The 72,089-nt window shown below is 38.0% G+C and overlaps 1 protein-coding gene across 1 annotated transcript; it reads left to right on the top strand.

The window, feature by feature from the left end:
* Positions 1-19,841: 19,841 nt before the first annotated feature.
* Positions 19,842-67,113, top strand: KCTD14 (potassium channel tetramerization domain containing 14). The gene is made up of 2 exons (XM_053708681.1): positions 19,842-20,011; positions 65,320-67,113. Exons 1-2 carry the CDS (start codon positions 19,955-19,957, stop codon positions 66,001-66,003), a joined length of 741 nt encoding a protein of 246 aa, XP_053564656.1. The 5' UTR covers positions 19,842-19,954; the 3' UTR covers positions 66,004-67,113.
* Positions 67,114-72,089: the final 4,976 nt, after the last annotated feature.

Below are 72,089 nucleotides of genomic sequence, written 5' to 3'. Positions count from 1 at the left end.
ATCATCTTCCAAGCGGCATCTTCTATCTTCATCCGATGAGGACCGGCTCCATCCTGAAGACCTCCACCGCGGACCCATCTTCATCCGGCGACGTCCAACTGAAGAATGACGGTTCCTTTAAGGGACGTCATCCAAGATGGCGTCCCTCGAATTCCGATTGGCTGATAGGATTCTATCAGCCAATCGGAATTAAGGTAGGAATATTCTGATTGGCTGATGGAATCAGCCAATCAGAATCAAGATCAATCCGATTGGCTGATCCAATCAGCCAATCAGATTGAGCTCGCATTCTATTGGTTGATCGGAACAGCCAATAGAATGCAAGCTCAATCTGATTGGCTGATTGGATCAGCCAATCGGATTGAACTTGATTCTGATTGGCTGATTCCATCAGCCAATCAGAATATTCCTACCTTAATTCCGATTGGCTGATAGAATCCTATCAGCCAATCGGAATTCAAGGGAAGCCATCTTGGATGACGTCATTTAAAGGAACCGTCATTCGTCGTTCAGTCGTCGGCCAGGATGGATGTTCCGCGTCGGAGGTCTTCAGGATGCTGCCGCTCCGCTCCGGATGGATGACGATAGAAGATGCCGCTTGGATGAAGACTTCTACCGGATCATGGACATCTTCAGCCCCCCGCTTGGGCTTGGATCAGGACATCGGAGGAGCTCTTCTGTACCGATCGGTGAACCTGGTATGGTGAAGATAAGGTAGGAAGATCTTCAGGGGCTTAGTGTTAGGTTTATTTAAGGGGGGTTTGGGTTAGATTAGGGGTATGTGGGTGGTGGGTTGTAATGTTGGGGGGGGGGTATTGTATGTTTTTTTTTACAGGCAAAAGAGCTGAACTTCTTGGGGCATGCCCCGCAAAGGGCCCTGTTCAGGGCTGGGAGTAATTAGTTTAAAATTGTTGTAAGATTTTCCTTATGTTTGTAAATATTTTTTTATTTTTTGTAACTTAGTTCTTTTTTATTTTTTGTACTTTAGTTAGTTTATTTCATTGTAGTTATTTGTAGATATTGTATTTAATTAATGTATTGATAGTGTAGTGTTAGGTTTAATTGTAGGTAATTGTAGATATTTTATTTAATTAATTTAATGATAGTGTAGTGTTAGGTTTAATTGTAACTTAGGTTAGGATTTATTTTACAGGTAATTTTGTTATTATTTTAACTAGGTAACTATTAAATAGTTCTTAACTATTTAATAGCTATTGTACCTGGTTAAAATAATTACAAAGTTGCCTGTAAAATAAATATTAATCCTAAAATAGCTACAATGTAATTATAATTTATATTGTAGCTATATTAGGATTTATTTTACAGGTAAGTATTTAGCTTTAAATAGGAATAATTTATTTAATAAGAGTTAATTAATTTTGTTAGATTAAAATTATATTTAACTTAGGGGGGTGTTAGGGTTAGAGTTAGCTTTAGGGGTTAATACATTTATTAGAATAGCGGTGAGCTCCGGTCGGCAGATTAGGGGTTAATAATTGAAGTTAGGTGTCGGCGATGTTAGGGAGGGCAGATTAGGGGTTAATACTATTTATTATAGGGTTAGTGAGGCGGATTAGGGGTTAATAACTTTATTATAGTAGCGGTGCGGTCCGCTCGGCAGATTAGGGGTTAATAAGTGTAGGCAGGTGGAGGCGACGTTGAGGGGGGCAGATTAGGGGTTAATAAATATAATATAGGGGTCGGCGGTGTTAGGGGCAGCAGATTAGGGGTACATAAGGATAACTTAAGTAGTGGCGCTTTGCGGTCGGCAGATTAGGGGTTAATTATTGTAGGTAGTTGGCAGCGACGTTGTGGGGGGCAGATTAGGGGTTAATAAATATAATACAGGGGTCGGCGGTGTTAGGGGCAGCAGATTAGGGGTACATAAGTATAACGTAGGTGGCGGTCGGCAGATTAGGGGTTAAAAAAATTTAATTGAGTGGCGGCGATGTGGGGGGACCTCGGTTTAGGGGTACATAGGTAGTTTATGGGTGTTAGTGTACTTTAGAGTACAGTAGTTAAGAGCTTTATGAACCGGCGTTAGCCAAAAAAGCTCTTAACTCCTGACTTTTTTCTGCGGCTGGAGTTTTGTCGTTAGATTTCTAACGCTCACTTCAGCCACGACTCTAAATACCGGAGTTAGAAAGATCCCATTGAAAAGATAGGATACGCAATTGACGTAAGGGGATCTGCGGTATGGAAAAGTCGCGGCTGAAAAGTGAGCGTTAGACCCTTTTTTGAATGACTCCAAATACCGGCGGTAGCCTAAAACCAGCGTTAGGAGCCTCTAACGCTGGTTTTCACGGCTACCGCCAAACTCTAAATCTAGGCCTAGGTTTCTTAGATAAAATAACCTTTATGTATGAGTTATATGAATGTTTTCTCTGAGTTGTACTAGCGGATAAGATATGCTTATGTCAAATTTATTGGGACTGAATCTTATGAGGCAGTAAAATGGAAAGATGAAAGATTCTCAGGACTGTAATGGATCCAATGTAATTCAACATCGCTAGATGTATAAGAGGTTTCGAAGATTGATGTACACTATCTCTAAGGCTTTGTAACGTTCAAACTTTTGTTTTTTTTATTCTGCTGTACAACCAGAATTTTGTTTTTACTTCTAATAAATATGATTTAAACATAAAACACATCATTCAGACAATTTTAAAACAAACCTTCCAATTGTCGTCTGTTATCAAAAGTTATTCTTTGCTGAAACGTAACTCTTTTCCATGAGAGTGTATCTAGGTAGGTTAACAAGCGTGCACGTGTCTTGAGGTCTCTATGGCAGCAATGTCTGTAACAGTGTCATATATTGTTGAAAATACAGCGCTCAAGCTACATAAATACTCATGCACTTAATGTTTCAGGTGACGCTAGAGAAAGCTAATTAAGAACAACTTTCAACAAGAATTAAAGGGACATTCCAGACAAAATTGGAATCCACATGGGTGCATTTCAGTTTTGAATAGAAGCAATTTGTAATATAAATGTATTAGCAAAAATGCTTCTAATAAAAGCTATAGCTGTTTCAAATGTGTATTTACGTATGCCCCGTGCACCAGCATTTTAAACACAGCACTTGCTCAGAGAGCCTAAAGTGCTTGTACCGGATGATAATGACTTAGTTTGTTAATTGCCGACATGATACAAACCCCACTGGTGCTCTAAGCAGCTGCAGTATTTAAAATGCTGGTGCACTGAGAATATCTAGCTATGTTTCACATGCACGTGCAGAGAAAAATGTTAACACTAAAACAGTGATAACTTTTTAGGGGTATATCGCGGCTCTTTGCGCATGTCAGAAGTAGTGCATGTATTACAAGTTGAAAGTAAACTCATTCACTTGAGCACAATTGAATTTAACGTGCTACGGGTTATCGTGACTACAGAGCTCTGGTTAACTGTTACGTTCCACAAAATAGTTGCATAAAACACATAAAAAATACATTTAAAAGTACAGTAACACTCATAATAATAACACTGATGAAAAAAAATATTTTTTAAATATTGCATTAAAAAGTTATAAGGGCTCAAAGATATGAGATCTTGGGTTTTAGAAAACAAAAAGGCAGGCAAAGGGCTTTAACATAGATACATTGTTAAGCAAGCTTTCTAATTTACTCCTATTATCATTTTTTTTCATTCACTGTTATCTTTATTTGAAAAGCAATAATGTAAGCTTAGGAGCCAGCCTATTTTGGGTTCAGTACCTGGGTTGCACTTGCTGATTGGTGGCTAAATGTAGCCACCAATCAGCAAGCACTATCCAGGGTTCTGAACCAAAAAGGGGCCAGTTCCTTAACTTAGATTCCTGCTTTTTCAAATAAAGATAGCAAGAGAACGAAGAAAAATGTATAATAGGAGTAAATTAGAAAGTTGCTTAAAATTCCATGCTCTATCTGAAACATGAAAGAAAAAATTGGGTTAAAGGGACACTCAAGTCAAAATTTAACTTTCATGATTCAGATAGAGCACACAATTTTAAACAACTTTCCAATTTACTTCCATTAACAACATGTGCACAGTCTTTTTATATTTACACTTTTTGAGTTACCAGCTCCTACTGAGCATGTGCAAGAATTCACGTATATGCATTTGTGATTGGCTGATGGCTGTCCCATGATACAAGGGGAGTGGAAATATACTTAACTTTAAAATTAGTCAGAAAAAAATCTTCTCATTTGAAGTAAACACTAGTGCTATTGCATTGTCTTGTTATCAGGCATCTGTTGTTAATGCAACGCTACTGTATTTACTGGTCCTTTAAGTATCCCTTTAACAAAAATAAGTGCATAGCAGTAAGCAACATAAACTTGGTGGTTCTGGGTAAGACAACAGAAATCTCTCTTTTTACCCCTTCCCTTCTCTCTCAAGCCATATCTTCTCTTTACACTCTTTCTTTTCCCTCTCCCATATATCTTATTACTCTCTCTCTTTTTCCTCTACTCTCTTGTAAAGCTACCTTCTTCTCCACTTTTACTTTTTGTCTCCCATCTCTCTCTGCCCCCGTTTACCCTCTCAAAAGTAACAGTCTAAGCACTAATGGTGTCCCTACAGCCCTAGAGGAATAACAGGTCCTTGCCATTGCTAGGATATATAATATCCCTTTAGATAATATGTTTAGCACATAACCCAAAATGTGTGTACATTTTTTCACTCACTAACATTTACTCGCCACCATTAATTTTACACTTGCCAATGGCTAGCAAAGAGTGGACATATATATATATATATATATATATATATATATATATAGGTGTAGATATATATATTTACCATTTTTTTTTATATATATACAGTATTTAAGAATACATAGAACATATTCTGCAATGTGAAGAACATTGTAAAGTGAAATATTCATATTTTATGTCTGGTTAGTGCACTTGAGTAAACGGATCGGGTTAGCGCACGAGTAAGGGAGTTAGGATTTTTCCACTTTTCACATTCCATTGAAGTCTTAGACGGAATACGTTAATATGTCCGCAATATTCGAAATTTGTTTTTTGCATGCGTTGGCGCTCATGCACAAAGTTTTTACTTTCAACTTGTAATGTGCACTCTACATGATTCATTCAAAAAAGTTTACTTCTAGCGATTCATGTGAGCGGGAGTACTAATTTGCACTTATAATCTAGACCTAAATAAACAGAAAATTGTTCCTTTTTAGTTTTATTAGCTTGCAATTAGCTGGTTTTGGTCACTAAAAACACCACCCTTAATGATAATGTTAGTACAAGTATTCGCCTTTGTGTAGAGAGCGAAAAGGAAAGCAGACCTGATCATACTGCAGGCTCAGTCCATATGAAGGGAATATTTTCAACATGAATGGTTGTTTCAATGGACAAAAGAAGACACTTCAAATTCAAAAATAAACCTAAAGGAGCTATTTAAACAGGTTTAAATAGCTGAACACATTTTTTAGTGTGTGTCCCTGTAACTATGTGTCCAATATAAGCATTATTTTGGTCTACACACCAGTCTTGCACTTTAGTTTTCCATAAATGTTTTTTTAAAGTTTCCACCTAGCGGGTTGCAACATAATCATTTATGCAAATATATTTAAATTAGTATGAGCATATTTTTTTCAAGAAATGTAGAAACACTAATTACTACTATTTTTTTTTTTCTTTCTTTTTTTTTTCTGTGTTTAGGGGAGAAATGAATGGGACAACAAAGTCAAAATGAATATAGAGCATGCAGTTTTACACAGCTTTCTAATTTAGTACATGACAAAAACGTTGTTTTCTTGGTATCCTTTGTTGAAGAGAGTACATCCAGGTATGCTTACAGGCAGCAGTGCACTACTGGGTACAAGCTGTTGATTGGTGGCTGCACATATATGCCTTTTGTCATTGGCTCACCAATAGGGTTGCCACCTGTCTGGGAATGACCTGGACAGTTCGGGTTTCCATTTGTGTGTTCACGTATGAAGCTGAGTCAGGTTTGGTGGGAAACAACCACAGCCAAAAAGGTGACTGTGCATTTGCAACATACTGCACATGCCTACAGTTATTTTTCTCTTGTGTGTGTGTCTTTGTGTGGGAGTGTCTATGTGTGTGTCTTTGTGTGTGAGAGTGTATGTCTTTGTGTTTGTCAGTGTCATTCTGCATGTGTGAGTCTGTGTGTGAAAGGGTGAGTGTATTTGTGACTCTGTGAGAGTGTGTGTGTGTGAGCATTAGTGTCTTTGTGTGTGAGAGTATGTGTGTGTGAGTATATATGAGAGTGTGTGTATGAGATAAAGAGTGTGTGATAGCATTAGTGTCTTTGTGTGTGAGAGTATGTGTGTGTGTGTGTGTGTGAGTATATATGAGAGTGTGTGTATGAGATAAAGAGTGTGTGATAGCATTAGTGTCTTTTTGTGTGAGAGTATGTGTGTGTGTGTGTGTGTGAGTATATATGAGAGTGTGTGTATGAGATAAAGAGTGTGTGATAGCATTAGTGTCTTTGTGTGTGAGAGTATGTGTGTGTGTGTGTGTGAGTATATATGAGAGTGTGTGTATGAGATAAAGAGTGTGTGATAGCATTAGTGTCTTTGTGTGTGAGAGTATGTGTGTGTGTGTGAGTATATATGAGAGTGTGTGTATGAGATAAAGAGTGTGTGATAGCATTAGTGTCTTTTTGTGTGAGTATGTGTGTGTGTGTGAGTATATATGAGAGTGTGTATGAGATAAAGAGTGTGTGATAGCATTAGCGTCTTTGTGTGTGAGAGTATGTGTGTGTGTGTGAGTGAGTATATATGAGAGTGTGTGTATGAGATAAAGAGTGTGTGATAGCATTAGTGTCTTTTTGTGTGAGAGTATGTGTATATGAGAGTGAGTGTGTGTGTGAGATAAAGAGTGTGTGAGAGTGTTAATAGCTATATGCGAGTTTGTGTATATGTGCTATTATACATAGCATCTACTATGCAAAAAATGTTTTGCTGTGTTCAGGTTTAGCCTGAACTTAAGGGGTCAACCTTATTTACCAAATGTGTTTAACTAGCATCTAGTAGTGCATTGCTGCTCCTGAGCCTTCGCTTTAACAAAGGATACCAAGAGAACAAAGCAAATTTTAAAACAGAAGTACAATGGAAATATGTTCATAATATCATGCTATATCTGAATCATAATATTTTAATTTTGACTTTAATGTGTTTAATAATTGTTGGTAGTTATTGCTGATTTTACAAGGATACATATTTATACACAGAAACATATTTTTCCTACTGAAGAGAATACTTTATAAATGCAAAAATACATTAAATAGAAGTATTCTAATAAGATTTAAATATTTATACAGAATCAATGTCTGCATGAGTTCAGGTAAGGAGTGCCTATGTAATGCAATTCTGAATCCTGTAAAACAATATCTACTTTCCCTTTATTTTTGTTTAATATATCTATGTTTATTGAACATTTTCAAAAGAAATAAACAGTGAAGTAAAAATCAACAGCAATAACGATTTACAACAATAAGTTTGCAGACTTTGACTTTGACACTTCTAACACCTATGTAAAGTTTTACACAAGAAGCAGTGTTTAAATCAAAAAGAAATTAAAATGTTAAAGGGACACTCAAGTCCAAATTAAACTTTCATAATTCAGATAGAGCAGCAATTTTAAATAACTTTCCAATTTACTTCCATTAAGAAAATGTGCATAGTATTTTTATATTTACACTTTTTGGGGTAGATTTATTAAGCTGCAAATGCAGCTGTTTCCGCGCAAGCCTTCAGTAAGACCGCTGCTTCTTAAGTCATCCGCCACTTCTGAGATGGCGGATTGCAATCATCCCGATCGTATCTGATCGGGATGATTGACACCCCCTGCTAGTAGCCGATTAGCCGCGAATGGTAGGGGGCGGCATTGCACAAGCATTTCACCAGAAATGCTTGTGCAATGTTAAATGCTGACAGCGTATGCTGACGGCATTTAGCGATGTCCGCCCGACACTTGATAAATATACCCATTTGAGTCAACAGCTCCTACTGAGCAAGTGCAATAATTCACAGAATATACGTTCATGCATTTGTGATTGGCTGATGGCTGTCACATGATACAGGAGGAGTGGAAATAGACATAACTTGAAGTTCAGTCTAAGGGGCCCATTTATCAAAGGGCTTGCGGACCTGATCCGACACTGCGGATCAGGTCCGCAAGACCTCGCTAAATGCGGAGAGCAATACGCTCTCCGCATTTAACATTGCACCAGCAGCTCACAAGAGCTGCTGGTGCAACGCCACCCCCTGCTGACTCGCGGCCAATCGGCCACCAGCAGGGAGGTGTCAATCAACCCGATCGTATTCGATCGGGTTGATTTCCGGCGATTTCTGTCCGCCTGCTCAGAGCAGGCGGACAGGGTTATGGAGCAGCGGTCTTTAGACCGCTGCTTCATAACTTGTGTTTCTGGCGAGTCTGAAGACTCGCCAGAAACACGGCCCTTCAAGCTCCATACGGAGCTTGATAAATGGGCCTGTAAGTGCTATTGCATTGTCTTTATATTATGCATGTCTTGATTATGCAAATCTTCTGTATTTACTGGTCCTTTAAAAGAAGATAGAAAAATAGAGAAAAAATGAAAAAACAAACAAAGGAAATAGCCAACTCCTCATGGATACAATTAACATTTCTTCGAATGGTAATTTATGTATATGCATCTATATAGAAACATGAAACATTACTTGTGTACTTTTGCTTAGAAATAAAGATGGTTGAACCTAAACTCTAGTGTGTGGTTGATTTTTGTTCCCATAAAAAGAGATAAAACCCGGCCATCCTCACAAACCTATTGGGACAAAGTAAGCACCTGCGTTTTCTTCCACCTCCTGAGAATTAGTCTTTTGGCACCGTTAATCATACATTGAAAAAGTTGCTATGTTTTGAAAGTGATTTAAAAGTATAAGAGAGGGCCCAAGAGTAATGTCAGTCCCTATAATCTTATTGATACGTTGTAAAATAAGGTCCCAAAATGGTGGAATAAAAGGGCAGGACCACCAGATATGATATAGTTCTCGGCATTGTTTTTCCCTTTAATTTTATTTTTAATGTATTTATTTCCTGTTGCCCTGCAAACAAAAATGTTAGTTTATGTATAGACACTCACAGGTATTGTCAGGACTGTTTTTAGAGACTCTAGCTCCCAGGGGGGGAAAAAATCCAAAATGTACCCTCCCCCCAAATTCTAGAGTCCAACCTTCCCACTCTTGGAAAAAACAACACTATAAGAAAGGAGGAAGCTGAACATTTTAATATTTATGCTGTAATAAATACATTTTGCAACTCCTTAGCAAACCCCACACTTTAATCTTATTTCTAACTTGAGAAGGTATACATTTACTACTTTAATTATTATTATTATCGGTTATTTGTAGAGCGCCAACAGATTCCGCAGCATTCTTATGTTAATTTTGTTTCATGAGTATACATTGTAAGTTCTAGACTCAGATGATAATCTTGAAATATGTGTTTGACTTCAAAATGTATTACAGTTTTTGGCCTTTGGAAGTAAAGATCTCCAAATAGGAAGTAGTTCTTCTTAACTTTATGGTAGAGATTATAGCTGTGTCACCTGCAATGACCGGTACTGCTGCAATAAGATGATAATAATAATTTGACAGGTGCCTGATTCCACCATTGCACCCCTAGAACGCTGACGACACCAGTGCTACTGCACCGACAGTAGTTCTGCCCCTGGGAATGGAGTCTGGAAACATTCTTGCCCAGAACTGCACATCCCACGCATGATTTTGACCCTTGCCCCCTGTCTGCCCAGTGCACCCGCTTCTAGAAATGGCAATAAGTATTATGTGAGTAACCAATCACAACTTGATAAAACAGATGGGTAGCACTTAGTGGTGGCACGGGGAGGGTGCACAAATGTGCTTTGCACGGCTTTCATTCCATACCTACCACATTGTAATTTATTGCACCTCATAAAAAATTGTAACCATATTTTCTAATAGATGACACTGAAGCATTTAAAAAAAAAAAAACTTTATTCAAATATTTTATTAAACGCATGAGAGCAATATTCATTTATATAAATAAACACTAGATGGTAGACCAAGCAACATACAAATTCTAATACACTTTTATAGTTTCTTGGACAGTTAAATAGTTGTTTGAGGAAATTCTGTTTATTTTCATCAAACTTCCAAAATATGTTAGTAACAGCTGGTATGATTAGATAACAGCTCTTATCTATTAATACCGGTGAGGTATGGCTTGCGGCAAAGCCTTAAAAGTAAACACTATACATTCCTGAGGCCTTAATCAGCAGACATTTTAAGTTAAAGGGACATTGCAAACTAGTTTATATTGTGTGTGCTGGAATGTCCCGAAACTGGTTCCTATGTTTAAACAGTCTCTCTAAAAATGTGAGAAAGGGAAATTAAACCATTTGAGATTGTACTAGAAAATGTTTATTTATGAGCAGAAAAAATAAACTTTGTAATAGACTTGAATTATTTATTTGTGTATAATGTGGGTTTTCCATTTTATAAAAACTGGAACTGCAGACTTCACAAGCCTATCCCTGCTAAATATATGTGCCTCAGCAGGTGATAGGATCAGGGACAAATGAACATTAGTGTAGCAGATGCAATGGCACCAGGGCCCAAAAGCATCCAGTCTATACTTAGGTGTATGCAGAATATGTACAATCTAATGTAGGGGAGCCTTTTATTAGTGCATGTTGCAGGTTCATCTATCTATCTATCTATCCTCAAAATCATTATACGGAGCAGCATAAATATTATTACTATACTATTGCTTACTACTGCGTTACCTTGGAGGGGGGGGGCAAACAAAATTCTGCACCAAGACCCTCTGTTGAGTAGGTAAGCTACTGGCTAGGATAATGCAAAGTCAAATTTTGCTAACAAAATGACAATTGTTCCCTCTAAGGCCAGTTTAGTGAGCGGCCCAGCAGTGAAACAGTTAATAAGGGAACCACACTTTGCAGTCTGCAAACAGTCTGTGATACACATTAACTGTTTCACTGCTGGGCTGCTCACAAACAGTGGTCACAATCCTTATCTACTCCAATACAGGGATATGAAACCCAATTTGTTTTCTTTCATGATTCAGATAGAGCAAGCCCTTTATAATTTACTCCTATTATCAATGTAGCCCCCAATCGGCAAGCGCTACCCAGGGTACTAAACAAAAAAATGGGTTGGCTCCTAAGCCTACATTCCTGCTTTTTCAAATAAAGATAAAAAAAAAACAAAGAAAAATTGAAAATAGGAATAAATTAGACAGTTGCTTAAAATTGCATGCTCTATCGGAATCTTGAAATAAAAAATATTTGGGTTTCATAACCCTTTAACAAGTCTGAATTGACTCCTCGAAAAAATGCAAGTGGAGGGTGGGGGAGTTTGGCTTTTAAAAATCAACTGCAGCAAACAATGTGTTAATGCATTTAGAAAGTATCTACGCTAGGCTAGTATGATAGATTACTGCAAAACTACATACAACTTGTAATCAAATTGTGTCTATTTTATGTATTATTTTAACATTGCAAACACAGTCATTTGCAAAATATGTGTTTAACATACAATAAAAGTCCTACACAGTACTAAATAACTTTTTTAAAATAACTTTTCAATTTATTTCTGTTATCTAATGTGTTTTGTTCTCATTGTATCCTTTGTTGAAACGGATACCAAGGTATGTTCAGAAGCTGCTGATTGGTGGCTGCACATAAATACCTCTTATCATTGGCTTTCAGCTAGCACTCAGTAGTGCATTACTTCTTCATCAACAAAAGATACCAAGAGAATGAAACAAATGAAATAATAGAAGTAAATTGGAAAGTTGTTTAAAATTGTATGATATACTGTATCTGAATTATGAAAGAAAAAATGTGGGTTTCATATCCCTTTAAGAGCTGCAATTTGTTATGCTATAGCGCTGTGTTAATGTGCTTACACCATCAGTAGTGTTCATGTTAGTATTACAAGTGATTTTACTTAGTGTGTACCATACTTATAATAGGATGCACTTCTTAATTTGTAAAATGAGTTTAGTCTGATATAAATACCTGTTCTTTAAAACATGGTGTAAAGTGAACAGTAGCAGTATTACAATTCTCCCTAACCTCACCACAATAAACCCCAAAAGCACCACTTTAAAGGGACAATGGACCCATATTTTTTCCTTTTGTGATTCAGATAGAGCATGCAATTTTAAGCAACTTTCTAATTTACTCCTATTACCAAATTCTCTTCATTCTCTTGGTATCTTTATTTGAAATGCAAGAATGTAAGTTTAGATGCCAGCCCATTTTTGGTGAACACACTTGGTTGTTCTTGCTAATTGGTGGATAAATTCACCTACCAATAAACAAGTGCTTTTCATGGTGCTGAACCAAAAAAATAGCTTAGATGCCTTCTTTTTCAAATAAAAAAAAGCAAGAGAACAAAGAAAAATTGATAATAGGAGTAAATTAGAAAGTTGCTTAAATTTGCATTATCTATCTGAATCACGAAAGAAAAAAAAAAAAGTGGGTTCAGTGTCCTGACTCCCTTTAAGTATCTATATCAGTATTGTATCTAAACAGCAATAACCTCCAAATTGGTATTGCTTTAAACTGATCAACTCATTAGTTGTTTTTTTTTCATTGGCGTCTGCAAATTAGGGGTTAATAACTGGAGGTGTCTGGCTATTTAGAGGTTAAATTATGGGGTTTATGGCAGTTTACTAGTTAAAAGTGATAAGGATTATGGTGGTTAAATGAAAATGTTTGCCTTATGGCTATGAATTTCACATGATTGATATTACCAATCCATAACACTTGCCTTTCAGCACTGCACTAACTGGGGTCAGTTAGCATGGGACAATAGTGCACCAATATCTTGCCATAACAAATTGACATTGTATCATCAATTCATTATTATGTTACTACAGGTTTGGCAACTCTCAATATATGAGCAAAACAAAGTGTGAAAAAGTTCACCTGAAAACTTGTAAGGTTTAAAGGGGAAGGTGTGTTTTATAACCGTCTTTGAACTTTGTTAACATAAAATACAACTTTTTAAAAAGGTTGTACAATTAACAGGGCTATAGAAACCCAGGCAACACATATATTGAGTGGCACAGATATTTTAAATTGTGTTATATAAATTTCAGTGGCGTCCAAGAGAACAAAAGGTTGGGAACTACTAAGTCATAGTGTACAGCTGTGTGCTAAACTTCATTATTTCCCATCATTATAAGCAAAACAGCACAGTCTAATAGACCAATGACACATCAGCACTATTTATCTAAACCTGTGTCTAATATTTATTTAGAGGCTTACTAGAGACGCCTGTGCAACAGATACTTTATAGCGTAGAACATGTTAAACAGGAAAAAGGTGCAGATAAACTATTTGTAACATTCATATCATTTGCATTAAAGGAAATTGCTTTTATATTTTACATGCTGTAAATAATTCTATTATTCAAGAAGTTGTTTAGAGTGTTATTTGTGACCTTGTTGCTATTAATACCATTGTTATCATATATGTCAGTTATGTAATGTACAACATAATCATATACCCAACACTTTTAAAGGGACATAAAAGCTATTTTTTTCTTTCATTATTAAGATAGAACATACAATTTTAAAGGGACAGTCAAGTCCAAAAAAAAACTTTCATGATTTAAATAGGGCATGTAATTTTAAACAACTTCCCAATTTACTTTTATCACCAATTTTGCTTTGTTCTCTTGGTATTCTTAGTTGAAAGCTAAACCTAGGAGGGTTCATATGCTAATTTCTTAGACCTTAAAGACTGCCTCTAATCTGAATGCATTTTGACCACTAGAGGGCATTAGTTCATGGGTTTCATATAGATAACATTGAGCTCATACACGTGAAGTGACCTAGGAGTGAGCACTGATTGGCTGAAATGCAAGTCTGTCAAAAGAACTGAAATAAGGGGGCAGTCTGCAGAAGCTTAGATACAAGATAATCACAGAGGTAAAACGTGTATTATTATAACTGTGTTGGTTATGCAAAACTGGGGAATGGGTAATAAAGGGATTATCTATCTTTTTAAACTACAAAAAATCTGGTGTTGACTGTCCCTTTAAACAACCTTCAAATTGACTTCTATTATCAAATTTTCTTGGTTTTCTTGTTATGCTTTGTTGTGTGCACGTGTCTGCAGCACTATATGACAGCTGTTTTGCATCATTGTTATACATTAGCAAGAGCAGTAGAGGGCAGCACTATTTCCTGTCATGAAGTTCCAGCTCCAGACGTGTGCACTCAACCTATCTAGATAGCTCTTCAACAAAAATGAACATAAAAATGAAGCAAATTTGATAATAGAAGTAAATTGGAAAGTTTTTATTAAAATTGTATGCTGTGTCTGAATCATGAAAGAAAGATTTTGGGTTTCATGTCCCTTTAAGTGTCAGAGATACATGTAAAGGGGTAATAGTTAGATTAGGAACTACATTTTCATTAATAAATAATAGTGAGGCAGTTAGACTATGCATAGCACGATTTTGGAAGACTACGCTATTAGATTTTGATAAAAGTTGAAAATAAAATCTATTATAAATATCATTTGTCAAGCACAGCAGCCCACATGTTAGATACAAAAGACCAATTTTTCTTGGTTTGATAACCATGGATATCTTACACTGCGGTACAGGATCCATAATAATTATTAGATCCTCGCTATAGGAGAGAGCTGGTTCATTACACATCTGCTTAGATGGACTATAGAACGGTTAAGCATTTACATTCAGATAAGATTATAACTAATATTTTTATTTTTCTTCTTCTGTCTCTCTAGGATAATAGGTAAAGAACTCTAATGCTTAGCCAAGATTTTCAGTTGCTTATTTGTGTTACATTTTTGTATTACCTAAAAACAGAATTCTACTGTAATAACCATGTACTGTGAATGTATTTTGTTTCTTATAATTTGTAAAATCAATAAAACATTATTGAGAAAAATAAAATAATTTTGAGTCCTTTGTGCATTTTAGGATACTACTATTGATTCAAGTGTATTCCGCCAGGGGACATGCACTGTGCTATTGCATCATGTGCCTATAAAAAAGAAACAGCACCAATATTCACCTGCATGGGCAAAGAAAGAGTTGTGCCACTGCCAAACCGTTTAATACATTTGAACACGAAGAAAGAATCCAGATGTACCCAATATAATGATATTTTATAAAATGGGGTTCAAACAGCACATAATTCAGTGCAGTAGCGGACCTACTCAACAGAGGGCCCTGGTGCAAGATTTTGGGGGGCCCCCAAAGGTGACAGTAAAAAGCAAAAGTAATACAATTTATTCTGCTCTGTATAATAATTTTGAGGGTAGACAGATAGACCTGCTACTTGCACTAATAAAAGTCTTCCATGAATTAGGATTCTACACATTCTGCATACCCCTATAAATAGACTGGATGTTATGCGTGCTCTCCAGCTCTTAAGCCCTGGTGCCACTGCACCTGCTGCACCAAAGGTAGTTCCGCCCCTGCGTCAGTGTTTCAAGTAGCCATATTGAAAAGGGGACAGCAGAGCTCCCAGTTCAGAAATGTGTTGTGCTATTATAGAGCACTGACCCACTGTCCCAATTCTTTCTCATATTTCCCCATATTTATGTCCTGGGGTTCTCCACCAGATTGTGATCTCTGAAACCTTTCCCAAGAATGGGCAAATCCTGACAAGCATGCACAATCTGTACTTCCTGCTCAGATCTTCAACAACCGTGCATCACTCATGTTGGGTTGTATGAAAGATTGCTATATCCCTGTCAGTGGTGTATTTAGTTTTTTGTGCAGTGTGAAGCAGGGAGAACAGAAGACCATCTTCTAAATAGGCAGAGGTTATCAGTTTCCAGAACACTAGGAACGTATGACTTTACATCAAAATAGGTTGCGTGCGCATTGTGTGTGTATATATATATATATATATATATATATATATAAACATAATTTATGTAAGAACTTACCTGATAAATTCATTTCTTTCATAGTGGCAAGAGTCCATGAGCTAGTGACGTATAGGATATACATTCCTACCAGTAGGGGGCAGAGTTTCCCAAACTTCAAATGCCTATAAACACCTCCCACCTTACTCATACCTCAGTTTAACGTATAGCCAAGAAGTGAGGTGTAAAAAAACGAGGAGTAAAAAGCATGAAAAAGAGGAACTTGAAAAGTAATGTGCTTTATACAAATTAATCATAACCACAAAAAATAGGGTGGGTCTCATGGACTCTTGCCACTATGAAAGAAATTAATTTATCAGGTAAGTTCTTACATAAATTATGTTTTCTTTCATGTAAGTGGCAAGAGTCCATAAGCTAGTGACGTATGGGATATAATACCCAAGATGTGAAAGTCTACGAGTCACTAGAGAGGGAGGGATAAAATAACAGCTATTTCCGCTGAGAAATTAAATTCCAAAAAATAATTAAAGGATTACAAACGTTTACCTTTCTTTTTTTTTTTTTAAATAAAACACATATTTTAAATTACATATATGAAATTAAAATTACCAACCTCAAATTTTTTCAAAACGAAGCCTCATTTACTTGTATAGCCATTTTTTATTTTTCATCTATAACGTCATCTAATACAGCCCACTATTTTAGCCCCTGCGAGTATATAAAAATAAACCAATTGCTTGCGCCGCTTTTGCATGTAATTATAATACTAATTGGTACACAATCGCATGTGCACAAAAACGGCCCAAATAATGCTTGCGCATATTGTCTTACTGACGCCGTAATTACCAGCACCTCATAGGGAATAAAGAATGCACATTTGCAATAGCAATTAATGCTATCGTGTATCCACACTTTCTAATTTCGTAGGCAAATTCATATGTATTTAATATATCCAATTTATATATTTCACCATTTAGTCGATAATATAGTATTACAATTATTTTCTATTTGAAGATTTAGATACTTTGTAATGATGCTTGTTATAACTAGGGAGATTCTGCAATACTTACCATCAATGCCCTGATGGATCTTATTTTGTAAGATCGATTGAGCGGGTTTTCTGTGTCGGGGCAGGTCTGGAAGGGAGTGACGTTGTTGATGATGTTGCGCAATCTTGAGCATGCGCTATCGAAAATTCGGCCGCCATCTTCAAACTGTGGTTTGCACACTGGATTGGCTAGCAGCGGCAGATACCCACGTAGTGGGTTCGGAAACATTAATTTTTTTAGAAGTAAGATTGCAGCGATCAAGTAGGAAAGTCTTAAAGACATACAATGACAAATATGTTTAGAAACGTTTTAAAAAAAAAAAGCCAAAATATATTGAACTTACAGTGGTCCTTTAAGTTTTATTTAAAAAAAAAAAAAAAAACTCAAATCATAGGCACTAGAATCAAACTGAGACAGTGAATGTCAATTTAGATTAATTGGTGCCCGGTTTTTAATAATCCTATTAAAAACAAGGGCAATTTAATTCATCAAAATTTACAATTCACTTGTTTTCTTCAAATACTTACCTTTTAATCCTGACAGCCGCTGCAGCGCTTCCTCCGCCCGTCGCAAGCCCTCTTCGCGGGTCCAAAATGACGAATCCGGCTTCCTCAGGCCATGATTCCCCCTGGGGGGGGGAAGCCGTGATTGGAGGAAGCCGGTTTCGTCATTTCTGACGTATGAAGAGGCTTCCGACGGCCGCGGGAATCGCTGGAACGGCTGTGAAGATTAAAAGGTAAGTATTTGAAGAAAACGAGTGAAATGTAAATTTGGATGAATTAAAGTGCCCTTGTTTTTAATAGGATTTTTAAAAAACGGGCACCAATTCATCTGAATTAACATTCACTTAAAGTAAATGAGTGCAAAGGAAACCAAGTTACTGCTTTGCAAATTTAATCAACTGAAGCTTCATTCTTGAAAACCCAAGATATGGCGACTGATCTAGTAGAATGAGCTGTAATACGCTGAAGCGGAGACTGCCCTGCATTCAAATAAGCCTTGTGAATCTAAAACGTCAAAGAAAAATTAAAATTAAAACAAAATATCCAATTTCCTCAAAATAACAGTTTCAGGAATGGGAAAAAAGTGCTTATGATAAAATTCTATACAAAAGAAAAAATCAAAAGCAAACATCATAGCCCTCTAAAAACAAATGAGAGCAGCGAGTAAAAAAGGGAGAGACTTAAGATAACACATTTTTGGCGCCAAAAATGACGCAAACAAAGATGACGCAAATGCAGAGGAAAAAAACTTTTGGAGCCAAAGCTAACACAATGAAATGAGGCAACTCGCGTCATAGCAGGTGCGACTTTGCGCAAAAAAATTTCACACCAAAAATGACGCAATAAAAAGTAACATTTTGCATCATCGCGAGCCTAATTTGCCCATGAAAATTTTTGAAAAACAGACTACAAGTTACAACTAACTGGAACCCCAGGAAAGAAAAAAATACCTAAATTCCCCCATAAACATAATCTCTATTCTGAAACTGTTAGACTGCAAAGGGAAATATACACATATATCCAATATATGCAATATATATTAAAAACGTTATAATATAAAGTGCCAAACATAGCTGAGACTGTCTTAAAAAATTATATATATACTTACCTGAAGACACCCATCCACATATAGCAGACAGCCAAACCAGTACTGAAACATATCAGCAGAGGTAATGGTACAAGAGTATATTGTCGATCTATAAAGGGAGGCAGCAGATGAATCCCTGCGACCGATTTACAGAGAGCCCTAGAATAGATTTTCCCATAGGTGAAAACATGGTATCATCAGGCAATACTCCCTTCAGATCCCTCAGACACTGTACTTGGAGAGGAACTGGGCTTCAAAATGCTTAGAAACGCCTTTCACAGAAGAAATCAAGCACAACATGCTTCACCACCTTCTAAGGATGCAAAGTTTGTAAAACTGAGGTATGAGTGAGTTGGGCGGAGTATTTATAGGCATTTGAGGTTTGGGAAACTTTGCCCCCTCCTGGTAGTAATGTATATCCTATACGTCACTAGCTCATGGACTCTTGTCACTTACATGAAAGAAATATATATATATGCACTTTCACTTTCTCATAAAATGTACCGCCTTTTCTTGGTATGCTAGGAAGGCTCAGGAGTGTGCACGTGTGTTGGGTATTATATAGCAGCAGTGTTTGTTACAATGTTATAAATATAGTGCTCTAGTCATGTGCAAAGTCTTGAGCCTTCCTTGGTGTGTTCTTGTGGAAAGGAGTGAAATTTTAACAAAGGATACCAAGAGAAAGAGATAAATTTAACAATAGTAGTAAACATTTAAATCTATTTTAAAATTGCATGTTCTATCTGAATATTTGTTTTCACTGTTATGTACCTTTAGATTAAATTACAAGAAAAAAAAACAGGAAAAATAAATAATGAAAGTGCATTGCAAAGTTGTTTGGTTTAATTATGCATTAAGAAACATTTTGCAGGGAATAATTTTTTAATGTTCTTTTAAAGGGACATAAAACCCCAACATTTTCTTTCATGATTTAGAGAGTATGTAATTTTTCATGTCCCTTTAAATTCACTTTTGTATATTTTGCAATACTTTCTACAAATAGTGATTTACAATGTTTATTTGTTAATTTATATATATTTGTTTACTTTGTATTTGTAACACAACTATTAGATCTTATTTTGTATGTGAGCTTTAGTAAAAGTCACAAATCAATGTAATTTTGCCCATATGCAGTGTTGCACTCTCTCTATAACTGTTTTATTCTTCTGCTGATTTTGTATTTGATTTTAAATAACACAGTCCCCTAACCTGCTGGAGATATTCTTTAGTGAATAACAACTGCAATAAAAAGTCATCATTACTGTAGTAATTCTCCTGTCACGATAGCCTGTGGCTGAGCACTTCCGTAGGGAGGAGGACACTTCCCACTACACCTGCTGGCCGGGGGAGGGCCACCAGGACACGGCTTCTGTGGCTCACAGGAGGGATCCTGACCAAACACAGCCAGAGATCAGCCTGGCACCTTCACCATGAGCGTCTCCGAGTACCGGACCACCGGCAAACAGATCACCAGCAGCCTGCAGAGTGTGAGTGTGCACTGTGTCACGTGCGCGCGCAGCGTGTGACAGATTTCTGTATGTGTGCAACTAGTGTAATGTGTGTAACATATCTGTGTATGCAGTGATAGTGTGAAGTGTATAATGGCTTTATGTGTTGTGTTTGTAATGGGAGAGTATAGCTGGCTGAGTATCATGTGTGTAGGTTAGTGTTCTGTATCATGTGTGTAGGTTAGTGTTCTGTATCATGTGTGTAGGTTAGTGATCTGTGTCATGTGTGTAGGTTAGTGTTCTGTGTCATGTGTGCAGGTTAGTGATCTGTGTCATGTGTGTAGGTTAGTGTTCTGTATCATGTGTGTAGGTTAGTGTTCTGTATCATGTGTGTAGGTTAGTGTTCTGTATCATGGGTGTAGGTTAGTGTTCTGTATCATGGGTGTAGGTTAGTGTTCTGTATCATGGGTGTAGGTTAGTGTTCTGTATCATGTGTGTAGGTTAGTGTTCTGTATCATGTGTGTAGGATAGTGTTCTGTAGGATAGTGTTCTGTGTCATGTGTGTAGGTTCGTGTTCTGTATCATGGGTGTAGGTTTGTGTTCTGTATCATGGGTGTAGGTTTGTGTTCTGTATCATGGGTGTAGGTTTGTGTTCTGTATCATGGGTGTAGGTTTGTGTTCTGTATCATGGGTGTAGGTTAGTGTTCTGTATCGTGTGTGTAGGTTAGTGTTCTGTATCGTGTGTGTAGGTTAGTGTTCTGTATCGTGTGTGTAGGCAGGGCCGCCACTAGAAATTTTGGGGCCCCTGACTTAACCATTGATCAGGGCCCCCCCCCTCCTTTCACATGTGCAATTTTTGACCAAGTGACTAAAACGTATATGCACTTTATTCTTAATTATCTATTTAAACTTTTAAATGTTGTAAAGGTAGAAACATACACTGAAACACTCACACATAAGGATTCACATACAGACACTCTAGCAAACACGCAAAGAAACTCAGACACAGACACCCAAACAGACACTTAGCACTTGTTTACATTGCCCTGACAAGTAATGAGGTAAACTACAGTTTTGTAAAAAAAGGAGATTTAGAAAACAAAATATGGAGTTCTGAATTATCTTTTTGTAAAGGAAGATGCCAACTAAATGATGACAACAGCTTTACAGTGGCTGAAAGGAAGGGCCCTGAACTGCCTAAACAATAATTTAAAGGTTAAATGGTAGATTGGTGACTTCCGGAAAGGTCTCATAAGTCTCAAAGTCTGTAGAAAGATGTGAATAATCAGTAGTAAGGTCAAAATGTCGTAAAAAGGAACATACAATGGACACCCACACACAAACTCAAACTTGCACATACACCCAAGGAAACACCAACAGAGACAGCCTCAGAAAACACACAAAGACATACACACACACACAGAGACACCCACAAAAACACATAAAGACATACATACACACCCTCACTGAGACATCCACAGAAAACACACAAAGACATACACACCCTCACAGAGACACCCACAGAAAATACACACCCTCACAGAGACATCCACAGAAAACACAGACATACATACACACACACACACACACCCTCACAGACACATCCACAAAAAACACAGACATACACACTCACCCTCACAGAGGCATCCAGAGAAAATGCTCAAAGACATATGCACACACCCTCACAGAAATCCACAGAAAATGCACAAAGACATACACACCCACCCTCACAGAGATACCAACAGAAAAAAAATACATACAAACTTATAGAGACACAAACCAAAGCACAAAGACATAAGCACAGACACCCACAGAAACACTCACAGGAGGAAACATTTATGCACCTTGCATCCCCTAAATCAACAGTGTGTGACATGCATGATAAAAAAATGCAGAAATTAAGAGATCACTTTAAAGAATCATATTTGTAAATGTGCAAACAAAAATAATTCTGTGAATTCAAAATTGTACATTAATGATCTGGGTAGATTGCTAGATGAAGAAAAGTACTTTTAAAAGGTTGACATATGTTTGTTTGATATTTTCCCCAACCAAGAGCACCACTTCAAATATAGTGTACAAATGTTCCCATCTGTCAGCTGTACTTGTGGAATTTGAAAATGCTGTGCTCTATATGGTCTTGGTTGAACCATAAGCTGTGGTACTCATACCATTAGATCTGGTTAAATGCAGGATTTAAGCTTGTTGGTATGCATTTCAAAATTAAGTCAGCTATAGAGTAAACTGAACAGTTTTAAGTTAACCTGTCTCATTTCCAACACTGGGCAATCTTAGTCTGAGAGTATAACATGTTATGCAGATGTAAAAATCTTACATAAAATGCCTCCTTGTATCTGAAAAGTCCTTGCATAAAGTGGGCAGTAAACTGGAATGAAATATATATAATTTGTGTATTGAGGAGGAAACATTTCTGCATGGTTTTAAATATAGAATTTCTACAGCATTGTCAAATAATCATAAATACACTGCTGCTAAAAAAATGTGTTTTTATGGACCCTTGGCCCCACCATACAACTACTACCACACTGAAGTTACAATCTTAAATTGTACAAAGAAATAAAAAAACATTTGCTAAGTAATTCCTACCTCCTCTGCAAATGAAAGTGATCAGCCGTCTGACTCAGGCACACACTCTACAAACAAAGTACCAAGTCTGTCTCACACTGTGCATAGTGGTTTAGTGCACACTCAGAAATCCTCTCAAATGCTAATACTTTACTCCTTGTAATAACATTTCCCATGCTCAATTAGCACTCTGCTGTAGTACCCACTGGTGGCTGCCAAAATTAAAAAAAAAAAAAAAAATAATTTTTTTTTACTTCTTGCCTCATGGGGCCCCCCTAGTCCATTGGGCCCCTGACAGGAGTCACCCCTGTCACCCCCTGATGGCGGCCCTGTGTGTAGGTTAGTGTTCTGTGGGGTAAGCCATGTTGTGCTTTCTATACATTACATTAGGCTGGATAACTGATCTAAAGAGTGTATATGTTAGCTAATAAAGGATATATTTGTCAAAATGGTTCTGTATAATGATTTGAGTCTATCTATCTATCATCTTTATGCCAAGCCAACAGTATTGATCATGGCTTATGTAGATGCTTATAGGCTGTACAGTATATATTTGCTATTTTAATATTGCAAAAATCATGCTTGTTATTGTACTTTTCATATCCTGGTAATTGTCACACTGTATATATTATTGTTATCATTCTTGTAGCGTTTGTAGTTGCTAGACATTTATATTTGTACCATTTTTTTTTATCTAAAGCAATTTGAACTATACATATATTTGGGGACTAAAAATCTTGTCCCTAGGGTTTTGTTGTAGAGGAACTTACTGTAATCATATAGTTAATTTTGACTTCAGGATAAAAAAAGTCTTGAATTATAAATATTAATTTCAATAATATTATTAGTAGCATAATTTTACAGTATGGGTACAGAACATTAATTGTCACACTGATATCCCAAATTAGTGCAGTTGTTAGGCCACTGAAAACATAGTTGCAATGTGTTTTTTGTTTGGTTGTTAATAAAGCTTTTTTTTCTTTCAATTATTTCATTTTGGTCCATGTTGCAATAGACAACTTATCAGGCTACACACCAATATTCATGTCTCTTTTTAATGGAAAGACAGTGCTGCCGTATGTCACTTGAATATTGTACTGTATTAGAATGAGCAGCAATGCATCACTGGGAGCTAGCTGAACACGTTGGTAAGCCAATGGCTATAGGCGTATATGTGCAGTCACCAAGCAGCAGCTGTCTTTTAGCTCTTGGGCCTACTAGTTATGTTTTTAAATAAAGGATACAAAGAGAACAAAGCAAATTAGATAATAGAAGTTAATAGGGAAGTTATTTAAAATGGTATGGTCTTTCTGATTTATGCAAGAGAAAATGTGGGTTTCATGTCCCTTTTAACAGTAATGTTTAAAATGAATATTCAGGTTTGCACAAAGTTCCTGTCTGGAAAAGCCTATCTTGAAACCATAATATGTTTCTCCCCAATTCTCCCTCTGTATAACAAAGCTAAAATAATGCAGACACCACTGTTTACCTAATATTGTCATAAGGGTTGTCCTGTATTCAAGTCACTCTGGAGTTAAAAGGGACATGAAACTCAATCTTTCTCTTTCATGCTTCAAATGGAGCATACTATTTTAAGCAACTTTCCAATTTAGTTCTATTGCAAAACTTTGCTTAATTACCTTGGTATCCGTTGTTTAAGAAACAGCAATGCACTACTGTGCACGAGCTGCACACATCTGGTGAGCCAATGACAAGAGGCATATATGCGCAGCTAGCTCCCAGTAGTGCATTACTGCTCCTGAGCCTACCTAGATAGGATACCAAGAGATCAAAGATAATTAGATAACATTAGTAAATTGGAAAGTTGTTTAAAACTGAATAGGGCTGCAACTAACTATTATTTTCGTAAAAAAAGAACAAAAAACAATGATTTTTTCCCTGTATTTAAAATAAGATCCACATACTGAGTGTTACAAATATAAAACTTCAGACTAAGGGGCCTATTTATTAATGTGCGAGCGGACATGATATGATGTAGCTGTCGGCATTTAACATTGCACCAGCAGTTCTTGTGAACTGTTGGTGCAATGCCACCCCCTGCAGATTTGCGGCCAATCGGCCCCTAGCAGGGGTGTCAATCCACCGGATCGTATTCGATTGGGTTGATTTCTGTCCGCAGCCTCGGAGCAGGAGGACAAGTTATGGAGCAGGCGTCTTTAGGCCCTCAGACTCGCCGGAAACAAGGGGCATCAAGCTTTGTTCAGCTTGATAATTTGGCCCCTATAACTTGATATTAACATAACTGTTTGTCCAGTTTTTAAGCAGCAGAATACATTTTTATAATTAAGCAAAACAAAACCACAAACTGTAAAGGTAGAACTATAAATAGGTAGACTATCACTGTTTATAACATTCTGTTATTCACTCTTTCAGAAACTTTGCTTTGAAATGCAAAAATGACATGACCACATGCTCCTGGCTGAAGCTGGCTCTCTTTTTGCCAGCTATTTGCCTGCAGCAGAGATGAGGCGCTCAGATGGTGTTGAGGTGCCTGAGATGCATAAGTAGTTTTTTTTTTTTTTTTTTTTAAATAAATGTTTTTATTGAACTTTTTGTAAAGGGAAAAAGGTAACAACATCCTCTGATACATCTGGTACAATACATCTATATGGAGCATAAACAATCAGCCATTGGACCAAAATTTCTACATTACAGTAAATGACATATGGTTACATTTAACGTTAAAGGCAGAATATCATGAACAGGGTAGACATTGCATTCATAATACTGCTTGTGAGATGGAGAAAGAAATGTTATTGATAAGCATCTAATTGTGGAGTTTCTCATGCCCAACCTATGTATCTAAAAGAACCCGAGACAACATTGCTGTTATGTAATATTGGTAGGGTCTTGTTCCCATAGGAAAATGACATCTAGTATATAATCCTGTTTTCCTATATAGCTATAGTAATATTTGTTTCCAATTTTAAAACCAAATTAACCTCTGAAATCCATTGTGTTAGGTTTGGAATTTCCTGTTTCTTACAAAGCCTTGGAATTAAAGGGACACTGTACCCAAAATTTTTCTTTTGTGATTCAGATTGAGCATGACATTTTAAGCAACTTTCTAATTTTCTCCTATTGTCAAATTTTCTTAATTCTCTTGGTATCTTTATTCGAAATGCAAAAATGTAAGTTTAGATGCCGGCCCATTTTTGGTGAACAACCTGGGTTGTCCTTGCTGATTGGTGGATAAATTCATCCGCTAATAAAAAAGTGCTGTTCAGAGTACTGAAACAAAAAAAAAGCTTAGATGCCTTCATTTTCAAATAATGATAGCAAGAGAACGAAGAAAAATTGATAATAGGAGTAAATTAGAAAGTTGCTTAAAATTGCATGCTCTTTCTGAATTACAAAAGAAAAAAATTGGGTTCAGTGTCCCTTTAATCTTTTTGTACAATTTAACATGCAAGATAGTCTGATATCGATTTCCATTTTACCTGTTATGTATTCGGAGATCTGGTCCCAGAATGGTTTTAATTTAGGACATGACCACCAAATGTGTATCATGGTCCCTATTTTGCCACAATGTCTCCAGCATAAGGGGGACACCATAGGAAAGATCTTATGTAGTTTATGTGGTGTAAGATACCATCTTGACAAAATCTTGTAGTTTAATTCTATTAGCGTTGGGGAAATGGAGGATTTTTTGGTTGAGATGAATGAATGGGACCGTTGTGTCTCTAAATTCTATCTGTAATTCATGTTCCCATTGTTTTATGAAGGACGGTGGAAATTTTGGGATTTTTTTTTTCTTAGTAATTTATAGATAATAGAAATATGAGACCTATTCATAGTGGTTGTTGTGCATAATTTTTCAAAAGGTGTGAGAGCTCTCAAAAGCTCAGACTTTTCTGTGCTGGACATAATTGAGTGTTTAGACAAACCATTTGTCGAAAAGGTGGTCCTATCTCCTTTTGCAAATCGGAGTGTGTTTTAAATAAGCCATTGTGTGTCAGTACGTATATTGGGATATTTGTGTATATGTCAGGGGAATTAGGCAGACCCTCTGTTTGATTTGGAAAGAAATATGGGTTGTTGAATAAGGGGGATAATGGTGATATGTTAGTAGAAAGATCGCCTTGTTCTTTAAAGGGACAGTCTACCATAGAATTGTTATTGTTTTAAAAGATAGATAATCCCTTTATTATCCATTCCCCAGTTTTGCACAACCAACACTGTTATATTAATACACTTTTTACCTCTGTGATTACCTTGTATCTAGGAACCTTCTTCCAGCCCCCTGATCACATGACTGTGATTGTTTATTATCTATTGTCTTGCAGTTAGCATTGTTTTGTGCTAGATCTTAAATAACCCCCTGTGCCTGAACACAGTGTTATCTATATGGCCCACGTGTACTTTTTGTCTCTTTGTGTTGAAAAGGAATTTAAAAAGCATATGATAAGAGGCAGCCCTCCAAGGCTTAGAAATTAGCATATGAGTCTGCCTAGGTTTAGTTTAAACTAAGAATACCAAGAGAAAAAAGCAAATTTGATGATAAAAGTAAATTGGAAAGTTGATAAAAATTACATGCCCTATCTGAATAATGAAAGTTTAATTTTGACTAGACTGTCCCTTTAATTACCTTATCCCAAACATCTAGAGTGGCTTTGATTATCTTATTAGTACCCGTTTGTTGTGGCTTATGCTTCTTTAATAACCAAGGTAAGTTAGATATATTTGGCATCTCTACCAACTGAGATTCCATCTGGACCCACGGCTTTGATGGATTGTTATGACACCATGCCACTATACGTGCTAGGTGAGTTGCATAGTAATAATTTCGAAGAATCGGTACATTCAGTCCCCCATCATCTTTAGTGAGATATACATTTTTCCTCGCCACTCTGGACTTATTGTGGGACCAGATGAATGACTCTATTAGTTTTTGATGTGTGGGGAAAAAATGTTGAGGTGTATGTATATGTGTGTGTGTATGTGTGTGTGTATATGTATGGGTAGTGTCTGGAACAAGTAAAGATATTTAGGTATTATTGACATTTTTATTGCGTTAATGCGCCCCAACCATGACAAGCGTCCCTGTTTGTGCCAGGTATCCAATAGTTGGCTGATTTCCGTGTATAAAGATGAAAAGTTTTTGTTATAGACCTCTAATGGATTTTCTGATATAATTGTACCTAGATATTTGACTGAATTTACCAAGTCAAATTTTGTATGGGCGGAGAGGTATTGGGTATCTGTGTTTCCTAAGTTGATGGGCATCAGCATAGATTTGTTGAGGTTAAAGGAGAAATTGGAGGTAATATATAGAGAAATTTAGGGTAAATATAATATCATCAGCGAAGAGTAAGCACTTCTGGGTTTGTGTGCCATGTGTGTACCCTTTAATATCAGGATGGTTTCTTATAATTGTCGCAAGTATTGGGGGGTACACTATGCGCCTGCCTTGATAGACCTTGGCTTTGGAAATTGACTCCTAGTAGTCAATAGGTACTGGTCAGATAAAGTTTGGAAACCAAAGCGCCACAAAAAGGCTGGGTCTGGATAATTGCTAAATCAATAAAATTACACTTTATTTTAAAGCATGCATGGATCCATGTTACAAAAATACAATTAAAATATACATAAAACAATTTGACGATAGATTAAAATCACATCCAATATCCTCTTATAAGTGTCTAGTTGGACCGATTTAGACTGATGTACCAGTCCTTACTTAATTAACATAGACTTCCTAATAGGAGTTATGTTTAGCTGTTGCTAAGATTTGAGTGATCAGTGGTGATGCTTACTTACACTCTGCTAGGTTATCAGAGATGTCTGTTGTTAATGTTAGCTTGCTGAATGCATGAACTATACAAATGAGATGACTATGCAAATGAAAACTTTAATAGTGGCGAATGTGTGTTGATTCAGTGTATAATTCCGTGTTGTGTTTCAATCTATAGTGCAAAATTAAAATTAAAATAAAATTGAAATGAAACTCCTTTCAGGTGATCAAATTGTTTCAACCTGTGAAAAAATAAATGAAAGGGAATAGTTGCAAAAAATTCAAAAGTGTATGAGCTAATTAAACTAAAAAAGTGGCTTTCACTCAAACAAAATAAACCAAATACAATATCAACTCCAGCAGGGTTAAAACAAACAAACAAGCGTGTATAAAAGGAAATATAAGGGAAGATAACCCAAGTACGTTATAGTCACTAATTGAAAAAGAGTCCTCCAAAAAACAGTGTTGCAATCCAAATGTTAGTGTTAAATCCAAACCAGCAAAGAATAATAATAATCACTTGCGAAAAAATAATAATAATCACTTGCGAAAAAATATAAACACTTTAAGAATCAGTGGCCACTGTTAAAAACAAAAATAAAAACTAGACGTGCAGAATTGTGAAAAGATCTATAGATAAATCTTCCTAGTGAAGGTAATCCTTGGAGAGGAAGTGCCTGCAATCACAGCAGGACCAGAGGGCTGTTATGGGTTGTCTAGGTCTCCTCAGAAGCCTGGCAATCCCAAATGGCACCTATAATAATAAAAATAAACACACAATAGTGCAGAGAGTATTTACCCAAGTGTGATAAATGAAATTAAACTCACCAGTCGACGCGTTTCGGTCTATGCTAGACCTTTTTCAAGAAAAGTTTTTGTTATAGACCTCTAATGGATTTTCTGGTATAATTGTACCTAGATATTTGACTGAATTCACCAAGTCAAATTTTGTATGGGCGGAGAGGTATTGGGTATCTGTGTTTCCTAAGTTGATGGGCATCAGCATAGATTTGTCGAGGTTAAAGGAGAAATTGGAGACCTGTTTATATTCCTGGAATATTTTTAATAAAGGTGGCACTGAGGTCTTTGGGTTCTTTAGGGTAAATATAATATCATCAGCGAAGAGTAAGCACTTCTGGGTTTGTGTGCCATGTGTGTACCCTTTAATATCAGGATGGTTTCTTATAATTGTCGCAAGTATTTCTACTGTGCGAACAAATAACAAGGGCGAGAGGGGGCATCCCTGTCTCGTACCATTTCTAATCGTAAAGCTTTTAGATTGGGTGCTATTGATTACTACTCTGGCTGAGGAAGTTGTGTATACGGCTTTTATTCTGTTGATAAATTCGTTGGAAAAATTTAAATTTCGTCAATTTCGCCCACATGAATTCCCAGTCTACTCTGTCAAATGCCTTTTCGGCGTCTTGAAAGGAGTATCATGGGAGTATTGCTGTCAATCGTGTTTTTTGTAGTGTATGTAATATTCTTGTGGTGTCTATTGCTTCCCGTTCTTGTATAAAACCCACCTGATCTACATGGGTTAATTGGGGGAGAATGTTGTTTAGTTTTACGGCCAAGAGCTTTGCATATATTTTCATGTCTAAGTTGATTAAGGAGATTGGTCGATAATTTTGAACTTTGTCAACTGATTTCCCTGGCTTTGGAAGGACTGTTATGGATGCTTCTAATAGTGGTTGAGAGAACCTTGAGCCAGAATATATGGCTTGATAGAGTGTTAAAAGTTGTTTGCTTAGATGGGATCTGAACAATTGATAAAATTTAGATGTAAGCCCATCTGGACCCGGAGCCTTGCCTGATGGTAATATTTTAATACTTCCTGCAAAGTAATTGGCGCGTCTATGTTTTTTTTGTCATCGTCAGACATTGCGGGAAGCCTTATTTTGCAAAGATATTGTTGTATTACCTCTAGTTTGTTAGGAGTGCCAGAGGTGTTTAGATTTTATAAAGACTTATAATAGCCTGCAAAACTTTCTACAATGTCTTCATTTTGATTGTGAGTTATACCATCTGACCCATTTATTGTGCATATGTATGTGTGTAGTTTTCTCCAACATAGGTGTGTCCGGTCCACGGCGTCATCCTTACTTGTGGGATATTCTCTTCCCCAACAGGAAATGGCAAAGAGCCCAGCAAAGCTGGTCACATGATCCCTCCTAGGCTCCGCCTTCCCCAGTCATTCTCTTTGCCGTTGTACAGGCAACATCTCCACGGAGATGGCTTAGAGTTTTTTAGTGTTTAACTGTAGTTTTTATTATTCAATCAAGAGTTTGTTATTTTAAAATAGTGAATAGTGCTGGTATGTACTATTTACTCTGAAACAGAAAAGAGAAGAAGATTTCTGTTTGTAAGAGGAAAATGATTTTAGCAACCGTTACTAAAATCGATGGCTGTTTCCACACAGGACTGTTGAGAGGAATTAACTTCAGTTGGGGGAACAGTGAGCAGACTTTTGCTGCTTGAGGTATGACACATTCTAACAAGACGATGTAATGCTGGAAGCTGTCATTTTCCCTATGGGATCCGGTAAGCCATTTTTATAACAGACAGAAAAAAAGGGCTTCACAAGGGCTTTTTAAGACTGTAGACATTTTCTGGGCTAAATCGATTTATATATAAACATATTTTATATTCCATAGCCTTGAGGAATTATTTTAATCTTGGGAATTTTGTAAAATAACCGGCAGGCACTGTATTGGACACCTTATTCTCTAGGGGCTTTCCCTAATCATAGGCAGAGTCTCATTTTCGCGCCTGTATTGCGCACTTGTTTTTGAGAAGCATGACATGCAGATGCATGTGTGAGGAGCTCTGATACATAGAAAAGACTTTCTGAAGGCGTCATTTGGTATCGTATTCCCCTTTGGGCTTGGTTGGGTCTCAGCAAAGCAGATACCAGGGACTGTAAAGGGGTTAAATATAAAAACGGCTCCGGTTCCGTTATTTTAAGGGTTAAAGCTGGTGTGCAATACTTTTAAGGCTTTAAGACACTGTGGTGAAATTTTGGTGAATTTTGAACAATTCCTTCATACTTTTTCGCAATTGCAGTAATAAAGTGTGTTCAGTTTAAAATTTAAAGTGACAGTAACGGTTTTATTTTAAAACGTTTTTTGTACTTTGTTATCAAGTTTATGCCTGTTTAACATGTCTGAACTACCAGATAGACTGTGTTCTGAATGTGGGGAAGCCAAGGTTCCTTCTCATTTAAATAGATGTGATTTATGTGACACAAAATTTAGAGAAAATGATGCCCAAGATGATTCCTCAAGTGAGGGGAGTAAGCATGGTACTGCATCATCCCCTCCTTCGTCTACACCAGTCTTGCCCACACAGGAGGCCCCTAGTACATCTAGCGCGCCAATACTCCTTACTATGCAACAATTAACGGCTGTAATGGATAATTCTATCAAAAACATTTTAGCCAAAATGCCCACTTATCAGCGAAAGCGCGACTGCTCTGTTTTAGAAAATACTGAAGAGCATGAGGACGCTGATGATATTGGTTCTGAAGGGCCCCTACACCAGTCTGAGGGGGCCAGGGAGGTTTTGTCTGAGGGAGAAATTTCAGATTCAGGGAAAATTTCTCAACAAGCTGAACCTGATGTGATTACATTTAAATTTAAGTTGGAACATCTCCGCGCTCTGCTTAAGGAGGTGTTATCCACTCTGGATGATTGTGAGAATTTGGTCATTCCAGAGAAACTATGTAAAATGGACAAGTTCCTAGAGGTCCCGGGGCCCCCCGAAGCTTTTCCTATACCCAAGCGGGTGGCGGACATTGTAAATAAAGAATGGGAAAGGCCCGGTATACCTTTCGTCCCTCCCCCCATATTTAAAAAATTGTTTCCTATGGTCGACCCCAGAAAGGACTTATGGCAGACAGTCCCCAAGGTCGAGGGGGCGGTTTCTACTCTAAACAAATGCACCACTATACCCATAGAAGATAGTTGTGCTTTCAAAGATCCTATGGATAAAAAATTAGAAGGTTTGCTTAAAAAGATGTTTGTTCAGCAAGGTTACCTTCTACAACCAATTTCATGCATTGTTCCTGTCACTACAGCCGCGTGTTTCTGGTTCGATGAGCTAGAAAAGGCGATCAATAATAATTCTTCTTCTTATGAGGAGATTATGGACAGAATTCGTGCTCTCAAATTGGCTAATTCTTTCACCCTAGACGCCACTTTGCAATTGGCTAGGTTAGCGGCGAAAAATTCTGGGTTTGCTATTGTGGCGCGCAGAGCGCTTTGGTTAAAATCTTGGTCAGCGGATGCCTCTTCCAAGAACAAATTGCTTAACATTCCTTTCAAGGGGAAAACGCTGTTTGGCCCTGACTTGAAAGAGATTATCTCTGATATCACTGGGGGCAAGGGCCACGCCCTTCCTCAGGATAGGTCTTTCAAGGCCAAAAATAAACCTAATTTTCGTCCCTTTCGCAGAAACGGACCAGCCCCAAGTGCTACGTCCTCTAAGCAGGAGGGTAATACTTCTCAAGCCAAGCCAGCCTGGAGACCAATGCAAGGCTGGAACAAGGGAAAGCAGGCCAAGAAACCTGCCACTGCTACCAAGACAGCATGAGATGTTGGCCCCCGATCCGGGACCGGATCTGGTGGGGGGCAGACTCTCTCTCTTCGCTCAGGCTTGGGCAAGAGATGTTCTGGATCCTTGGGCGCTAGAAATAGTCTCCCAAGGTTATCTTCTGGAATTCAAGGGGCTTCCCCCAAGGGGGAGGTTCCACAGGTCTCAATTGTCTTCAGACCACATAAAAAAACAGGCATTCTTGCATTGTGTAGAAGACCTGTTAAAAATGGGAGTGATTCATCCTGTTCCATTAGGAGAACAAGGGATGGGGTTCTACTCCAATCTGTTCGTAGTTCCCAAAAATTAGGGAACGTTCAGACCAATCTTAGATCTCAAGATCCTAAACAAGTTTCTCAAGGTTCCATCGTTCAAAATGGAAACCATTCGAACAATTCTTCCTTCCATCCAGGAAGGTCAATTCATGACCACGGTGGATTTAAAGGATGCGTATCTACATATTCCTATCCACAAGGAACATCATCGGTTCCTAAGGTTCGCATTCCTGGACAAGCATTACCAGTTTGTGGCACTTCCGTTCGGATTAGCCACTGCTCCAAGGATTTTCACAAAGGTACTAGGGTCCCTTCTAGCTGTGCTAAGACCAAGGGGCATTGCAGTAGTACCTTACTTGGACGACATTCTGATTCAAGCGTCGTCCCTTCCTCAAGCAAAGGCTCACACGGACATTGTCCTGGCCTTTCTCAGATCTCACGGATGGAAAGTGAACGTAGAAAAGAGTTCTCTATCTCCGTCAACAAGGGTTCCCTTCTTGGGAACAATAATAGACTCCTTAGAAATGAGGATTTTTCTGACAGAGGCCAGAAAAACAAAACTTCTAAACTCTTGTCAAATACTTCATTCTGTTCCTCTTCCTTCCATAGCGCAGTGCATGGAAGTAATAGGTTTGATGGTAGCGGCAATGGACATAGTTCCTTTTGCGCGCATTCATCTAAGACCATTACAACTGTGCATGCTCAGTCAGTGGAATGGGGACTATACAGACTTGTCTCCGACGATACAAGTAAATCAGAGGACCAGAGATTCACTCCGTTGGTGGCTGTCCCTGGACAACCTGTCACAGGGGATGAGCTTCCGCAGACCAGAGTGGGTCATTGTCACGACCAACGCCAGTCTGGTGGGCTGGGGCGCGGTCTGGGGACCCCTGAAAGCTCAGGGTCTTTGGTCTCGGGAAGAATCTCTTCTACCGATAAATATTCTGGAACTGAGAGCGATATTCAATGCTCTCAAGGCTTGGCCTCAGCTAGCAAAGGCCAAGTTCATACGGTTTCAATCAGACAACATGACAACTGTTGCGTACATCAACCATCAGGGGGGAACAAGGAGTTCCCTGGCGATGGAAGAAGTGACCAAAATCATTCAATGGGCGGAGACTCACTCCTGCCACTTGTCTGCAATCCACATCCCAGGAGTGGAAAATTGGGAAGCGGATTTTCTGAGTCGTCAGACATTTCATCCGGGGGAGTGGGAACTCCATCCGGAAATCTTTGCCCAAATTACTCAACTGTGGGGCATTCCAGACTTGGATCTGATGGCCTCTCGTCAGAACTTCAAGGTTCCTTGCTACGGGTCCAGATCCAGGGATCCCAAGGCGACTCTAGTAGATGCACTAGTAGCACCTTGGACCTTCAAACTAGCTTATGTATTCCCGCCGTTTCCTCTCATCCCCAGGCTGGTAGCCAGGATCAATCAGGAGAGGGCATCGGTGATCTTGATAGCTCCTGCGTGGCCACGCAGGACTTGGTATGCAGACCTGGTGAATATGTCATCGGCTCCACCATGGAAGCTACCTTTGAGACGAGACCTTCTTGTTCAAGGTCCGTTCGAACATCCGAATCTGGTCTCACTCCAACTGACTGCTTGGAGATTGAACGCTTGATCTTATCAAAGCGAGGATTCTCAGATTCTGTAATTGATACTCAGAAAGCCTGTAACTAGAAAAATTTACCACAAAATATGGAAAAAATATATCTGTTGGTGTGAATCTAAAGGATTCCCTTGGGACAAGGTAAAAATTCCTAAGATTCTATCCTTTCTTCAAGAAGGTTTGGAGAAAAGATTATCTGCAAGTTCCTTAAAGGGACAGATTTCTTCCTTGTCTGTGTTACTTCACAAAAAGCTGGCAGCTGTGCCAGATGTTCAAGCCTTTGTTCAGGCTCTGGTTAGAATCAAGCCTGTTTACAAACCTTTGACTCCTCCTTGGAGTCTCAATTTAGTTCTTTCAGTTCTTCAGGGGGTTCCGTTTGAACCCTTACATTCCGTTGATATTAAGTTATTATCTTGGAAAGTTTTGTTTTTGGTTGCAATTTCTTCTGCTAGAAGAGTTTCAGAATTATCTGCTCTGCAGTGTTCTCCTCCTTATCTGGTGTTCCATGCAGATAAGGTGGTTTTACGTACTAAACCTGGTTTTCTTCCGAAAGTTGTTTCTAACAAAAACATTAACCAGGAGATAGTCGTGCCTTCTTTGTGTCCGAATCCAGTTTCAAAGAAGGAACGTTTGTTGCACAATTTGGATGTTGTTCGTGCTCTAAAATTCTATTTAGATGCTACAAAGGATTTTAGACAAACATCTTCCTTGTTTGTTGTTTATTCAGGTAAAAGGAGAGGTCAAAAAGCAACTTCTACCTCTCTCTCTTTTTGGATTAAAAGCATCATCAGATTGGCTTACGAGACTGCCGGACGGCAGCCTCCTGACAGAATCACAGCTCATTCCACTAGGGCTGTGGCTTCCACATGGGCCTTCAAGAACGAGGCTTCTGTTGATCAGATATGTAAGGCAGCGACTTGGTCTTCACTGCACACTTTTACTAAATTTTACAAGTTTGATACTTTTGCTTCTTCTGAGGCTATTTTTGGGAGAAAGGTTTTGCAAGCCGTGGTGCCTTCCATCTAGGTGACCTGATTTGCTCCCTCCCTTCATCCGTGTCCTAAAGCTTTGGTATTGGTTCCCACAAGTAAGGATGACGCCGTGGACCGGACACACCTATGTTGGAGAAAACAGAATTTATGTTTACCTGATAAATTACTTTCTCCAACGGTGTGTCCGGTCCACGGCCCGCCCTGGTTTTTTAATCAGGTCTGATAATTTATTTTCTTTAACTACAGTCACCACGGTATCATATGGTTTCTCCTATGCAAATATTCCTCCTTTACGTCGGTCGAATGACTGGGGAAGGCGGAGCCTAGGAGGGATCATGTGACCAGCTTTGCTGGGCTCTTTGCCATTTCCTGTTGGGGAAGAGAATATCCCACAAGTAAGGATGACGCCGTGGACCGGACACACCGTTGGAGAAAGTAATTTATCAGGTAAACATAAATTCAGTTTTTTTTCTTTTTTAATGATCTAGCTAGCATCTTCCCTGCTCCTATTATTTTCAATTAAAAATTTAGCTTTAGTGGTCAGTGCACAAAGGTGTGCATTGTGTGTTAGATGTGCATTCAATGCTTCTCTGGCCAGGTTCAAGTCAATTAATTTTTGGGGTGCTTTGGGGTCTGACTTGTGATCTAGCTCCGCCTGCTGTAAGTTTTTTTATGATGGAGTGATATACCGTTGATCTCTGTTTATGAAGCCTGTGTGTGGGTTGAATTATCTCTCCCCTGATGTTGCATTTATATGCCTCCCAGTTGTTTACTGCCGAGGTGGCCCTTGGCTCATGTATGAAAAATTCCTCTGCATTTGTCAATAGTCTCTACCACTGTGGGGTCTGTGAATATGTTATCGTTTAGTCTCCAATTGTTCCTCGTCTTAGGTTTTGAAGCCCAGGCGAAAGAACTCGAGACCATGCTATAATCAGACCATGAGGTGTGTGATATTTTCGAATGTTTGTTTGAGATTTGTGAGCATATTTTGGGAACACAGTATGTAGTCCATTCTAGAGTATCTACGTTGGGGATTGGAGAAAAATGTGAAGTCTTTAGTGACAGGATGCACCAATCTCCAGGTATCGAACAATGTGGGAATTTGAAGTGTTGAATAATTGAACTTGATATGTCTAGTGGGAATATAAGATTTCCCCGATGAAGTATCCAGAGATGGACATATTGGAAAGTTCAGGTCACCAAGCAAAATTGGGCCTTTCGCTATATCTAATAAGTTCCTAGTGATTAATCTAAAGAAAGGTGGTGTTGGTCGGTTGGGTGCGTATACATTTGCTATAGTAATGGGTCTGACATATAATGATCCTACCCTCTTTGTCACGATAGCTATCAAGTAATTTGAAGGCTAAGCCATGTCTGATAGAGGTGCACACGCCATTCTTCCGGTCCGATCCTGAACCAAAGAAATGTTGAGCGTAATATTTATTGGAGATAGATGGTTCTTTGTTTGTTTTAAAATGGGTCTCTTGAGTTAATATTATGTCTATCTTTTTCTTGAAGAAGTCATGGAATGCAATGGAGCGTTTCTCTGCAGATAGGAAGCCTTTAACGTTTTGTGTTGCAATTTTAAACTCTCCAATGGGTGTTAAATGTGTCATTCTTAGGCTGTAAGATCTATTACATTTTCTTATATGTAAATATGCCTGAGGATTTTACGTTATATAGTACCTTGCAGTGTTGCCTTTTAGAGGATATGAATAAGTAACTAAAAACAAAAATGAAAAGATAAGATGCTACGGAAAATAAATAAAGTGCATTTAAGTATGTGTTGGTGTATGTGTGTGCTTACTGTATGTTTACGTGTAATTATACACCTTAGTGTGTCAACAATGTAAAATACTAGTAAAAAGTAAAGAAAAAAAAAAGGGGTAGTTGAGGGACAAGTCACAGAAATTAGGCTGAATACCTATATTTACTCTCGAAAATTATCAATCCTTGGATTGATGGAGTGTACACCTATATAGCACTCATTCCCTAATTGATAGTGACAAAAATTGGACAAGAGCTGTGTCTCCTTGGAGGAGAGTGTGCGTGGGGATAATTATTAAAATATAACCTTTATTGGTAATCCTTTAAAAATATAAGGCAACAAACACAATTGACATACAAACTTTATTAAAAACGCAGGTTTGGGTCTTAGTAAATTATTATCCGTTGTTCACGGAGTGCATTACGTGGTTGTGGTGTGTATTAAAAATTACTTGGGTTGGGAGTCGGGTTAATCCCAGTGATTATATAGTGATTTGTTATACTTTGAGCTTATATTTGAGAAGGCTATGGTATTGTGATATTTACTCTATTGTTATGTATGTGGTCTATGACTCACACTTCAAATCAAATTTTAATATTAGAGGTATTAGCGTAAATATCCCATATTATCACCAAAGTTTATTATTAATGCTTGTAAAATTGCATTTAATATATATCTTAGTGAGACACTACTTAATTTCCTAGTAGTTGTATTCTTATTTCAGTATGATATTGTAGGAAATATATGCATACTGCTGTTTTAAATTGCCTCCTAGCTATATAAATACAAAAAGTACTTTCTGTGTGTAGTATAATAATACTGGTCAGTAAGTTAATGTATTAACCCCTGTGATGTCTTGGATCGTATATTTGTCAATACTTAAGTATGCACAAGCATTGTGCTTGAATCATTACACATAAATTGTATTTTTTCGTATACAATTTCTATGCTTGTGCATACTTAAGTATTGACAAATATACGATCCAAGACATCACAGGGGTTAATACATTAACTTACTGACCAGTATTATTATACTACACACAGAAAGTACTTTTTGTATTTTATATAGCTAGGAGGCAATTTAAAACAGCAGTATGCATATATTTCCTACAATATCATACTGAAATAAGAATACAACTACTAGGAAATTAAGTAGTGTCTCACTAAGATATATATTAAATGCAATTTTACAAGCATTAATAATAAACTTTGGTGATAATATGGGATATTTACGCTAATACCTCTAATATTAAAATTTGATTTGAAGTGTGAGTCATAGACCACATACATAACAATAGAGTAAATATCACAATACCATAGCCTTCTCAAATATAAGCTCAAAGTATAACAAATCACTATATAATCACTGGGATTAACCCGACTCCCAACCCAAGTAATTTTTAATACACACCACAACCACGTAATGCACTCCGTGAACAACGGATAATAATTTACTAAGACCCAAACCTGCGTTTTTAATAAAGTTTGTATGTCAATTGTGTTTGTTGCCTTATATTTTTAAAGGATTACCAATAAAGGTTATATTTTAATAATTATCCCCACGCACACTCTCCTCCAAGGAGACACAGCTCTTGTCCAATTTTTGTCACTATCAATTAGGGAATGAGTGCTATATAGGTGTACACTCCATCAATCCAAGGATTGATAATTTTCGTCTGACAAAACAAGTACACAGCACCTCAGCCATTTTTTAGTAACACAATAAATCTGGATGGATACTTAAACCATATTACCAGAACCAGAGATCACTAGGCTACCCTAAGTTGTAAATTTAAGCAGTGCCATTAGTATCCCCCCTTTTTTCTATATTTACTCTCGTATGCGGAAGGTCATCTATTCTAACTTAGATGCATAGTGTTAGGTGTTATTTTCAGGGGGGGGAGTGTGTCAGTCACCACTTGGCCTGGATCCTATACGGTCACCTGGAAATAAATGGGTTACTTGTTGATGGGATATCCCAGAGAACAGGAATCAGACCACACAGCAATCGGTCTAACATCTGTTCTGTTTATTAGAAGATGAACAACACTTTTTATAGGCGATAGTTACAGTATACAGGGTTAAACAATGACATGTTCATAACTACATCATCTCACACCATATTTCACATTGAAGAAACGTAACTAATTAAAATATAAATTGGGTGAAAAGGAGTATTTCTATTGCATCCCAAAGCAAGGCCGTATAATGTTACTCTCAATTAATGTTTGTTATATGGAACACAACAGTAGTAAAAATTTGGTTGTTACACTTTATTTATTGAATCAACTACTGACAAGCAGATTCTGAAAAATAAAGTGTTTTATTATTTCAAAATATACACAGTCTATATCTTTATCTTATAAACACACACTGTATACCTTTTGACAGAATAATTAAAGTATTGGACAGGGAAATATAAGACCACCTTATGGTAAAAACAGGTTGTTAATAACAACTCTGATTCACAGGTTGTTAAATGAAGCAAGCAAGACTGGGCTATGGTAGAAGTAAGGTAAAGTTATTCAGAACACACTCTGGCTCAGCGTGCAGAAAAGTACACAGATCCTGGATTCACACTCAAAGAATAATTTCAGGATGGAGAGCGTAATACTACCTAAATATGTATAATCAAATACTGCAATATTTGTAAGTGGTAGCAAGCTAAGCAGTCAGTAGTAGTATTTGCAGAGAGTGTACCTGAAATGCTGCAGGAGCTGAGAAGTCTGATGTGGAGCAGGCAGGCAGCGTGTGAATGCTAAATGAGGAGGAAGTGAGCCTGTGAAGTCACTGGCAGAGCTGACAGCCTGGAATGTAGCAGCGGCTGCTGCTGAAGCAGAGAGACACTGAGAGAAGGTAATAAATCTTCCTTTACCCCACTGAGGAATCTTGCAGAGGCATCAAATGAGGAAGTAAGTGAGAGTAGGATCCGGTATTTAGGAAATCCAGCAGATATTTCAACCTGTTAGAAAATAAGGCAGAGAGGCTTAGACAACTTGTAATCCAGAGCATAATACAAGGAGTACTCAGTGGATACTGGAACACAATACCAAGCACTGATTGCAATGTGCTGTGTTGTTTTATAGGAGGAGCAATCAATTAGGAGAAACTTCAGAGTCTCTTAAAGAAACAGTGCTCAACCCTGACATGACCCCCCGCTCAAGGAAGCTGTTCCACAGCGGTAGGACGGGGTCGATCAGGATGCCTGCGATGAAATTGAGACGTAAGGCGAGGAGCATTCAAGTTGGTGATGGGTTCCCAGGTGTCCTCGTCAGGTGAATAATTTTTCCACCTAACCAGATATTGTAAGACCCCCTTATAAAATCTGGAATCCAAAATGGATTCAACTTCATATTCATCCTGACCGAGGGTGGTAGCAACAGGTGGTAGAAGAATTCGCTGATCCCTTGTGCGGGCATAAGGTTTTAGAAGGGAAACGTGAACTGTTGGATGAATCTTAATGTTGTTGGGAAGTTGTAATCGGATGGCATTCTTATTGATGATGCGTTCTATTGGGAATGGACCTATGAACAAGCTTGCCAATTTTTTAGAGGGTATTTGGAGTTTTAAGTTTTTTGTGGATAACCAGACCAAATCACCCACAACATAGTCAGGAGATGGTCTCCTTCTGAGGTCGTAGTAGTGTTTCTGTGTCTTCTGTGCTGAAAGAATATTGTCTTGAATGAATTTAAAGTTTTCTTGTATTGTATTGACAATATCATCAACCAATGGGGAATCAGAGGGGTTGTGTGAAGTAAAAGTGAAGTCAGGGTGATAGGCATAATTCGCATAGAAGGGCGTCATCTTTGTGGAGGCGTTCAAGGAATTATTGTATGCATATTCAGCCATTGATAGGAATTTCATCCAATCTGATTGGTGATAAGAACAATAACATCTTAAGTAATGTTCTAGCCACTGATTCAGTCTTTCTGCCTGCCCGTTTGTTTGGGGGTGATAAGCTGTAGTAAAGCGGTGATCGATCTGGGTTACTTCACATAGTTTGGTCCAAAATTTTGAGGTAAATTGTGTTCCTCTGTCACTAGTTAATATAGGAGGTATGCCATGTAACTTGACTATATTATCAATAAACAGAAGAGCTGTTTCAGAGGAAGTGGGGAGTTTGTGATAGGGGATGAAATGAGCCATCTTTGTGAATAAGTCAATGACTACAAATATTGTAGTTTGTTTGTTTGAAAGAGGCAAATCAACAATGAAATCCATGGAGACATGGTACCAGGGTCTTTCGGGAACAGGAAGAGGCATGAGTAATCCATAAGGAGCTTTGCGATCTGGTTTGGAGGTGGTACAAACCTTGCAGGTCTTTATGTACTCTTGAATAGTCTCCCTCATCTTTGGCCACCAAAAGGTTCGTGAGAGGCGTTCCATAGTCCTACGAATGCCAGGGTGTCCGGAAAGAGGGGTATCATGAGAGGCTTTTATCATCTGTAACTGCAAATGAGGAGGAAGATACAATTTACTCCTGTGGTAATATAATCCGGCAGACTTATGGAGTTCTGGTTTAGGAGGTATTGGAACATCTTTGCAGTAAGTTTTGAGTTCAGAGATGATTGGAGTTATCAGTCCAACAAAACAATCAGGAGGTATGATGCTGGATCTGAGTGGGAGCTCTTCAGATTTTATGAGTGAACGGGATAAGGCATCAGCCTTTCCGTTTTTATCTGCTGGTCTGTAAATGATGGAAAAGTTAAAGCGATCAAAATAGAGGCTCCAACGAACCTGTCGGGCTGAGAGAGTTTTGTTTCTTTGGAGATACTGCAAATTTTTATGATCAGTAAAGATGTTAATAGGTATGGTAGTTCCTTCGAGCAGATGTCTCCAATGTTCGAGGGATCGGCGGATTGCTAAGAGTTCTTTGTCTCCAATAGCGTAGTTTCTTTCAGCAGGTGACATTAATTTGGAGTAAAAGGAGATGGGATGTAGAGGTTGACTTAAAGAACTTTGCTGAGAGAGAACGGCTCCAATTGCATAATCCGAAGAATCGACTTCTAACGTGTACTGGTACTGAGGTTTGGGAAAATGCAAAATGGGAGCTGATGTGAATTTTCTTTTTAAAATTTGGAAAGCTTTCTCTGCCTGAGCATTCCAGATGAAAGGTGTTGTACTGCCAGTTAAAAGTGTTAAAGGCTTGACTATAGAAGAGAAGTTTTTGATGAATTTTCTATAGTAGTTTGAAAAACCCAAAAACCGCTGTACATCCTTCCTTGATTTAGGTTGAGGCCAATCGAGAACTGCGTTTACCTTTTCAGTCTGCATTTGAATACCTAAGGGGGAGATGTTATAGCCCAAGAAGGATACTTGATCTGTGTGGAACATGCATTTTTCAGGCTTTGCATATAGTCTATGCACTCTAAGCCGGGAAAGAACTTGACGAACATGTTTTACATGTTCTTCTCTGGTTCTAGAATAAATGAGAATGTCATCCAAATATATTACAAGACATACGTCCAACAGATCTCTGAACACATCGTTGATAAAGTGCTGGAACGTAGCGGGGGCATTACACAGGCCGAAAGGCATTACCAGGTATTCGAAAAGACCATACCTGGTCCTGAATGCCGTCAGCCACTCATGGCCCTCCTTTATCCTTATTAAATTATATGCCCCTCTTAAATCCAACTTGGTGAAGATGGTGGCATCAGAAAGTCTTTCGATCATTTCTGGAATTAAGGGTAATGGATAACGATTCTTAATTGTACATTTATTGAGTTCGCGGTAATCAATAATGGGTCTTAGACTGGAATCTTTATTTCGCACGAAGAATATCCCAGCTCCAGCTGGAGAAGTGGAAGCTCTAATAAATCCTTTCCTTAAGTTCTCCTCTAAATATTCTTTCAAATGCTCCAATTCAGGGGGGCTGAGAGGATAGAGATGACCGTAAGGGATCTTGGCACCAGGTTGAAGGTCTATCGGACAGTCATATATCCTATGAGGTGGTAAGTTCTCTGCCTCTGTCTTACTAAACACATCTTTAAAATCAGAATATTCATTGGGTAGGTTATCTATTGTTGTATGAGTTTGCATTAATAAATGACCAGTGAGACAAGTATTTCTGCAATAATCTGAATTAAACTTTATTTCAAAAGGGGACCAAACAATAGTTGGGTTATGAAGTTGCAACCACTTCATCCCAAGAACCAAAGTGAAATGAGGAGAGGGTAAGACATCTAAGGACATCAATTCTGTATGTCCACAGATATTCACAAAAACAGGAATGGTCTCATGGGTTATGGGACCAGAAACCATGGGTGATCCATCGATTACTTTGATGGGGACTGGTGTCTTCTTGCAGATCAAGGGGATACGATTCTGAAGACAATAGTGAAGATCTAAGTAGTTACCAGTAGCCCCTGAATCAATGATAGCGTCATCAATTTTCAGTAGACTTTGTTCCAGCTGTAGAGAAAGAGACAGCGTGCAATAAGATGTCTTTAACTGAGAATGTACAGATGAATTAATAAGTTTAAACTTACATTTCTTAGACTTTAACAAGACTGTGCAGTCTTGAACATTGTGAGTAGGACTGGCACAGTATAAACAAAGATTCTTCATCCTACGGCGTAATTTCTCTTCAGGACTGAGTGGTCCTCTGAGGATTCCTATCTCCATTGCCTCAGGCTGAGGTTTAGCGGAGGCGTAGTAAGGACTGGTAGTAGCAGAGTATGAAATTTTAGGTTTTAAATCTGTTGCAGATTTTTCCGCTTTTCTCTCACGGAGGCGGCGGTCAATTTGAGTAGCCATTCTCATAAAGGCGTCTAGAGTTTTTGGTTGTTCAATCCTAGCAAATTCGTCTTTCAAATCCTCAGAGAGACCAATACGGAATTGGTTCCGCAAGGCTATGGGATTCCAAAGAGAATCAGCAGAAAACTGTTTAAAGTCTGTGATATACTCCTCCACGGGTCTTTTGCCTTGTTTGAGGCTTCTCATGGAGGATTCAGCTGTGAGCTGGATATCTGTATCTTGAAATAATGCATCCATGGATGCAAAGAAAGCTTCTAGTGATCCTAAAATTGGATCCTCTGTCTCAAAGAATTTGTCAGCCCAGTTTCTTGGTTCCCCTCTGAGGAATGATATGGTGGTCAGAACCTTCACTCTCTCAGTGGGGTAAGTCCTGGGTTTCATGGAAAAGAGTAAGTGGCAGGCATTTTTAAACTGCCTGTACATTTTTCTATTGCCTGAGAAATGCTCTGGTAAGGAAACCTGTGGTTCAAGCATAGTCTCAAATTGACTAGATTTCAGTGCAATGGATTCTTTTATAATATTTCTTAGTGCAACATTTTCAACTTGTAAGTCGTGTAAGCCCTGGGCTAACTGATCAACCCTTTGAGTGAGATTAAAAACAACCTGTGGAAGATCTACTGGTTCCATATTTTTTTTTTTTTTTTTTTTTTGGGCTTGGTATTATATAATGTTACTCTCAATTAATGTTTGTTATATGGAACACAACAGTAGTAAAAATTTGGTTGTTACACTTTATTTATTGAATCAACTACTGACAAGCAGATTCTGAAAAATAAAGTGTTTTATTATTTCAAAATATACACAGTCTATATCTTTATCTTATAAACACACACTGTATACCTTTTGACAGAATAATTAAAGTATTGGACAGGGAAATATAAGACCACCTTATGGTAAAAACAGGTTGTTAATAACAACTCTGATTCACAGGTTGTTAAATGAAGCAAGCAAGACTGGGCTATGGTAGAAGTAAGGTAAAGTTATTCAGAACACACTCTGGCTCAGCGTGCAGAAAAGTACACAGATCCTGGATTCACACTCAAAGAATAATTTCAGGATGGAGAGCGTAATACTACCTAAATATGTATAATCAAATACTGCAATATTTGTAAGTGGTAGCAAGCTAAGCAGTCAGTAGTAGTATTTGCAGAGAGTGTACCTGAAATGCTGCAGGAGCTGAGAAGTCTGATGTGGAGCAGGCAGGCAGCGTGTGAATGCTAAATGAGGAGGAAGTGAGCCTGTGAAGTCACTGGCAGAGCTGACAGCCTGGAATGTAGCAGCGGCTGCTGCTGAAGCAGAGAGACACTGAGAGAAGGTAATAAATCTTCCTTTACCCCACTGAGGAATCTTGCAGAGGCATCAAATGAGGAAGTAAGTGAGAGTAGGATCCGGTATTTAGGAAATCCAGCAGATATTTCAACCTGTTAGAAAATAAGGCAGAGAGGCTTAGACAACTTGTAATCCAGAGCATAATACAAGGAGTACTCAGTGGATACTGGAACACAATACCAAGCACTGATTGCAATGTGCTGTGTTGTTTTATAGGAGGAGCAATCAATTAGGAGAAACTTCAGAGTCTCTTAAAGAAACAGTGCTCAACCCTGACAGGCCGTGTGGGCATCTTATAGAGACAACTGGCTTCCAGATGCATCGCCAGGTGCATCCACAAGGCCATTCTAGCTATACAAATATTCATAACCTCTACATATTTCTTGATACCTAATAAGCTGTTAGAATAAACCTTTCTTAGACAAGATGGATGCCTAAAACAAAATGGCAACTCAAACAAGATGGCGTCGGTAAGGCTAACATATCCTAACACATAGGGTCAAGAACTTTTAAAACATTTATTCAACTGACAGTCAACATACAACTCACGATGCATTATACAGAATTATCTCTGGTGAAAATGCAGGAGACAGTTTAATAGAAATATTTGGCAAATGTTGACCTTAATATATTGATACTGCAATGTGTATCAGAGACCTACTTGCAGTGTCCATAATGATTTCAATTTATCACTCAACTTCGGATGTGTAATCCATAAGCTTGACACATTTATTGTCCTTGTGTGGTCATACAACCTGCTTTCTCTAATAAGCCTTATTTTAAGCAATTCATTTTTGGGGTAGATTGCCTTATATGTATGTTAGTTAGGGTTGCACCAATACCATTTTTTTATGACCGAGTACAAGCACCGATACTTGTTTTCAAATACTCACCGATACCAATTACCGATACCAATTACCGATACTTTTTTTTTTAATGTCATGTGACAATTTACCACGCACAATACAGACTAATTATTTAAGATTCCTTCTTTATAATTATAAATGACTGTAATTCAAAAGACATTATGAAATAATAAAACAGTTTTATTTGTCACAAAGTTCACTGAACATGTTTATAAATAAAAAATATTACAATAAAATATTAAATTTAAAGGGGTGATGCAATTGGGTTGTAGGGCTGTTATATAACTTCAATCTGACATTTGTATGGAGGTTCGACTCTAAGTTAAACAGTCTTTCAGTTTCCACACTACTGCATGGGGCAGAAAGATATTTTTGGGCCATTTTAGCCAGAGCTGGAAATCTGTTTATTAACTGCCCAGTACTTCAGGGGTTTGTCTGAACGAGGTACAGTGATCTCTCCTACAATAATACAAATAACAGCAATTTGTATTGGCAGAACAGTAGTAAACAATTTTTTTTTTAGTTTAGACTCCACTCCAGTTTAAAATGAAATGGGAACATGCAGTTTGAAAAAAAACGCCACAAGATAGCATATGGGTAGGAAGTGGATTTATCGGTTTAAGTATCGGTGCATTTGCACGAGTACAAGTACTCATGCAAATACTTGGTATCGGTATCGGTGCAACCCTAATGTTAGTTCTACTGCAAACGTTATGTCAGTTGCACAGCTTATAATTCCAGCATTGCACCTTGTGTAATTATATGCACGGTGAGTGGTTCGGACTGTGTAATATTACCATCCTTGTGATACAACTATTTTTTTGCCTTGTATCTGATACCTGGAGCCGGGACTTTGATGCCATCCAGGGTATGTATACTTGAGCGGCTGTGCTGAGGTGCCACGGGTCTCCGCTTCAGCTAAACGCTCCTGTGTAAGCCTTGGAATTTGTGCTCTGTACTCTGACGCTTTGCGATCAGGTTTACCGGTTATGAAGGTATTGATCAGCTCCTAGGTCTGTAGATGTTCACTCACACCCCACGAGAAGACTTGTGTGTGTATATGACCTGAATTATTTGGATCAGCCCTGACTCTGTTTACGGAACTTCAGTAACTCGCAGCCATCATGGATACCTGCAGGCTCTGCCCAAAAAGCATAAGTAGGGTTTTGCCAAGGTGGGATATTTATCTTTGTTAGCTCCACCAATGCAAAGTGTTTTCCTCCTTGGCATGCTTGGACTTCATTCTAACATAAAATATCTTAAATATCTATATGCAATGTTAATTAACCAGCTATAAGGTTAGGGAAAAAATATCTAGTCTGCTCTTAAAATAACAAATATATCACAATTTATTAAAAACATAGAAAAAAAAAAATTTAAAAAAAAAAAAGTCAAAAGAGCTAAGGACTATATAACAGGACAAAGCCTTACACATTTATCTATACAGTACATATAAATAGCAATAGCAAACAATTGGATAATAATTGTGCAAACAGATAATAGTGCACATCAATTCAAATAACAACTACCATCAATCTAGGCCTAAGTGTAAATAATAAGCTTGGCACTATATCATGCAAAACTTATTCCTAAATCACCTGATTTTCACTTAAATTACCCCTGAGAGATTGTTTTGACAATTATGATATTGCTAATGACATCACACATAATCCATAAAATCATAAATATAATCAATTCTGATATGAAACATGAATATATATATATATATATATATATATATATATATATAATTATTTTTTATTTTAATATTAAACATTTAAAAAAAGTAAAATTGTTAATTTATTGCTGCGCTTCTAGTATTACTTACATTTTCTAATTTAATATATTATTTTCAAAAAGGGAAATTAATATATATGTTAAAGATACCAGAATTACAACAAAATAATGATAATTTTGTATATAATTCCTGTTTATTATTTGAAGGGACATTCCGATCAAAATTTAAATGCACATATATGAATTACATATTTGCAATATACATGTGTTTGGCAAAAATTCTTCTAGTAAAAGTTATCACTGGTTTAGTGTTAATATTTGGTGCATACTTAAATACACTTTTTAAACAGCTACAGCTTTTATTAGAAGCATTTTTGCTAATATATGTATTTTACAAAAATATTTCTTTTCAAAACTGAAATGCATCCATGTGGGGGCGCAATCAAATATACGGCGCAGGTTTCAGGGCAAGCGTGGGAACCTGCGCCGTCCGTAATTTCACCTCGCACATCATGGTATTACATAAACCCCGCCGGCAGTTCATAAAGTGCCGTAAGTCTGATAAACTAGCGATGTCCAGAAATGAGCGTAAATACAAATTTCTGGATTCGCCAGTGACTTACGGCACTTTAGAAACTGCTGGCGCCTAAGAAAACTAAAGAAAATAACAAATCTCCCATAAAAAGTATAACACGCCTCCCAAAAATAAGCCCGACATGTAAAACCCCTATATGCGCAATCACCCCCTCTCATTACTAATATTAAATGTATTAACCCCTAGACCGACAACCCCCCCACAACGCAATATGTCTATTTAAACTATTAACCCCTATATCCACAATCAAACCCACACCGCAAGTAATAACTAAATTATTAACCCCTAAATCCGCCAACCACAACATCGCAAACTACCTATTAAAAATATTAACCCCTAATCCGCCATTAACCCACAACGCAATAAACCTAATCAAGTATTAACCCCTAAACCGCCATAGCCCACAACGCAATAAACCAAACCCCTAACCTAACCCCCCCCGTAAATAAACTAAAATTACCTAATTTTCAAAATACTTAAGTTACCATTAAATATAATGGTCTTCAACTCCGCCCTCCGCTCCGCGCCGGGTGGTTCCTGGAAGAAGAAAGAAGAGGTTGCCGCTTGGAAGAAGACTTCACCGCCTGGAACAGGACCTTCTCCGTTAAAGGATTACTTTCTGTTATAATTTTTAAGCTAAACAACTAACATATTAAAGTTAATAAACATTAATTAAAACCTACTGACCTATATTTTCTCCAAAACAAAGTTTCATAACGTTCTAAAAGTTATATCTTTTATTCGCCGATGATGTCATGTTATCCTGCCCACTATTTTCAGCACTGCGTGTTCAAAATACTTAAACCAATAACTTTGTGTTTAAAGCGCCATTTTGAAACCTAGGTATTGTAAACTGATTGGTACAAAGCAAAGGATACCCACAGAGTGGGTTTGGAAAACAATTAAATTTGCAGACAAGATTTCTGATATACGGTAGAGATATGTTAATGAAATGCTATTGATAAAAAGCGTATTTGGGGTAGTTAGTTAGTAACAGGCATAGAAAATATTTACTTACAGTGGCCCTTTAAACTTCAGGACAGGTGAGGACCACTTGGGGGTTAGATTTAGGGTTTTTTGGGGGGATTTATTTTATTTAGATAGGGTGGGCAGCAAAAGAGCTGAATGCCCTTTTAAGGGCAATGCCCAACAAATGCCCTTTTCAGGGCAATGGGTAGTTTAGCGTTTTTAGTGTTAGTATTTTTTTTGGGGGGTTTACTGGTAGGGGGTTCTGTGTGTTTTTTTTTTGCAAAAGAGCTGATTATCTTGGGGCAATGCCCTGCAAAACGTCCTTTTAAGGGCTACTGGTAGTTGATTAGACTAAGGTGTGTTTTTATTTGGGGGGGGGGGCTTTTTTATTTTCATAGGGATTAGGTGCAATTTATTTAACATTTTGTAATTTAATTTTTTTTTCTGTAATTCTTGCTTAAAGGGACAGTCTACTCCTGAATTTTGATTAGACTGCCCCTTTAATTTATATTTAGTTTATTTGTATTTTAGAGGTAGTGTAATTTTTTTTATATTTAATGGTAACTTTAGTATTTTGTAAATTAGGTAATTTTAGTTTATTTAGGGGGGTTAGGTTAGGGGTTAGGTTTATTGCGTTGTGGGCTATGGCGGTTTAGGGGTTAATACTTGATTAGGTTTTACAAACCAATGGTTTCAAGAGGGAGACATGAAAAACATTGGAGATGCGCATTGCAGGAGGAAGGTCAAGAGCGTAGGCCACGGGATTGACCCGTCTGAGTACGGAGTATTCGAAAAGGACCAACATAACGGGGAGCCAGTTTATTGGAAGGCACACAAAGGTCCAAGTTGCGGAAGGACAGCCAAACTCTCTCACCAACCTGGTAGGAAGGTGCGGGCAGACGCCTACGACCAGCCTGGAACTTTTGGCGCTGCATAGAACGATGAAGGCAATCCTGAATCTGCACCCATTTGGAAACGAGTTGCCGGAGATGCTCCTCCAAAGGCGGAAAACCCTGAGACATAAATGAATCGGGCAACAAGGATGGTTGAAACCCATAATTCGTCATGAACGGGGATAACTTGGAGGAAGCATTATTAGCACTATTACGAGCAAACTCTGCCCAAGGTAACAGTTCAGACCAATTATTGTGGTAATCTGAGATATAGCAATGGAGGAACTATTCCATCTTTATTAGACCATTCTGCAGCCCCATTGGATTGAGGGTGATATGCCAAGGAGAAGAAAAGCTGGATGCCCATTTGAGCACAAAAGGAACGCCAAAATCTGGAGACAAACTGGCTACCCCGGTCCGACACTATCTCCTTGGGTAACCCATGTAAACGGAAGACCTCCCGGGCAAAAATTGAAGCATGCTCCTGAGCGGTAGGCAACTTCTTCAAGGGAATGCAATGTGACATTTTAGAAAAACGGTCAACCACCATAAGGATAACAGTATTGCCATTGGAAACAGGGAGCTCGACAAGGAAGTCCAAGGACGCTCACCATTAGCAATAGGTTGAAGAAGACCCACAGGAAGACATCGAGGAGTCTTATTCTGTGCACAAACTGAGCAGGAGGCAACATACGCAGCAACATCAGAATGAAGAGCTGGCCACCAGAATTGTCAAGTGACAGACCAAATCATTTGGTTCTTGCCTGGGTGACCTGTGGCTTTACGATAGTGGTAAGTGTGCAAAAGTTTAGTTTGAAGACTCTCAGGAACAAAACACTTGCCACTAGGTTTCTCAGGAGGTGCATTGGTTTGTGCAGCCAGGATCTCCTCCCCCAAGGGAGAAGTCAAATTAGTACGTATGGTAGCCAAAATATGGTCAGGAGGTATAACTGGAGTAGGTACAGACTCCTTCTTGGACAGAGGCGAAAATTGTTGAGAGAGGGCATCAGCCCTAACATTCTTACTACCAGGCAGGTAGGAGACCCCATAATTAAACCGAGACAAAAATATCGCCCATCTGGCCTGTCGGGGCGACAAACGTTTTGCTTCAGATAGATAAGTTAAATTCTTGTGGTCATTAAGAATGAGCACTTGCACGCTAGTACCCTCCATTCCTTGTGTGCGAAAATTATGGGCAGTAATTCCCTGTCGCCAATTTCATAATTGCACTCCGCTGGAGACAATTTCTTAGGGAAGAAACCACATGGATGCAAGGAACCATCAGGCGTAGGACTTTGAGACAAGAGGGCACCTACTCCAGTCTCAGATGCATCAACCTCAAGAACGAAAGGCAGGACAGGGTTAGGATGAGCCAGAACTGGAGCGGCAGCAAAGGCCTTAATGGCAGTAGGTGACCAATGGAGTGGATCATTCTCTTTACGGGTCATGTCTGTGATAGGTTTGACCAAGGAAGAAAAGTTTTTAATAAACTTTCGATAGTAATTGGCGAACCCCAAAAAACGTTGAATAGACTGAAGACCAACTGGGTGAGGCCACTGCAGAACTGCAGATAACTTATCAGGATCCATGGAGAAACTTGCAATGGAGATAACATAACCTAGGAAGGTTACTTGAGTCTGATGGAACTCGCATTTCTCGAGTTTACAAAACAGGCCGTTCTCACGTAACCTCTGAAGAACCCGTGTAACATCAGAACAATGAGCCTCAAGTGTGGGTGAGTGTATGAGGATGTCGTCTAACATATCTCGTAGGACATCATTAATAAATTCTTGGAAAACAGCAGGAGCATTACATAGGCCTAAGAGCATTACAAGATACTCATAATGCCCGCTCCTGGTGTTAAATGCTGTTTTCCATTCGTGGCCCTCCTTGATCCTAACGAGATTGTACGCTACTCTCAAATCAAGTTTAGTAAAGACCGTAGCTCCCTTGAGGCGGTTAAAGAGTTCCGTAATGTGTGGAATAGGGTAAGCATTCTTAATGGTTAGATGATTAAGACCCCTATAATCGATGCATGGTCTTAACTCACCACCCTTTTTCTTCACAAAGAAGAAGCCAGCTCCTGCAGGAGAGCAGGATTTGCGGATGATCCCCTGCGACAGAGCATCGGCAACATACTCCTCCATAGCACAATTTTCTGCAACAGAAAGAGGGTAAACCAGGCCCCGAGGAGGAATGGCTCCAGGTTGCAGGTCTATGGCACAATCGTAAGTCAGGTGAGGAGGCAACGTACCGGCACGCACCTTGTCAAAAACGTCTAGGAACTCTCTGTACTCCTCTGGCAATTGAGATACCGAAGACGTGCATAAGACTTCAACTGGTTTCCGAAGACAAGTGGAAATACATTGCGGAGACCACAACAAAATTTTGGACCTCCGCCAATCGAGACTGGGATTGTGCTTTTGGAGCCAGGGATAACCCAGAATAACCGGAAAATGCGGAGAGTTTATCACCTGGAACTGGAGGGTTTCAAAATGGAGAGCCCCAACAGCCATGGATAACGGAGCAGTTTCATGAGTAACGAGTGCGGGTTGAAGAGGCCTGCCATCAATGGCCTCAATAGCAAGCGGAACGGACCGAGGCAAAACAGGAATGGAGTGCTTTGATACAAAAGCACTGTGAATGAAATAGCCCGCAGCACCGGAGTCGACAAGAGCCAGGGTGACTATGGAGGAGTCCACCCAGGAAAGGACAATCGTGACCAAAGGTTTCTCCTTTAGCGGTTCCTTAGGTGTGAGCATTTCCTGGCAGTGTAGGACAAGACTTCAAAAGGTGATCCTGTAACCCACAATCTACACGAGCACCCACTTTATAGAGAGTGCTGTTCCACTCTACTTGTTTTCTGCAATATTATACTGCCTAGGAACGTGCACTTCTACACAACCTGTATGACATGGAAAAGGACACTAATATGGGTACTGATGGTACTAGAACATTTGCTTATACAGAAATGGATGCAGCACGCATCACTACTCTGGTAAAAGGATCAAGAGATTTCTTGAAAATACAGCCAAGCGAGAATTTGGGTAAAGAATATGAACAATTAAAATTCAAGCACATGAGATGGGATCTCCACGCTACCACCTTGGCCGAATACTACCGAGTAAAGAGAATACCCAGAGGACTCCGGATGAGTACCTGTCCTACTTTATTACGGGACAACAAAGAATATTGCAACACATTTGAGGCGATTCTGAACAAATGTTCTTACGACTTAATGGTACTCACCGTAGAGTCGCTCCTAAAGGAGATGGAGGTACAAGAAACGAAGATCAAAGAGAGCCGTGACAAGCTGCTGAAAATAATGACAACAGAGGAGATGACAGCCTTGGAGACACAGATTGAAGGAAATATCAAGACAACACAGATCGAGATCAAAGAAACAAAGCGGATCAAGTTCCTCAGAGATGAAGATGACTACCGGAGGGGATTCGTTTACAAATGGCGTTCCGGTAACAATAGCAACAGGCCAACCAATAGAGGAAGAGGCAGACGCATAGCCAATGCGCAACGTACACGTCAGCAGAGAGGCACTTCCGGATCATCGTCACAAGGCAGCTCGTCGGAGCTATCACCATCCCCTTTGGAGCAGAGCGGGGAAGAAAGTACCGGAGAGGGGGCCGAAAGCACAACCGGTGGAAGCAGAAGGGGAGGCATGACAACAAGGAAACCCGGCAACAAGAAGAAAGTCCAAAACCGCAAGTAAACTGCAATTTGCAGAATGACATTTCAACTGTTGTTAATATTTCGGGACATGAACTAACTTTATATGAGCAGAAATTGCTTGATAAGGGCCTTTCTTTTTGCCCTTACACTAATGTGAATTTTTTTGAATTGGAAAAAGATTTGTTCAAATTCTTTAGAAATATTAAGTTGAAATACTGGTTTGCAAATAAAGGTAACAATTGCAATACACTAGAGAGACAACAAACTTGTGATTGGTCATTATCAAAATTGGGGCTAAGTAAGAAAAACAGCACTTTTAACCCTATTATAAATGAACACAGTGTAAATACATATGTAAAGTTGGTAGAGAACGATATTGCAAAATTGAAAGAAACAAGCAAGCATAAAAAAATCGTTAATACCAACTTTTCATATGATGATAAAAAAGCTTTAAAATCTTTAAAAGCACAAACCAATCTCATATTGAAAGGGGCCGATAAGGGAGGGGCCACAGTCCTTATGGATAAAAGTTATTATATTGGGGAGATTAAAAACCAATTACAGGATAAAAGTACGTATAAAAAATTAAACAATAATCCAATTTTTTCCATACAAAAAGAAATAACTCACATATTGGATAAGGCACATAAAGATGGTGTAATTGATAAGAAATTGAAGGAATATCTATATGTACAAAATCCACGTACTCCCATTTTTTTATACAGTCCCAAAAATTCACAAACATGATAAAAGGCCCCCAGGCAGACCTATTGTCTCTAGTATACAATCAGCATATTCTAACATTTCTATATTTTTAGACAAAATTTTGCAACCAGAGGTCCACAAAATGTCATCTTATGTGAAGGATACTAACCATTTTCTAGAAAAGGCTAGATCGCTTGAATTTGTGTCCAATAGGTATATATTATATACTATGGATGTAAAAAGTCTGTATACATGTATCAAGCATGAGACAGGTATCGCCATTGTTATGAAAAATCTCTTGAACAATAATATATGCACAAGAAAACAGGGCATATTTATTGAAGATTTACTCAGACTTATACTCTTTTGGAACTATTTCCTATTCCAAGATGATTGGTATGTGCAACTGAGAGGTACAGCCATGGGGTCCAGTGTTGCCCCATCATATGCCAATTTATTCATGAATGAAATTGAAGAACGTTTCATCTATGAAAATGATATATTTAAACAGTTTGGTTCAATATGGTGGAGATACATAGATGATGTCTTTGGCATATGGTGGGGCAGCATTGGATCCCTGGAAGAATTTGTAAGGGAGGTTAATTCGTCTGTTGAAGGCCTGGAACTCACTATTACTTATAGTGAAGAAAGCATAACTTTTCTAGACACTAGAATAAGTAAAGTAGGTAACACTTTAGAATTTGACTTATACACAAAAAATACTGACAAGAACACACTATTAAGGTTCGACAGCTTTCATCCCAGGCCATTGGTGGAATCACTCCCAAAGAGCCAATTGCTCAGAGTAAAGAGAATTGTGAGCAATGAACAGAAATGCAATCTGAGGATTAAGGAGATGTCCAATAAATTTTTGAATAGAGGCTATCCAAAAAAACTAATTGAAGAAAAGAAAATTGAAATTTTTCAAAGAAAACAAGTAATGAGTAGCCCTAAAGATAAGGACAATAGAATGGTATTCATTTCTCAATACAGTCCACTCAGCAAAGAAGTTTCAAAAAGTATATGTAAGCATTGGCATGTGCTGAGGGACTGCAATGAGAAGGTATCCTTATTTAAAAAACCCCCACTCATAGCTCACAGGAGAGTAAAAAACTTGAGGGACCACTTGGTAAAATCTGACGTGGGCCCTAGTAAAATTAGTGTACAGTCCTGTATTACCAAGAAAAACTATGGCTCATATCCCTGTCTTAACTGTATGAGTTGCAGTTCTATAATAAAAGGAAAATTTTTTCACCACCCATATAAAGGCACAAAATATGAAATCAATGGCTACTATACATGTGATACCACTCACGTGGTATATCTTATTAAATGCCCATGTTCTTTGTTCTACATTGGCGAGACCACTCGCAAGGTGAAAGACAGAATGAGCCAACATCGCTCTAATATACGTTGTGGCAATACTGAAGCACCAGTGTCTAGTCACTTTATTACAAAAGGGCATAATATTAGCCAGATGAGGTGGCAAGTCATAGATCATGTAAAAACTCAGAGAAACGGACAGGACAGGGAGAAAGTTCTCAAACAAAGAGAATCTTGGTGGATACATAAATTGGAAACCATGATCCCTAAGGGGTTAAATAAAGAGTTGGATATGTCTGTATACCTGTAATAAAGTAAAAAATAAAATTGAGATAAATTTAGAAAACCCTCAACAAGCGGTTAATTTCAAATAAAATATACAATATGTACATACATAATATGCTTTATACATGTAGCATTATTCAGTACCAATAGTGTAACAACTTTGTAACTCTTTCTTTGTTTTTAATATATCTGCTTTAATGTTGTATAGTTATACATGTGGTCACCACTAGAGGGTGTCAGAGAGACATTAAGTGATGAAAAATTGCCATTTGGCGCCAATACACAAGGTATAAAAGCTTACACATCACAGTATTAACCCATGCATGATTAAGGGAAATTAATCCCGAAACGTTGCTGTTTTATTGTGTCCTGAAATAAAAGAAATTTGTCATTTGGAGTGCTGTGGACATTATCATCTTTGTAACCCACAATAGAGGCAGAGCCCCTCCCTCCTCCTAAAGGCCCTCTCCACCGTGGAGAGACGCGTGAATCCCAACTGCATCGGCTCAGCAGTACCTGGTGACTCGGGACCAGGAGGCATGGGAGGAAAGGGAGGCATGGGTGGGAACGAACACGTAGGAGACAACGGAACAGGAGGCTTCCGCAAGTGCTCCTTGAAAGAGGACCTCTCACTTAGTCTGATGTCAATTGGGATCAAAAAAGACACCAATGACTCGAGATCTTCTGGTAAATTTCTGGCAGCAAGTTCGTCTTTAATCGCATCAGAGAGCCCATGAAAGAAGGCGGCAACAAGGGCTTCATTGTTCCAACCTACCTCTGCGGCAATCATACCGAACTCAATGGCATACTGAGCAACAGATCTTGTACCTTGCTGAATGGACATGAGTTGTTTAGCAGCAGAGGAGGAGCGAGCCGGAACATCAAATACGCTTCGAAAGGAGGCCACAAATTCAGGGTAATTTGAAATCACAGATTTATTAGTCTCCCACAAGGGATTTGCCCAGGCAAGAGCTGTGCCAGAGAGTAACGAGATGAGAAATCCCACCTTAGCTCTGTCAGAGGGAAACGCCTGAGGTAACATTTCAAAGTAAATGCCCACCTGGTTCAAAAACTCTCTGCACTGATTAGGATCGCCTCCATATCGCTGAGGTAGAGTTGCAGGAACCGGACATGCTCCTGGTAGGACTAGGTGCAGCAGCGGAAACGGGAGCAGCCATAACTTGCGGGACACTTTGGTCCAAATGTGCAGTGCGAATCAGCAGGGTTTGCAGGGCTAGTGCAAATTGATTCAAGCGGTGATCCTGTTGATCCATCCTAGAAATTATAGCAGGTAAAGGTGGATTATTAGCACCATCAGGATTCATGGCCCTCGCGTAATGTCAGGGTGCCAGGAATCAGACTGAGACAAGAAGTGCAAAAATAATCACACCTTTTATTAATAGCAAAAAATAATAAAAAGTCCACAAGTCAAATAACAAGCCAGGAATCAAAACCAGAGCTGGTAGTCAGGCGAGCCAAGTCAGGAGCCAAAGCGAATAGTCAGACGAGCTGGAATCAGGAACAAGGAGAAAAGCAGAGTCAGGAACAAGCCAGGGATCAGGAAAGACGTCAGAAAGCCAGGTAATACACAGGAGCTCTCACAAACAGGTCTGAGACAATGCAAGGGCAAAGCATACTGAACAGAGGCCCTTTAAATAATAAGTGATGACATCACAATTCTGAGACTGCATCCTGTCTCACAGGGTCAGCAAGAGAGGTGAGTTAAATGGCTGCCAGCAGCACATGGCAAACATTTCAGGGGAAAAACGCTGACACCTGCCTCCCTCCTTACGCACCGACCCACCCACCAATGATTGGTCTCACCGATGCAGTGAGGGCCAGCTTCGGTAACTGTGCAACTCTATTTCTGCAGTGTCCCACTCGTGGGGCATGCAGAAATAGCGCAGTCTTGCAATTTTGAGCCAGATCGCAGCAGAGAGAAGCCCAGGACTGCAGCGACGTACAGGGTACGTCGCTGGTCCTTAAGAGCTGAACGACCAGCGTCGTACAGGGTATGGCACTGGTCGTTAAGGGTATAGGGTCTATTTCATTTTTTCAGTGTCTGGCTGATACATTTTTTTTTCTTCCCTAAAATGAGTATACTATTCCTCTAGATGCAAAATATGATTAATACTAGTCCTAAAGCCTGTGGATAAGGTAAAAACGTAATTGAGCCTCTAAAAACAAAACAACAAAAAACGGGTCGAACTTGTAAAACGTCAGCAATCAATTTATAAAGCCGATAACTTTGTTTACAATAAGATTGATACAAATTGATGAATTAAACTCCTATTGATTAGGAACAAAGAAGGGAATACCCACTTCACTTTAAAAATCAATATATACTTCTGTTACTTGTTAATGTGAAATCTATTAAGTAATCTTTTACATACTTGTGAAAAGAAAGAAAGAAAATATTAAAAGTTTTCTCTGTTAATGATGTGTCAGGAATACTGTATACAGGGAGTGCAGAATTATTAGGCAAATGAGTATTTTGACCACATCATCCTCTTTATGCATGTTGTCTTACTCCAAGCTGTATAGGCTCGAAAGCCTACTACCAATTAAGCATATTAGGTGATGTGCATCTCTGTAATGAGAAGGGGTGTGGTCTAATGACATCAACACCCTATATCAGGTGTGCATAATTATTAGGCAACTTCCTTTCCTTTGGCAAAATGGGTCAAATGAAGGACTTGACAGGCTCAGAAAAGTCAAAAATAGTGAGATATCTTGCAGAGGGATGCAGCACTCTTAAAATTGCAAAGCTTCTGAAACGTGATCATCGAACAATCAAGCGTTTCATTCAAAATAGTCAACAGGGTCGCAAGAAGCGTGTGGAAAAACCAAGGCGCAAAATAACTGCCCATGAACTGAGAAAAGTCAAGCGTGCAGCTGCCAAGATGCCACTTGCCACCAGTTTGGCCATATTTCAGAGCTGCAACATCACTGGAGTGCCCAAAAGCACAAGGTGTGCAATACTCAGAGACATGGCCAAGGTAAGAAAGGCTGAAAGACGACCACCACTGAACAAGACACACAAGCTGAAACGTCAAGACTGGGCCAAGAAATATCTCAAGACTGATTTTTCTAAGGTTTTATGGACTGATGAAATGAGAGTGAGTCTTGATGGGCCAGATGTATGGGCCCGTGGCTGGATTGGTAAAGGGCAGAGAGCTCCAGTCCGACTCAGACGCCAGCAAGGTGGAGGTGGAGTACTGGTTTGGGCTGGTATCATCAAAGATGAGCTTGTGGGGCCTTTTCGGGTTGAGGATGGAGTCAAGCTCAACTCCCAGTCCTACTGCCAGTTTCTGGAAAAAACATGATTTTCATGCAGGACAATGCTCCATCACACGCGTCCAAGTACTCCACAGCGTGGCTGGCAAGAAAGGGAATAAAAGAAGAAAATCTAATGACATAGCCTCCTTGTTCACCTGATCTGAACCCCATTGAGAACCTGTGGTCCAACATCAAATGTGAGAGTTACAAGGAGAGAAAACAGTACACCTCTCTGAACAGTGTCTGGGAGGCTCTGGTTGCTGCTGCACGCAATGTTGATGGTGAACAGATCAAAACACTGACAGAATCCATGGATGGCAGGCTTTTGAGTGTCCTTGCAAAGAAAGGTGGCTATATTGGTCACTGATTTGTTTTTGTTTTGTTTTTGAATGTCAGAAATGTATATTTGTGAATGTTGAGATGTTATATTGGTTTCACTGGTAAAAATAAATAATTGAAATGGGTATATATTTGTTTTTTGTTAAGTTGCCTAATAATTATGCACAGTAATAGTCACCTGCACACACAGATATCCCCCTAAAATAGCTATAACTAAAAACAAACTAAAAACTACTTCCAAAACTATTCAGCTTTGATATTAATGAGTTTTTTGGGTTCATTGAGAACATGGTTGTTGTTCAATAATAAAATTAATCCTCAAAAATACAACTTGCCTAATAATTCTGCACTCCCTGTATATCATAATTTTGTTTAGTTCAATGCAATATTCAGATAATATTTATTGTACTGTTTTTAAGATCTATTATTGTGTGTTGCAGTGTATGCAATGATTTGAGATGTTTACAACTTATGATGTCATGTCATAACCTATGATGTCATGTCATATAACTTGTGAAGTCAGAACTGGTTGTTGTAATTGCTATAGAAAAATAACATATTATTGTGTTTTTATTTTATTGTGCTTTGGTAAAAATTGTGTGAAACCAAACAGTTGTTTTTGAAATTTCTACTTCAAAAGTACCCTCGGAAATATTGTTGCATTTGTTTTGTGTGCATTCACTGTTAGTGTTAACAGAATGCTACAGTATGTATTTTTTTTTCTAATTTGAGTCCATTTTGATGCATCAGAAAACCATATTAAAGATCATTTTCATTTATCTAATTCAGCAGTACTTGGCGCTGCAAAAGCCACAAGAAAGCCTGTTTCTGGTAGTTGTTTGCAGGACTGCCCAGGGGTATGTGTTTCTCATTGAATAAAGTTGCAGAAAAACAAACAACTGTTGAAATGTATTTAATCCCAAATGACAGAACTAAACTTATTTCTCTCACCCTTTAGAGTTGGTTTTGTTTATTGACATCAAATGTGACGTGAGACATCAGAGACTTTTTTTTTTTGCTAGCACAATTTTCAGGTTTTATTGTTACAGAGCACTTCAGGCATACAGTGAAAAGCCTGTTGGATATACTTCTTATCTCACCTGCTGTGCCCAGGTAGGGATAGGGATAAATGAGCTCTTGCACTGTGTAACGTACTACATTCAGCTAAATTTCAGCATACTTAAAGCACCACTAAATACAGTTTAATTGACAAATACACATTAAAAAGACAACGTAATAGAACTTGCTTTGAATTTGAAATGAGCAGTAGAATATTTTCTTGCAAATTTCATAGTTAATCCAATTTTCCCTCCCACTGAGTCATGTGACAGCCATCAGCCAATCACATCATGCATATACGTTTATACTGTGCACTTTTGCACATGCACAGTAGGAGCTGAAAATGTACATATAAAAATAATGTACAAGTTTTTTTAATTTAGTATATTGGAAAGTTTTTTGTTTTTTTTAAATTGCATGCTTTATCTGAATCATGAAACTTTAATTTTTGACTTTAGTGACCCTTTAAAGGGACAGTATATACCTAGTAATTACAAAACATTTCTGTTTGCTTGCTACCGAATAACATATACACCAAATGTAAACATTTTCAAGCAAATGATCACCTTATTTATTTTTCAGTAGCCATACTCCCACCTCTTGCCATATTTTGAGGAGCAAGTCCAGGCTTGTTCTGGGAATAGACAGATAACCCCTTCCAGGGGCCGAACTACCATTGGTGCAGCAGGGGGGGAGGCATAGCCACCAGTCTATACCTAGGCATTTGCAGAATGTGTACAATCCTAATGCAGGGGAGCCTTTATTTGTGCTGGTTGCAAGTGCAAGTCTCTATCGGTCCTCAAAATCATAATACTGAGCAGCATGTATATTATTATTATTATTATTATTGCTTACTACTGAGTAACCTTAGGGAGCAAAATAATTTTGCAGCAGGACCCTCTGTTGAGTAGAAATGCTACTGACCCCTTCTGAGGCCAATAAAGGGTGGATATGTAGCACAGTTAGCCTTGAGAAGTCTACCGTGTGCATTTCCCATTCTGAGTTTTGCAAAAGCTACAATTTTTCAATGGTAAAGGGACATGAAATACAAAAATGTTCTTCAATTTAAATGGAGTGTAATTTAAAAAAAATCAGTTTGTTGAAAAGCAGGTAGATAGGTTAAGGAGCTTGCATGTGTTTGGAGCACAATATATGGTAGTAGTTTTACAAGAATGCTTTTAGCAAGATTATACTTTTTTTTTTTTTTTTTAGGGGCAGTAGTGGGACGCTTCAGACATGCTTAATACATACCAAGGTATGTTCTCCAGCAAAGAATGCCATGAGAACAAAGCAAATTTGATAACAGAAGTAAATTAAAAACCTTTTAAAATTGTATGCTCTGTCTCAATCATGAAAGAAAACAAATTGTGTTTCATGTCTCTTTAATTTACATTAAAAGAGGTGGGGGCTAAATAATGAAAGTTTACTGCAAAGTTGCTTTTGTTTAATCATTTTATATCACATTCTCAAAGTATTAACTTTCCCTTTAACAGCATTTGTTGTTGTGTGCATCTCTTCCTTTTCTTGTGGGTTAAGCAAATGGATCTGGTGCTTTTGCTCATACAGTATGGACCAACGACACTGACAGGTCATTTTAGGCATTTGGACAAGGGATGACAAGGGATGAACTCATTCCAACACTTGTTTCCCTCTGGCAATAATGTCACACCACGAAATGGCACACCCAGTGTTGTGGTTGAGGTGACATTCTGGATGGAAGAACTCTTTACTATATGCTTTAACCCTTTGGCTGCCAGAGGAGGCAGTAGCAAGTTCTATACTAATGTGTCTGTTGTATTTGGCAGCCACAGAGTTAAAGTTGATTGTATTAACTTGGATACGACAGTTCAACTCGCCTACTGTTTAATAGTAAGCAACATGAATATTGTATGTAATGTTCCCATGTAAAAGAAAACAGTGTAATTATAGTAAAATGACAGGTTCTTAACATATGTGACGGAAAAGTATTTTCACTGTGTGTAATTTATTTACAATTTTAAATGAGGCGCCAAGATAACTGTTTTCACTTGACTGCACATGAGAAAACATTTGCGCTTGTTTTTCATTCATATCAGTAAGTAACTGAGTTTTCTTTGTGTAACTAAAGAGAAATATTTGCTGCTAAATTACACGATGTGGGGATTTCTGGGAAAATGAACGTTAGCAGGATGCTGTAATGTTATGTAGCCGGGTCCCCCTGTTCTGCTTGGGTTCAGTGCATTGTAACAGAGGTGGATACCGGTCGCTCATGCGTGAGAAGAAACGCACATTAAAGCAAATATACAATGGAAATACATTTAAAGCAGCAGTTTGTAGGAAAATAGTTTCCATTATTAGCTGATTGCGTTTCCTAACTACGTAAACTGGGTCTACAAAGCTGGAGTCCCACCTAGTGTGTGAATTAGTTGGGATTTTTGGATATTCTGGGAAATGCTGTAACCCACTTTAATGCTTTTTGCTGGCGCTTCCTTGGGAGGAGCGCTGCTTCTGATTAAACAGACACCAAAGTGCGCTAATGTGTTAGAACAATGTATTATTCCACTATTTCTTGAATATAAATGTTTAACCCCTGCAGAGTAAAAGCCACTTCAGAGCAGCAATGCACTACTGTGAGCTAGCTGAACATACCTAGTGATCTTAAGATAAGATTATATCATATGTGCGTAACCAACAGTAGTGCATTGCTGATCCTGAGCCTACCAAGGTATATTTTTTAACAATGGATACCAAGAGAACATTTGATAATAGAAGTAAATTGACAATTCTATTTAAATTGCGTGCTCGATCTGAACCATGAATTAGGAACAATTTAAGATTAACAGTTTAGTAGCTCTGTGCCACAAACCCAATGGAAGTGTGATTACATCTAAACCTTCTCGTTTACATATTTTTTCTATAATTATTACTTAAAGGGATACTGAACCCATTTTTTTTGTGTTCTTTTATGATTCAGAGAGAGCAGCAATTTTAACAACTTTCTAATTTAATTTATCAATTTTTCTTCTTTCCCTTGGTATCATTATTTGAAAAGCAGGAATGAAAGCTTATGTGCCGGAACATCTTTGGTTCAGCACCTGGGTAGCGCTTGCTGATTGGTGGCTAAAATGTAGGTACACTGTAAACACATTTCTTTATTTTATTATATGTTTAACTCTTGTAAAGTCAAATCTCTGCTCCTGTACCATTCCAGACAAGCTTACAGCTAGTGAGCAAATAAGAAGCAGACATACATGAATATGCTCCAATCACTAGTTGCAGTCTTATCTGGAACAGAAAGGTGGCTATAGGGGTTAGGGTGTAAGATGAAGAGAAGACTAGAGAAACTGGATTTCAGGACTCATTGCAGGACAAAGGTGTTAAGATTTATGCACCTGAAAACTAGGGTCTATATATTTACTTTGTGTGTGTTTATGTATGTGTGTGTGTATATATATATATGTATGTGTGTATGTATATATATATATATATATATATGTGTGTGTGTGTGTGTGTATGTATGTGTGTGTGTGTGTGTGTATATATATATATGTATATATATATATATATATATATATATATATATATATATATATATATATATATATAATCTCTATTGTCTGGGTTGCTGTGTTCCTTGTTCAGAGAGGAATTGTCTGGTATTTCGGCGCGGGATGAGACTGATATACTACAGGAAAGTTCCCAGGTGGTAAATCACCATAGAACAGGCTAACAATGGTATTGAGCCGGTTGTTCATTCCTGTGAGTGTGCTTCTCTCGGTATGTGTGTAATATATAAATAAATAAAAAAAATATAATATATATATATATATAGTGTGTGTATTATTGATTTGTTTTGATACAAATAAGTTGTAGTAATCTGTTTGATTTTTTATAGATATTTTTAATAGAAATGTAACAAATTTATACTTTATATTTTATTTATTTTTTATTGCCTTAACAGTTGTCACCGATTGTCCAGCTAAACATTGGTGGAGAGATATATGCTACAACACTAAGCACTTTGAGGAAGTGTCCTGGGTCCAAACTGTATGACATGTTCAATGGGCAGCCAAAACTTCGCACAGACTCTGAAGGACGATTCTTTATCGACAGAGAAGGAAAGAACTTCAAATACATCCTGGAATACCTGCGGAGCAGCCAAGTTCCTACTCAATGTATCCAAGAGGTATACAAAGAGGCTGTCTTCTATGAGATTGAACCACTGGTGAAGAAATTGGAAGAAACTCCACAGATCTTTGGGGAACAAGTTGGAAGGAAGCAGTTCCTGGCCCGAGTGCCCAACTATAGTGAGAATATTGAAGTGATGATACGCATTGCCAGAGCAGAGGTGATAGCCTCCCGCTACTCCAACGTCATTGTGTGCGTTGTGAGGACAGAGGAAGATGCATCCAAGTGCAATGACGCCCTAAACTCACTGGATATGGATAAGGAGTCTTTGGTCAAATTTGGCCCATGGAAAGCCTCACCAGGAATTTCTGATCTCCTTGACTGTATTAAGCTTGACATTGAAGAGAAAGGTTACAATGTGTCATTTCATTCTCATGTGGCCGATAAAGGTTTTAGGTTCAAGTCATATGACTTTTTGTGTAAATTTTTGTATAAGTTTGTATTCACTTGGTGGTAACAAAAGTAGGTAAAGGCTATTCAGCAGTCGTAACTCTTTATTTTCCATAGATATTCATGGTGCATTGTTACAGAAAACAAAAAACAAATTTTAAGTTTACATATTTTAATATCTTAATAGATACAATATCTTATTTAAATCATTACATATCAAGTCACCATTTACTACATTTACCAAAGCTTACAGTATTTTCCTTGAGCCCTGTTGTACCATATATGAAGAAAAACGTCACGTAAATACATTATACAGTTTGGTCATTATTATTGGCTTTTGTAATCATATTACAGTCATTATAGTTGCACAAACTAAAACAAGCATATGCACAATAATCTCAAGGTAGATGTATAATTTTAATACATACACAGAATAATACCAGTATTTTAATATGGTAAATATATAATAACCTTAATTAATAAATTAAAGTCTATATGAAAGGAAGATTCTATATGAAAATATATATATAATTTAACTCTTGAATAGGTGCTATAGGTATCATTTATTTCCTTATTTGTAAATGTACTATTTTTTTAAGAATTTTATTACTTGAAATATGATTACATTTTGGATATAATTTTATTTTGCAAATAATTTCAAATTTATAAGTAGAGATAGGGTGATAAGTCCTTAATATTAAGCTTGGTAATTATGAATTACCTTGCTTGTTTTTAATTTTTCTAATATATATTTTTTACGAGTTTTTTATGAGTCCTTTGGTAAAATTCATTGCAGTGTACAGAGTAAAATAAACATATTTAACAACAAAATGACCCCATGAGACTTTACTAATCATAAATAATATTCCAACAAACAAAATATATTTACAGACTTGATGTGTAAAAGGCCATTTGTAAGCATCCTGGAAATCTTGCTTGAATCCAGAAATAAATGTAATTCAACAAAGTTCACTGTTTTTTGCAAACAACATGGTGGCACGCAGGTATACAGTCTTCCTATATATATGTTTCATACAATATTCCTGCAATAGAAATGTATTATTTGAGATTTTTGTGGTGGAAGTAGATTTGCCAATGTGTTTTATTATCCTTTTATAACCATCTTTGGCCAGTGTGGTTTTCTTGCATGTTTTGTAAGAATAAACTAATGACTTAATGGAGTTTTATAAATGACCCAAAAAAGGATGAAACATGCGTGTGGTTAGAATCTTGTGATTTAAACATTCCAACATTTTGTGTGAGGCAGTGACATTAAACATTTATTGTAAATCCATTGTCCATTGTCCTTTTGATATTAACTCCTCAACCGCCCATGATTCAGAAAGAGTGTGCAATTTTAAACAACTTTCTAATTTACTTATATTATCTAATTTGCTTTATTCTCTTGATATCCTTTTTTGATAAGCATATCTAAATAGGCTCGGTAGCTGCTGATTAGTGGCTGCGCGTAGATGCCTCGTTTGTCTCACACATGTGCATTTGCTATTTCTTCAACAAAGGATACCTAAAGAATGAAGCAAATTAGATAGAGAATACAGTTTTAAACAATGTTCCAATTTACTTCTATTACCTAAATCATTAAATATTTTTTTGTGTGTTTCATGTCCCTTTAAAAGCTTTTGCAAGAAAATTATATTGTCTGTTTATTTAGAATAAAGTAGAAAGGGAATTAATGCAATAAACCAATTCAAAACAAGGGCACTTTAATTCATCAAAATTGACATTTCACCGTTTTCTTCAAAAACTTACCTTTTAATCCTGTTAGCTGCTCCAGCACTTCCTCCGCCCGTCACGGACGAATCCGGCTTCCTCTAATCACAGTGTTGCATCAGGCCAAGATTCCCCCCGGGGGGGGGGGGGGGAAGCTGTGATTGGAGGAAGCCTGATTAGTCATTTCTGACGTCTGCAGAGGCTTCCGACGGCCAGGGGAATCGCTGGAGCAGCATTCAGGATTTGATGGGGCTTTTTTTTATTTTGGTAGGGCTATTAGATTAGGTGTAATAAGTTTAAATATTTGATCATTTATTTTGTGTAATTTGTATTTTTTTTTTTTTAATTATTTTAGTTAATTGTATTTAATGTAATTTATTTAATTGTAGTGTAAGGTTAGGTGTTAATGTAACTCAGGTTAGGTTTTATTTTACAGATAAATTTGTATTTATTTTAGCTAGGTAGTTAGTAAATAGTTAATAATTATTTAGTAACTAGTCTACCTAGTTAAAATAAATACAAACTTAAATGTGAAATAAAAAAAAAAACCTAAGCTAGCTACAATGTAACTATTAGTTATATTGTAGCTAGCTTAGGGTTTATTTTATAGGTATTTAGTTTTAAATAGGAATTATTTAGTTAATTATAGTAATTTTTATTTAGATTTATTTTAATTATATTAAAGTTAGTGGGGTTTAGGTTTAGGGGTTAATAACTTTAGTATAGTGGCGGCGATGTTGGGGGCGGCAGATTAGGGGTTAATAAATATAGGTAGGTGGCGGTGATGTCAGGGGTGGCAGATTTAGGGTTAATAACTGTAATGTAGGTGGCGGCGACATCGAGGGTGGCAGATTAAGGGTTAATAACTGTAATGTAGGTGGCGGCAGTGTCGGCAGATTAGGGGTGTTTAGACTCGGGGTTTATGTTAGGGTGTTAGGTGTAAACATAACTTTTCTTTCCCCATAGGAATCAATGGGGCTGCGTTACAGAGCTTTACGCTCCTTTTATTGCAGGTGTGAGACTTTTTTTTTTTTCCACCGGCTCTCCCCATTGATGTCTATGGGGAAATCATGCACGAGCACGTAAAACCAGCTCAAAGCAGCACTGGTATTTGAGTGCGGTATGGAGCTCAATTTTACTCAACGCTGACATATTGCCTACTGCTGTAATAGCAGCGCTATAGGGAGGTGAGTGGTGACAATAACTTGCAAGTTAGCACCAAGCCGCTCATAACGCAAAACTCGTAATCTAGCCGAAAGTTAATTATTTGTAATCATATTTGCAATAGTTATAAGAGGCAAACTAATTGTAAGTTACTGCTCAGATTTATGAAATAAAAATAATTTAGTGATATAGAACATGGGTGTAATATAGAGCATGGATGTGCACATCTTGGAATAAGAGTAGAGCGGGTGGGACAGCTCTACACTTCACTACAATGCTGGAGTAAGCCATTGAGGGGGTGGAGGAAGATTGATTGATGGTAATATAACCACTTACATCATCAATCGGGATGAAGGCATTCAGTTTAAAGAAGAAAAGTTTTATAAATCAATAAATATCTTCTGGACCACTTAAAGGGACATTAAACCCAAAATTTTTATTTCATGATTCAGATAGAGAATATAATTTTAATCAACATTCCAAAATACTTCTATTATCTAATTTGTTTTATTCTTTAGATATCCGTTGTTGAAGAAATAGCAGTGCACATTGGTGAGCCAATCACACAAGGCATCTATCTGGAGCAACCAATCAGCAGCTACTGAGCCTATCTAGATATGCTTTTCAGCAAAGGATATCAAGAGAATGAAGCAAATTAGATAATAGAAGTAAATTAGAAAGTTGTTTAAAATTAAATTTTATTTCTAAATCATGAAAGAAAAAAATTGGGTTTCATGTCCCTTTAAGTATTTGAACTGGAACTCACTTGTTCATTGGCTGGTCAAGAACTTACACTTTGAGCAATCTGTTATGACACGTATCTGCTTCTATCTGTATGTTTGTTTTACATGTTATGAATAAATAATACAAAAATAAATAAAACTAAAAAAAATAAGTATTTCTCTTGTACGGTGTATCCAGTCCACAGATCATCCATTACTTGTGGGATATTCTCATTCCCAACAGGAAGTTGCAAGAGGATCACCCACAGCAGAGCTGTTGTATAGCTCCTCCCCCAACTGCCATATCCAGTCATTCTCTTGCAACTCTCAACAAGCATGGAGGTAGTAAGAGAGAGTGGTGAAATATAGTTATTTTTTTTTCTTCAATCAAAAGTTTGTTATTTTTAAATGGTACCGGAGTTGTACTATTTTATCCCAGGCAGTAAATAGAAGAAGAATCTGCCTGCGTTTTCTATGATCTTAGCAGGTTGTAACTAAGATCCATTGCTGTTCTCACATATGTCTGAGGAGAGAGGTAACTTCAGCGGGAGAATGGCGTGCAGGTTATCCTGCTATGAGGTATGTCCAGTTATAATTTTTTCTAGAGATGTAAATGCTAGAAAATGCTGCTGATACCGGATTAATGTAAGGTAAGCCTGGATACAGTGATTTAATAGCGACTGGTATCATGCTTACTCTCAGAGGTAATACTCTTATAAAATTGCAATATAAAACGTTTGTTGGCATGTTTAAGCATTTTTATATATGTTTTGGTGATAAAACTTTATTGGGGCCTAGTTTTTCCACATGGCTGGCTTAAATTTTGCCTAGAAACAGTTTCCTGAGGCTTTCCACTGTTGTAGCATGAGTGGGAGGGGCCTAATTTAGCGCTTTTTTGCGCAGTTAAAATTACAGACTGAGACATCCAGCTTCCCTCAGGAGTCCCCTGAATGCTATAGGACATCTCTAAAGGGCTCAAAGGCTTTCCAAAGTCGTTTATTGGGGAAGGTAGGGCCACAGCAGAGCTGTGGGGCAGTTTGTTGTGACTGTTAAAAAAAAGTCTATCGTTTTTTTTTTATCCGTTTTTTGAACGAAGGGGTTAATCATCCATTTGCAAGTGGGTGCAATGCTCTGTTAGCTTATTACATACACTGTAAAAATTTCGTTTGATTTACTGCCTTTTTTCACTGTTTTTCAAATTCTGACAAAATTTGTTTCTCTTAAAGGCACAGTGCCGTTTTTTATATTTGCTTCTTAACTTGATTTAAAGTGTTTTCCAAGCTTGCTAGTCTCATTGCTAGTCTGTACAAACATGTCTGACATAGAGGAAACTCCTTGTTCATTATGTTTAAAAGCCATGGTGGAACCCCCTCTTAGAATGTGTACCAAATGTACTGATTTCACTTTAAGCAATAAAGATCATATTCTGTCTTTAAAAAATTTATCACCAGAGGAATCTGACGAGGGGGAAGTTATGCCGACTAACTCTCCCCACGTGTCAGATCCTTTGACTCCCGCTCAAGGGACTCACGCTCAAATGGCGCCAAGTACATCTAGGGCGCCCATAGCGTTTACTTTACAAGACATGGCGGCAGTCATGGATAATACACTGTCAGCGGTATTAGCCAGACTACCTGAATTTAGAGGAAAGCGAGATAGCTCTGGGGTTAGACGAAATACTGAGCATACTGACGCTTTAAGAACCATGTCTGATACTGCCTCACAATATGCAGAAGCTGAGGAAGGAGAGCTTCAGTCTGTGGGTGATGTTTCTGACTCAGGGAAGATGATGCAACCTGATTCTGATATTTCTACATTTAAATTTAAGCTTGAACACCTCCGCGTGTTGCTCAGGGAGGTTTTAGCTGCTCTGAATGACTGTGATACAATTGCAGTGCCAGAGAAATTGTGTAGACTGGATAAATACTATGCAGTGCCGGTGTGTACTGATGTTTTTCCAATACCTAAAAGGTTTACAGAAATTATTAATAAGGAATGGGATAGACCAGGTGTGCCGTTCTCTCCCCCTCCTATTTTTAGAAAAATGTTTCCAATAGACGCCACCACACGGGACTTATGGCAGACAGTCCCTAAGGTGGAGGGAGCAGTTTCTACTCTAGCAAAGCGTACTACTATCCCTGTCGAGGAGAGTTGTGGTTTTTTAGATCCAATGGATAAAAAGTTAGAGGGTTACCTTAAGAAAATGTTTATTCAACAAGGTTTTATCCTACAGCCCCTTGCACGCATTGCTCCTGTCACTGCTGCTGCGGCGTTCTGGTTTGAGTCTCTGGAAGAGGCTTTACAGGTAACGACTCCATTGGATGACATACTTGACAAGCTTAGAGCACTTAAGCTAGCCAATTCTTTTGTTTCTGATGCCATTGTTCATTTAACTAAACTAACGGCTAAGAATTCTGGTTTTGCTATCCAGGCGCACAGAGCGCTATGGCTTAAATCATGGTCAGCTGACGTTACTTCAAAGTCTAAGCTGCTTAACATTCCCTTCAAGGGGCAGACCCTATTCGGGCCTGGCTTG

Source organism: Bombina bombina, chromosome 3 (genome assembly GCF_027579735.1).
Source record: "Bombina bombina isolate aBomBom1 chromosome 3, aBomBom1.pri, whole genome shotgun sequence".
NCBI classification, from domain to species: Eukaryota; Metazoa; Chordata; class Amphibia; order Anura; family Bombinatoridae; genus Bombina; species Bombina bombina.
Note: the sequence above shows the minus strand (reverse complement) of the source record. Positions and strands in the feature narration are given on the sequence as shown.

Excerpts from the sequence above, each read along its gene's own strand:
- KCTD14 (XM_053708681.1), top strand. The coding sequence starts at position 19,955 with ATGAGCGTCTCCGAGTACCGGACCACCGGCAAACAGATCACCAGCAGC. Across the intron at positions 20,012-65,319 it reads TCACCAGCAGCCTGCAGAGT|TTGTCACCGATTGTCCAGCT; the intron begins GTGAGTGTGCAC and ends TTGCCTTAACAG.